This window comes from Phaseolus vulgaris, unplaced genomic scaffold (genome assembly GCF_000499845.2).
Source record: "Phaseolus vulgaris cultivar G19833 unplaced genomic scaffold, P. vulgaris v2.0 scaffold_19, whole genome shotgun sequence".
Taxonomy (NCBI): Eukaryota; Viridiplantae; Streptophyta; class Magnoliopsida; order Fabales; family Fabaceae; genus Phaseolus; species Phaseolus vulgaris.
Window position 1 is genome coordinate 498,672 of NW_027174088.1, and position 71,870 is coordinate 570,541.

A 71,870-nucleotide genomic window follows, 5' to 3' on the forward strand; every position below is an offset into this window, starting at 1 on the left:
TTCGCGAAACTGCGAAAGAAACCTCATGAACACAGAAAACTCTCCACAGAAACCTGCGACTCCACCAGAAACCACCGCTTCTTCCTCGAAAAACCAAACAAGCCAAAGAACTCAAATCTTCACCGAACAAATCTCGCGTAAGCAGCAGAAAACTTCACTTCACCGAACAAAAACCCGAACGAATGGTAGAAGCGCGAAATCACCGAACAAAAACTAGATGAACAGCGAACAATGGTTGCACCAACACACAACCACACAGAAAGCTGCGAAAACCTCCAAGAACTAACGCTGTGGATGGGAACAGGTTTTACACGGCCCCACGGTGGGCGCCTGATGATCCTGCCTGTTGACCAGAACGCTGGAGCTATGCCTCGTCAAACTTGGATCGACGTGTGCGCCGCTTCAACCTCCGTCCTTCGTCACGATCCACCTCAAGAACCTGCAAAAGAACAAAGCGGCGCCGCTGCGGCCGATCGCACTCCAACGCCCAAGTCAGTGACTGAACCACCAAATACTAAGAGTAACACTCAAGAACTCTCTCAAGGAACCGTGAACCAGTTCTCTCTCAGTAAAGAAGACAATCTGAACGTGTGTACCTCAGAAGTTCGTTGGGAAACCCTTATATACCTGGGCACTTTCTCTCTCCTGGCAGTTACACACCTGGACACGTGGCTCGCATCCAGTCGTACACGTGCCATCATCTGGAGCCTCCTTGACTTGGGCGCTGCTTCTGACTCTCCTTTGGCTAAGTTACTTATGCATGATACTACTCAGTGCATAGCTGTCCTGGAGTGCGATCTCTACTGGATTGGCGAGCTAGGGTGCCTTCGTACACACCTTCCCTGTGGTCTCGCCGGCCGCCTTCATAATCTGCACCACCTTCATCTTCGGCGATGTGCTTGCTCCGGCGATCTCTAATCACTTGGTCGCCTGAGTTTACATCTGGCGACTTCATCTTTAACCCGGTGACCGCCGGTTCTGGTGTGCTGGAGATCGGAGCACACCAACTTAATAACTGGCGACTTCACGAGCCCCCCGACTTCCTTCCCTTCTGCCAACCTGGCGTCTCGTCAACACGCCTATACCGTAGCTTGATGCCACGTCATTACTTGCGACTACCAGGGCGGTACAGGAGGTATGAACAAATCATCCCTAACATTTTTTAACCAAGATGGTGGTGAAGTAAGAACCTTTGGTAATGAAAAAGATAAGGAAGGAAAACACCTTGGATGTGGAAGGATAAGACCCATGTCAACTTGGCCTTCTTTGTCTTTTTCATTTTTACTTGTGGTAGGTGGGTGAGTTAGGTCTTGTTTTACCTTGTTTATTATTAAGATTTGCTTTTGTGGACAATGAAGAGCTATGTGCCCAAAACCTAAACATTTAAAACATTTGATATTTGAAGTTTTGGTAGGGGACTTAGGAGTAGAAAGATTTGTACTAGAAACTTTTTTTGGAAACATGGTTTGTTTGGAAAAATTGGAAGGAGAAATTTGAGTAGAAATTTTGTTTGCATCCTTCCTAAAAGAGTTGTAGAAATCATCATCATGAGTATTTTTGAAAGTTTTTTTCAAAAGATATAATTCTACCTTGATGGCTTTGTGAAACACTTTCTTTAAAGAATGTACTGAGCAGGTCATCGGGTGTGATGACGTGGACAAGAGAAAGGTAGGTGGTCAAGAAATCAACGTAGTCGCCGTATGTAGAAGCGGCGTTCTGCAGTATAAATAATCGGTTATCGCCGAGATGTGTCACCGCCAAGATGGATCATCGCCCATCGCCCAAGAGAAGCATCGCGCAGAAGTAAGCGTCGCCGAGTGTAGACATCGCTCAAAAGTAAGACATCGCCCTAAAGTTGGGTGGCGGCACTGTGGGACCCTCCGCACAGAATAAATGATCGAGTCAAAGGGGCACGTGGCAATGCCCACGTGCTCATTAAAGATATCCAGGGAAGGCTGCATGCATGACGTGTGATTAGTTAGGGCACCCACGGAGTATGATGGCGTGAGAGATACAACGCTTAAGTTAAAGCCCAAGTGGCCGCAAGGTTATACATTGCACTCCAAATAAGGGAAGTCCATGGACCAGATACGCTAAGATCCTAAAGATAGCGGCGCAAGGACCTTCTCCAAGGAACCCTAGATAATAGCAAGCAACGCAGAGGTAAACCCTAGTTTTTCACCTATATAAAGGGCACGAAGAGCCCTAGTAAGGTACGCTTTCATAGTTATACAGAGCACTAAACCCTAGTTGTTCTTGACGGCACACCCAGCTGTGAGCACAAGGCAATTAGGGCAACACAGTTCCAGTTATTGAGATGATCATACAGTCTTTAGTCACTTTGGTGTTTCTCGCTAGCTGACTTGAGCGTCGGAGTGCAAACGGCCGCGAGGGTGCCCCTTTGTTCTTCTTTTTCAGGTACACACAGACGAGGCAGAACGAAGGTGCTCTAGCTCGTGGGAACAAGCCACTCATAAAGACGATCCAGGTCAACCGGCCGGAACATTTGGCGCCCACCGTGGGGCCCAATATAAAACATCAGTCCCACCACACAAGTTTTTCAGTTCCAGTTACAGTTTCCAACCTAGTTTCAGCCCTCAAATCGCAGATAGTCAATGGGGGCTTCCAGAAACCACGAACATGAGACCCGCACGCACTAGGAGCGAAGAGATGACCAGACAACAAATCGTGGAGAAGCCCTCCAATCAGTGAATGAAGAAGCCAAGGCTGACCAGTTAAGGCCATTCCTTGAGCGTGGAATGTGGCAAACCTTAGTTGTATTTCAGCTAAGATATTCGTGCTTAATGCTTTCTCTTTGAACAATGTGTGTTAAATCTGTTCTTGGAAGATGATGCGTTTAACTTTGTTGATTTATCTGAATTGGCACATGATAAGTTGACCTAGCTCGGTATAAGTACGAGCATAGGCGCTCTGTGGAATTAATCTGTTTTCTGTTTGTTGATTTGTTTAAGCACAACACAAGTAAAGTCAACCTAGCTCGGTGCCAGTGCAACCACTCGAGTATAGCCGCCCCGTGAGTAAATGGTTACCTAGTGCCAGGTAAGACAGGGGCATGAGCGCCATGCAGGAGAGCCCGTCAGCTCGACCCAAGGGTTCGGGGGAGGTCATCAGTGATTGGGCACAAGAGGTGAGTCGTGAGCTCAACTCAGATGTTGGTCAGCCTAGAAAAGGTAACAAAGATAAAAGAAATATTTTATCTGTTGCGATATTATTCCAAAGATAAAAGATAATCTAGAGATAAAAGATAAATAAATATTTTATTTGTTGTGATATTATATTTGTTGTGATATTACAATAGATAAAAGATAAAGAAATATTTTATTTGTTGTGATATTATATTTGTTATGATATTATTATGAAGATAAAAGATAATGAAATATTTTATTTGTTGTGATATTATATTTGTTATGGTATTATTATGAAGATAAAAGATAATGGAATATTTTATTCGTTGTGATATTATATTTGTTGTGATATTACTATAGATAAAAGATAAAGAAATATTTTATTTGTTGTGATATTATATTTGTTATGATATTATTATGAAGATAAAAGATAAATAAATAGTTTATTTGTTGTGATATTATATTTGTTGTGATATTACTATAGATAAAAGATAAAGAAATGTTTTATTTGTTGTGATATTATATTTGTTATGATATTATTATGAAGATAAAAGATAATGGAATATTTTATTTGTTGTGATATTATATTTGTTATGGTATTATTATGAAGATAAAAGATAATGGAATATTTTATCTGTTGTGATATTATTCCAAAGGTAAAAGATAATCTAGAGATAAAAGATAAAGAAATTTTAGAGATAAAAGATAAAAAAACATATTATTCTAGAAATAAAAGATAAAGAAATATATTATTTTAGAAAAGATAAAGAAATATAAAAGATAAAGAGATATTTTATCTGTTGAGATATTATTTTGGAGATAAAAGATAAAGAAATATTTTATCTGTTGTGATATTATTCTAGAGATAAAAGATAAAGAAATATATTATTCTAGAGATAAAAGATAAAGAAATATATTATTCTAGAGATAAAAGATAAAGAAATATATTGTTCTAGAGATAAAAGATAAAGAAATATTTTATTTGTTGTGATATTATTCTAGAGATAAAAGATAAAGAAATATATTATTCTAGAGATAAAAGATAAAGAAATATATTATTCTAGAGATAAAAGATAAAGAAATATATTATTTTAGAAAAGATAAAGAAATATTTTATCTGTTGAGATATTATTTTGGTGATAAAAGATAAATAAATATTTTATTTGTTGAATATTATTTTGGAGATAAGAGATAAAAGGATATTTTATCTATTGTGATATTATGCTGGAGATCAGAGATAAAAAGATATATTATCTGTTGTGATATTATGCTGGAGATAAAAGATAAAAAGATATTTTATCTGTTGTGATATTATTATTAAGATATTGTGATATTATTCTGGAAATAAAAGATAAATAAATATTTTATCTGTTGTAATGTTATTCCCAAAGATAAATGATTATTATTTTTATCATGTTATTCTGAAGATGACGTGAACGATTAATTATCATTTAAATTTGTTGTGATATTGTTATCATGATCATGATCTCTCACAGTAGAGAAGTTATTCTTGTTGCTGGTCATAGAGCATAGTAGTGAAAAAGTACATGTCTAGGAAAGTTCTGGCGAGGAAAGACTTGGTATTTAAGCATGTCCGTTGGTGACCCACCTCTCTTTCCTGGGAACTTACCTGGTGTACTAGTTCACGATCTACAACATGCAAAAAAGATCAACTTTGACAAATTTTGCAGAACTCGTGTGTCGAGAATGACAAATTATTATGTCCTACCGTAGCTCGACGGTAAAGGGCAGTACAACATCAAACTTTTACACCATGCAGGGTCATAGAAGTGTTGGACGACGAAGCCTGTCGGTGAAAAGTCAAGCCATCAGGACAACTCCTCTAACAGGTACATTACGACTCATGTGCACCGACCCTTGGCTCAGAGACAATCTGGACATGGGCACCCTTGATCGCAGCTCGCCACCGTTGTGGTTCGAGCCTTTGAACAGGTCCGTAGCGACTCTCAAGTTGCCGCTCGCCACCGTTTTGGTTTGCCCCTTTGTCTTTGCAGGTGAGAGGTTTCTTGATCAAGGAAATACGATTCTCGCACGGAGATAGAAGGGCTAAAGTCTACCATTGGAGTTAACCAACGAGAAGAGGCCTCATCCAGTCGAGGAGTGGCTTGAGAAGAAGATCAACGGCAAGATGTTTAAGCTGGGGAAAACTTTAGACGGCGAGACACAAGACTAGATCGCCAAGGTAATAATTAGAAGTAGTTTCAGTTAAAGCAGTTTTTCAAGGGGCACTCTTTAAGAAGTAGTTTCAGTTAAAACAGTTTTATCAAAGTTTCCAAGTTATTTAAGTTCGCATGCTTATCGTTTTAAGTTTTCAGAAAAAAGACCTTATCGCTTTTATGAGATTTAAGGCAACAGTTTAAAGATGATGTTATGCATTCAGTACAAGGTTTTAAAGCATAATGTTTTAAGTCCGCATCGCCATATGGCGATCGGAGGCACAAGTGTGAAGTTTTTTAGTCCTCCTCGCCGTGAGCGAGCGCCGGCGAGAAGAGTTTGGAAAGACCTTCCTCGCCGTAAGCGAGTGTAGGCGAGAAAAGTTGAGAAAGACCTTCCTCGCCGTAAGCGAGTGTAGGCGAGAAGAGTTTAAAAAGACCTTCCTCGCCGTGAGCGGGTGTAGGCGAGAAGAGATTAAGATACATTTGCCTTAGTTTTTTCCTTCCATGTAAAATCAAAGATCAAAGAAGAGAACCAAGATGGCGTCGCCAGAACAAGGCATTGCCAAGACAAGGCGTCGCCGAGATAGCGATACCAAGAACAGGTATCACTAGAACAAAGCATCGCCAGAAGTAGGCGTTGCAGCCAGATAATCAATCAGAAGTCAAGTTTAGAGCAAGATAACAGGTATGTTCATCATAAGTTAAAATCCAATTTATCGAAGTTTCCCAGTTATTGAGTTTGCATGATTGTCATTTTAAGTTTTCGAAGAAAATACTTTGTCGTCCTTGTGTAATTTAGGGCAGATTCAGATCGCATGCATTCAGTCCAAAGTTTTAAGACCTCATCGCCACCTCGCGATCGGAGGCAAAAGTATAAAGTTTTAAGCCCTCAACGCCAGTTGGCGATCGGAGGTAAAGGTTAAGTTTTAAGTCCTCATCGCTGCTTGGCGATTGGAGGCACAAGTCAAGTTTTAAGTCCTCATCGCCACTCGGCGATTGGAGGCACAAATTAAGTTTTTAAGTCCTGTACCGTCCCGTAGCCGGGCGTTGACAAAGTCAAGGTCAAAGTCAACGTAAAGGTCAAAGTCAACGTAAAGCGTCGCCCAGGTAAGGCGTCGCCTAGTAGGGCGTCGCCTAGCAAGGCATCGCCAAGATGGAATGGCACAAGGGCAAGGTGACCACAGCGCTGCTCCCCAATGCCCATGGGTAGGAAAGACCATGGAGGGGGCGACGCCGTGGGAAGGCCCCAAACCCTGGATAACCAGGGAACAGTAATAAAGAGGAGAGAAAGGTGGCTTCAAGGCCATAGTAACAACACCAGTGTAGGGCAGCCTGACTCGTGAAGTACCCCTGCCGCCCCAGAGACGCCTTTGGGACAGATACGACTCAAGAGGAAGGTCACGCCCAGGGCAGCCGGGTGCAGGGTACAAGAGGAAGGCAGATACGCTCTCAAAGTGAGTGACTAGATGATTGGGGGCAGGAGTTAGCACCCAAAAAGTCACCCCTAGCGCAGTAGCACTCCCAGGCAGGAGGACTCACACGTAGAAACGCCCCCAGATGGGGTCATGGCGTCGTGAGGCCCTCCACGTGTACGACGGCCAGGTCAGAATAGAAACACCCTTTAGTCAGGTGCCAGGTAATTAAAGTCATTCAATACAGTTTCCGTTTCGAGCGTTCAGGTACTGTAATGGCTCCCAAGCGTTTCAACGTCTTAAATGCGCTACGTTTTCTAATTAGACGCTTTAATTGAGCGTGTTACATTTGTGATTAAAAACGCTTTAAGGCGCTTTAAATGCTTGGGCAGTTTAAATAGCAGAGAGAATGTTGGAAACGGGGTTGGACGTTTTGGCAAATTTTCCCAGAATACACTCCAGTTGCTTGCTCGAAGTCGTAGGGCTACGCACAAGGGACTGGAAAGAGGTTGTTTGCCAGAGCGAGAATACACACACAATACACAGTTCTTTTAACCACCTTCAGAGTGCCATACGCGGTGCTCAGATACGGAGGTGCCCAGTTTTGGTGTTTCTTGCTGGCTGACTTGAGCGTCCGAACGAAACATTTGGCACCCACCGTGGGGCCGATATAAAACATCAGTCCCATCACAAGTTCGAGAAAATCTACCAAGTTACAGTAAACGCTGGAGGAGGTTGGAGTAACAATGGCCCCCACCAGACGAGGTACAGCACGCGCAGCCCCAGCAGAACTATCCATGCAACAGGTCCTGGAGATAATGTGGGGGCTGCAGCAGGATATGGCGGAGTCAAAACTGGAAAAGGAACGCATGCAGGCAGATCTCGATGCCTCGCATGAGAGGAATGAAGAGCTCCACCGCGTAAATGGGGAGTTGCGCCAGGTCCTGAGAAATGATTGGGGGCGGCATGGACATGACGAGATGGAGAACCATTCCCCACCAAGTGATCCCGAACACGTTCGCGGGGCCCAAAGTGATCTTCACCGGGATGGAGGACCCGGAAACGCACCTTGCTGCATTTCACACACAGATGGTCCTGGTAGGCGGTTCTGACGCTGCCAAGTGCAAGCTCTTTATGAGCACTCTGACTGGGATGGCTATGGACTGGTTCATCAGCCTCCCGGACGGTCATATCACATCTTTCCGCCAATTGTCACGATTGTTCAGGGAACAATACTTAGCAAAGAAGGCCCCGCCGCCAGTCTCCTACGATTTGTTTGATGTGAAGCAGTATGAAGGGGAGACCCTGAAGGAATACATCAATCGATTCGCGGCCCAGGTCGTGAAGGTCGGTACGACAGAGGAGCCTATGATCGTGTACGCGTTCGTGAAAGGCGTATGCCCTAGTCCTTTTGGAGAATCCATCATTCGCAACCGCCCTAGGACTTTCGCTGAGCTACGGCGTCGGGCGGTAGAACATATTGCTTCCGAAGGGGAGGTGTGCGTGAAGCGCACCAGCGTCGTACCCTCACGCCCGAGGGGACCGGCGCGAGCTCAACCCGTCAGGGTCAATGAGACCACGACGGGAAGAAAGAAGCCAGATGCGAGACGCCCTTACGAGGCCAGAAAGCCCCAGCCCCGGGGTCCAGCGGGAGGCGATCGCCCGGCCAGAGAAAGAGCGAGACCGGCGAGGTACAACTTCGTGGTGGAGCTGAAGGACTTGATCGCCGTGCCTAATATAGCTGAGAGGCTGAGGCGACCGGCGAAAACTGACAAGGTGTTAGGGCCTCGCAAAGACTCTTGGTGCGAGTTCCACGAGGCTTTTGGGCACCACATTGATAACTGCTTGTCGTTGGGCTACCAGCTAGATGAGCTGGTGAGAACTGGGTTTTTGAAGGACTATGTCGCGGAGCCCACCACGACCGCCACCCTGCCGCCGCTGCCGGAAGAACCAGCACACGAGACGCCGGTTCTCGGTGAGGTCCATACCATAGCTGGAGGATTTTCCGGCGGAGGTCCCACCGCCTCCCAACGGAAGAAATACGCAAGGGGGGTTAACTCGAGAGAAGAAAGACTCTCAACTGCGTCGTGGGAGTCGGACATCGTATTCACGAGAGGGGACCTCAGAGACGTGGTGCCGCATGACAATGACCCCGTGGTCATCTCAGTTGTCACGGCGGGAAGAAAGGTGCACAGAGTACTTGTCGACCAGGGGAGTTCAGCAGACGTCATGTTCTGGTCGACATTCAATAAGTTGCGATTATCCCCCGACCTACTGAGGCCCTACACAGGGTGCTTGTATGGGTTTGCGGACAACCAGGTTGAAGTCCGAGGATACCTGGAATTGAGGACCACGTTCACAGGCGGAGAGGCCTCGCGTACCAAAAGTATCCGGTACTTGGTCGTGAACGCCAGCTCCGCTTACAACATCTTGTTGGGCAGGCCGGGGTTGAACCGGTTGAACGCAGTGGCCTCTACACGCCACATGAAGATGAAGCTTCCAGACCTCAGTGGCAAGGTGATAGTCATCAAGTCAGATCAGGAGGAAGCAAGAAAATGCTATGAGAACAGCCTGAAAACAAAGAGAGGCGTGTTCATGGTGTACGAACGACCGTCGTGTGCAGATGCGACGATGATTGAGGCGACGCCCGCTGCGCCGACGCCTAGCGAGGCTGCACCCGCGAGGGCGACGCCAGAAACAGATGCACACATGGAGGAAGGCCTTGACGACGCGGCGCCCGTGGAAGAGGCGGCGCCCGTCGAGGATGATAGCAGGGAACCGCCAGCGGCTAACGCCGTAGAAAGGGAGATTGGCGGCAAGACATTCAAGTTAGGAAGTTTGCTGAGCCCGGAAGAACAGGAAGGGGTGGCAGAAGTGATTTCGCGCCACCTGGATGCCTTCGCATGGTCCGCCTCGGACATGCCCGGTGTCGACCCTGATTTCCTGTGTCACCACCTCAGCATGGACGCCACGGTCCGCCCCGTGCGCCAGAGAAGGAGAAAGTTCAATGAGGAGCGACAGCAGGTGGTGAAGGACGAAACGCAGAAGCTGTTGAACGCTGGCCACATCAGGGAGATTCAATACCTGAGTGGCTGGCCAATGTCGTCTTGGTGAAAAAGGCGAATGGAAAGTGGAGGATGTCAAAAGATCAAAAGAAATGCCGCAAGATATACTCTGGTGGATGGGGTGCTGTTCAGGCACGGTTTCACTCACCCTATCCTAACGTGCGTCAGTGGCGACGAGTGCACCAGGATAATGGCGGAGCTACACGAAGGCACCTGCGGGAGCCATGTAGGGGGAAGGTCCCTAGCCTCCAAGGTAATACGCGCAGGTTTCTTCTGGCCAACAGTAAAAGAGGACTGCGCACGACACACCCGGCGGTGCAGACAATGCCAAAAGCACGCCGACTGGCACAAGGCGCCGCCAGAAGAATTGCGGTCCATATACAGCCCGTGGCCTTTCCATACATGGGGAATTGACATCCTGGGCCCGTTCCCACTGGCAATCAGGCAGATGAAGTATTTGATCGTCGCCATCGAATACTTCACCAAGTGGATAGAGGCAGAGCCCGTAGCACAGATCACTGCGCACAAGGTACAACATTTTGTGTGGAAGAACATTGTGTGCCGTTTTGGCGTACCTAGGCGCTTGATATCCGATAACGGGACCCAGTTTGCCAGTCAGCAGTTGAGAAATCTGTGCGCTGAGGTAGGAATCAAACAAGTGTTCGCATCGGTTGAACACCCCCAGACCAACGGACAAGTGGAGTCGGCAAACAGAGTTCTGCTGAAGGGGTTAAAGAGGAGGTTAGAGAAAGCCAAAGGGGCGTGGGCGGAAGAGGTACCAAGGATCGTATGGGCATACCACACCACGCCCCAATCCTCTACCATGGAGACGCCTTTCAGTTTGGTGTATGGGTCGGACGCGATGATTCCGGTAGAAATACATGAAAGCTCACCACGTTTTCAAAACTTTGTGGTGGAGGAATCCAATGAAGAAAGGCGGGTAAACCTGGATCTACTAGACGAGGTCAGGGAAGAAGCCAGAATAAAAGCTGAAGCGATGAAGAGAAGAGTAGAGCGGCAATATAGCTCTAAGGTAAAGCCGCGACAGTTTCAGATCGGCGACCTAGTGATGAGGAAAGCTCACCCATACGAGCTGGAGAATAAGCTGTCTCCCAAGTGGACCGGACCCTTCAGAGTTAGTGAGGCTAAGGGCAACGGTTCGTACAGCCTAGAGACCTTGGATGGAGGTCCTATCCCGCGCAGCTGGAATGCAGCCAACTTAAAATTTTATTTTAGTTGACTTATGTAAGCAGTTATGTAACAATTTAGTTGAAGGGGACGCTCTTTTTCCCTCTCGGGGGTTTTTTAATGAGGTCACCCAAATAAAAGGAAAAACCAGTTTGAGAAAAAGAAGTGCCTTGGTTTTCAGCCTTTATCTTTCTCCGTTTGAAGTAATGTGATGCGTCTCCAAGAAAGAAGGCGTCGCCAAGGTGAAGGCAGGCGCCGTTGAGGAACATGACGAAGGAAAAGCGCACAATATGCGAAACGTATGCAAAGTAAAGCGGCGTTGCAAAAAATCAAGTATGATATAGAAAAGTTGATGTTACAAGCAATGTTCGATACAATGGGAGTAGCGCAAATAGGGCAAATATTACAGATCATGCAAAAACACGAACGAGCCACTTCTCAGTAGCCATCGGAGTCAGCACTGGAGGAAGGCGAAGCCCCGATCCCAGCCCGCAGAGCTTGAGTGAGTCGCGCCCTCCTCTCTTGGTTTATTTTCGAACCTGCACCAAGGGAGATGGATGTGTCAGAGGCACCATGACGCAAAACAAGCGCGATAAAGGCAGAAGTCTCTAGGGCAATGACTCATACCTATATACTTTTCGAGAGTTCCAGCGTTGAACTCCAAGCTGATCAAGGTGGCGGAGTCAAAACTTCCCGCCTCAGCAAGAATCCGGCAAGCTATTTGATCACTTGGAGCCAACTTCTTGAATGGTTTGGTTTTGAGGGCCCTCACCTCTCTCACCCAGTACAGAGGAAAACCATCCAGAGCGGTGGGAACGAGGTCAGTGCAGCAAATCTTGAAGAACCGGCCTTTCCACCCGGTGAATGAGTTTTGGAAGGGGGTTAGGAGGACTTTCCCAGGAACGTTGCTAAGAGTTACCCAGAGGTTGTGCCTTTGCCTCTTCACCTCAAAGAAGTGAAGAAAGAGGTCAACCGAGGGTGCACAACCCAGAAACTCGAAGAGGATGTCAAAGGCTTTGACAAAGGCCCAGCTGTTGGGGTATAACTAGGCCGGAGCGGCATTGATCTCCGTCAGCAGTTCCTTCTCGAACCAGGAGAAGGGCAGGCGCACGCCGATGGTCTTGAACACCACCTGGTAAAAGTAGAAGAAGGGGACCCCTTCGTTGGCCCGTTCGTCTCCACATACTGGCTCCCCTGGAGTGCAAGGGAGCACAGCAATGTCGTCATCATGCCTCCTCGCGAAGGCACGGTGATCATAGGAACATGAATCCCCTTTGTGTTCCCTTATGGCCCTGGTGGCGAGTAAGCATGAGCATTCGTCGAGAAGCTCACTCGAAGCCCAAGGGTACAGGTCCTTGGGATTGACCCTGGGGGAAGTAGCATGAGAAGACATTCTTTAACGAGATCAGGGATTGTCGAGAGCGTATGGCCCGCCGGTAACGCAAGAGTCGAGCGATGAGAGCGAACGTTGGAAGAACCCTTCGTGAGAAGAGAAAGGGTGCAGGAAGAGAGAGTGTAAGTAGGGTACGAAGAGTGCAGAAATGGTGAGAATAGCTTTAGAGTTTGAAGAGTTAAATAAAGCGGTTAGAGCGCCAAACGACGCAAGTAGAAGTATGGCAGTTAGAGCATTGAACGACGCGAATGGATGCACCGCACGATCGAGCCACGTGGCAGCTGATGGAAGGATGGCCCTGGCATCCCTGGTTAAACTCAGAACACGTCGTATCGACGGAATGCCCAGTGGTACGATGCGCCGTCGAAAGTGGATCAGGGGCACAGTAGGAGTCAGGATCAAATCGAATGACTGAACGTCCCATCAGCCATACAAGGAGTGCCACGTGGATCAAGTCGAATGACAGAACGTCCCATCAGCCATACAAGAAGTGCCACGTGGATGGCACGGGGAGACCCTTGAGCTCTTCGCTGTCCCCAGGCGTGGACCAAGGCCAAGGTCAAAGTCAATGCCAAGGTAAAGATGACGCCCAAGGCGACGCCAGCATGAGATGCCCGAGGCGTCGCCAGGAAACACGCAAAAGACGACGCCAGCGTGAGACGTAGTGGGCGTCGTCAGCCCCAGTATCAGTAGCTTCGCCTCCCCGATACCCACAGGTAGGAAAGACTGTGGAGGGAGACGAAATCGAAGGGGGCAAAGTTAGTTACTGGCGTTGCCTCCCCGATACCCACAGGTAGGAAAGACTGTGGAGGGAGACGAGACCGCCAAACGCCAGCGAATCGCTGGCAGGGTGTTCCCCGATACCCATGGGAAGGAAAGGCCATGGAGGGAACGACCCCCGCCCAGAGCACTCGGCGTTTGGACACCCGGGGACGATACGGCGCTGCTGTAGCAGGCCTCTCCTTAGGCGTGGGCGCCGGGTGTTAAGGATCAAGGAAATGACCGTTTCGGTGTTAGAGGCACCCCGTGGACGATACGGCTCCACTAAGTGAGCCTCTCCAGGGGCGTGGGCGTTGGCGCGTGACCTTGCCCGGGCATACAAGGACGCCCAACGAAGCGAAGGAAACGAGTATAATACAAGCAGAACAACCAAAGCACGCGAAGGCAAAGAATGAGAATAAGATCACACAGGCAGAATTCTACATCGTGAGGACACGAAAGTAATCATACAAAAACCCAGAGCTATAACAAGCGCGCGGACAGTTTAAAGAATCACAAGTTTAACAGAAAGAGTCAAAAGCAAAGGTAAAGTGTAAAGGAATAAAGCTTGAAGGTAAAGGTGGCGGGTGAGAGACAGCGGTTCAGTCATCCATGTCCATGGGCACGACCTTCCCGTCGACGACATGGTGTGTGGGGTCGCAGTTTGAAATATTGATGCCAGGGTTCTCGCAGGACGCCTGAGTCAAAGCCTCTTGGAAGCCCTCTTCAAACGCCCCCGCCATCTCCCTAGTCAATTCTTGGACCTCCCCCTCTAGTTCCGCAACCCTAGAGTCCTTGGATGTCAATTGCTTCTCCAGAAATTCCTTCTCCACGCGGAGCTTGTTAGCCTCGGCTTGGAGAAGGCTCAAGGCTTCAACCTTCGCAGCCAAGGCGTCCTCTCTCTCACTTAGCTTCTGCCTCCAAGCAGCATCCAGCTCTTCAAGTTTTCTTCGCTGCACTTCGGATGTAAGAGCCGCCTCTTGGAGGCCAATGTTTTGGATTTGGTAGGAGGTGAGTTGGGCTAGTTGATCGGCATGCGCCTGTTCCAGTTCTCGCGCGTACGCCTCAGCCCCCTCCCTACCTTCGTGGGCCAGTTTTAGCAAAGATTGGGAAGCTTCCTCCTTGAGTCCCCAGTTTTGTTTCTCCTCCTTCAACGCCCCCACCTCTTGTCTCAGCTTGCGGAGAGCCTCCCTCCCTTTGATAGCGTTTCGAGCCTGAGTGCGCCACTTGATTGCGACCGCCAGGAATGCGCCCATATAATAAGGCATGCCTCCCCCCTTGTGAGGATCAGTCGGCAACATTCCTTCGGTGAAGCCCTGCGTCAAGTCCCTATGAATGGGGCGAGGAATTCGGGGTTTGCGAGAAGTCGAGGCAGTCAAAAATTTGGCAAGAGCAAGCCGCCTCGAAGAAGTCATCACTGAACCTGCAGCAGCGAAGAATAGTAGAGCAAAAGATTAATTCAGATAAAGCAGAAGGGGAGTGTTATAACCGGACACGCGCAGATAACCACAAGGGTTCAAGCAAGCAAGTGAATCCGTATAACCACAACAGCTAAGGCAGTGTAAATAGTCAAGGGCAGAAACCAAAGTAGGTAGAGAGCCCATGGGCGTTGAATTCGTTTGCGATGCGTTTGGCGGTATCGAAGACTACCCCCAGCCCCGCCAAGGCTTTGCACACGTCCCGATCGGCTGGGGCGAGCTCATCCAAAGCCAGGGCCTTCATGGTTATGGGCTTATCCGTCCAGTATAGGGGAAAGCCCTCTAGGACGGTAGGATCGCGCTTGGTCGCACGCACTTTGAAGAACTTCCTTTTCCATCCTTTGAACGAATTTTGGAAGAGCGTAAGGATGATGCGCCCGGCGATGCCAGAAAAGCTCATCCATAGGCTCTTCCCCTGTTTCTTTACCTCGAAAAAATGAAGAAAAACATCCACGGAAGAGGGGACACCCAGATATCCGCAGAGAATCTGAAACCCCCTTACGAAAGCCCAGCTGTTGGGGTGGAGCTGGGCTGGGGCGGTGTTTATCTCTGTAAGCAGTTCCTTCTCGAAGGAAGTAAGAGGCAGACGCAGGCCCACTCTCTTGAGTACCATTTGATAAAGGAAGAAGAAGGGGCTCCCTCCAGTGTCTCTTGAGTCCACACAAACGGGTATCCCAGGTCTCACCCGGCATACCAGGACGTGGGAGTCGTGATTTTTATGGAAGGCGTTGAAATTGTAAAGCGCAGGGTCCCCCCTGTGGGCCTCCACGTCCTCAACAGAGTTTAGGGTGGAGCATTCATCAAGGAGATCGTCGGGGGCCCAGTCATACTCACCTTTATAGTAAGACTTAGGGAGCGGGGGAGGCGCGGCGGTCTTAGTTTTCGCCATTGATGCCAGAGCTGAAGATCAAAAGAGAAAGAAAGGGTTCAGAGAAAAACGGTTGGGAGAAGAAAAGGGGAAAAAATGGAGGAATCCTAGGAGAACCCTACCCACACGAGAGAAAAGAGGAACGAGAGGGACGGAGAAGCATACAAACGATATCCAAAGAAATGCAGTAACATGGACAGTCCCAGGCAGTTCATGCAGTAAAAGGAATCATCAAGGAGAGGAAAAACCGTACCTTTGGGGGTTGAAGGGCGTGGAGAGCGGAAGCACGAAAGAGCAGGGGTCGCGAGAGAAAGGATTCGAAGAAGATGAACAGTGAGGAAAGGCAGAGAAAGTGGATGTAACAGTGGTTCCGGGGTTTGGGTAACTTAAACGTTACGAGGAGCGCGAGGGACAACAAATGGTGACCGTGCGATGGTGCCACGTGTTGCAGGATTAGGCGCTCAAGGGGAGCGCAAGAGGCTCTTAAGGGTGACCGCGTGATGAACCACGTGGCACGCGATTAAGCGTGACCCCAAAAAGCGTTGCTTTCCCCGTTTTAGAGGATGTCCAATCAACCATTAAGTGCACCCTAAGGGTTTGGAGAGCGTCACGTCAATGGTTTCAAGGTTGCTACGTCAGCAAGAATGACACGTCACCGGGTGCCACGTGGATGACGTGGGCGAAGCCTTAGTCTTTTCGCTGAAGACAACTCATCAGCTTAAGACTGGGGGGCTTGTGTACCGTCCCGTACCCGGGCGTTGACAAAGTCAAGGTCAAAGTCAACGTAAAGGTCAAAGTCAACGTAAAGCGTCGCCCAGGTAAGGCGTCGCCTAGCAGGGCGTCGCCAAGATGGAATGGCACAAGGGCAAGGTGACCACAACGCTGCTCCCCGATGCCCACGGGTAGGAAAGACCATGGAGGGGGCGACGCCGTGGGAAGGCCCCAAACCCTGGATAACCAGGAACAGTAATAAAGAGGAGAGAAAGGTGGCTTCAAGGCCATAGTAACAACACCAGTGTAGGGCAGCCTGACTCGTGAAGTACCCCTGCCGCCCCAGAGACGCCTTTGGGACAGATACGACTCAAGAGGAAGGTCACGCCCAGGGCAGCCGGGTGCAGGGTACAAGAGGAAGGCAGATACGCTCTCAAATTGAGTGACTAGATGATTGGGGGCATGAGTTAGCACCCAAAAAGTCACCCCTAGCGCAGTAGCACTCCCAGGCAGGAGGACTCACACGTAGAAACATCCCCAGATGGGCAGAAACGCCCCCAGATGGGGTCATGGCGTCGTGAGGCCCTCCACGTGTACGACGGCCAGGTCAGAATAGAAACACCCTTTAGTCAGGTGCCAGGTAATTAAAGTCATTCAATACAGTTTCCGTTTCGAGCGTTCAGGTACTGTAATGGCTCCCAAGCGTTTCAACGTCTTAAATGCGCTACGTTTTCTAATTAGACGCTTTAATTGAGCGTGTTACATTTGTGATTAAAAACGCTTTAAGGCGCTTTAAATGCTTGGGCAGTTTAAATAGCAGAGAGAATGTTGGAAACGGGGTTGGACGTTTTGGCAAATTTTCCCAGAATACACTCCAGTTGCTTGCTCGAAGTCGTAGGGCTACGCACAAGGGACTGGAAAGAGGTTGTTTGCCAGAGCGAGAATACACACACAATACACAGTTCTTTTAACCACCTTCAGAGTGCCATACGCGGTGCTCAGATACGGAGGTGCCCAGTTTTGGTGTTTCTTGCTGGCTGACTTGAGCGTCGGAGTGCAAACGGCCGCTAGGGCGCCCTCTTTGTCCTCTTTTTTGCAGGAATCCACAGGTAACCAGTGGGAAGGAGTCACTAGCTGACGGTTGAGGTCGCGCACGAAGACGTCCCAGTCAACCGGACGGAACAAGTCCTCATCGCCACCTAGCGATCGGAGGCACAAGTATAAAGTTTTTAAGTTCTTGTCGCCACCTGGCAATCGGAGGTGAAAGTTAAATTTTAAGTCCTACTCGCCTAGAACGAGTATAGGCGAGAACAGAATAAAAAGTCCTACTCGCCTAGAGCGAGTATAGGCGAGAACAGATCAGAAGTCCTACTCGCCTAGAACGAGTTTAGGCGAGAACAGATTAAGAAGTCCTACTCGCCAAGAACGAGTATAGGCGAGAGTTCAGAGCAAGATGATAGATATGTACAGTATGAGTTAAAATCCGGGGGCCTAGTCCTTGAGCAGGGGTTAGGGGATTCCTTCGGGACGCCCCCTCCTCAAGTATGAATAGCTAGCCCCGGTACCAGATAACAGTTAAAACCCGGGCGCCTAGTCCTTGAGCAGGGGTTAAGGGATTCCTTCGGGACACCCCCTCCTCAAGTATGAATAGCTAGCCCCGGTACCAGATAACAGTTAAAACCCGGGCGCCTAGTCCTTGAGCAGGGGTTAAGGGATTCCTTCGGGACACCCCCTCCTCAAGTATGAATAGCTAGCCCCGGTACCAGATAACAGTTAAAACCCGGGCACCTAGTCCTTGAGCAGGGGTTAAGGGATTCCTTCGGGACGCCCCCTCCTCAAGTATGAATAGCTAGCCCCGGTACCAGAAAACAGTTAAAACCCGGGCGCCTAGCCATTGAGCAGGGGTTAAGGGATTCCTTCGGGACGCCCCTTCCTCAAGTATGAATAGCTAGCCCCGGTACCAAATGAGATTAAAAGTCCTCAGTTCATCCAGGTAGAGGCACCATAGATAAAGTCCTTCTCGCCGTCAAGCGAGTTCAGGCCAGATAAAGTCCTTCTCGCCGTCGAGCAAGTTCAGGTAAGATAAAGTCCTTCTCGCTGTCGAGCGAGTTCAGCCCAGATAAAGTCCTTCTCGCCGTCGAGCGAGTTCAGGCCAGATAAAGTCCTTCTCGTCGTCGAGCGAGTTCAGGCCAGATAAAGTCCTTCTCACCTCAGAGTGAGTTCAGGAAAGAACAGAATACAGGACCTCTTTGCTTAAGCAAATTGAGGAAAGTTCGAAAGTCCTTAGTGTAGAACCAGGGCAACAAAGTTTTAGGCGATGACCTAGAAATACAAATGTCACTTGGCAGATCAGGCAAGCGAGATTTCAGATACTTAAAATGACTCCCGCCTACTGCTCAGTAAGTAATTTCGTGTTATATGTTATTGCTATAGACTAACCGTTTGTTCAAGATAAGTTGATTTCCAGGAAATTAAGCATCAGTTTATGCTAAGATTGGGTTGAGTAAAAACCAACCAAGTTATCAGGTGATCGCACAACAGATAAGTTATCAGGGTGGAAGAAGTCACAGGGTGGCTGAGGTAGGTTCGTAAAAGACACCTCACTACTCAGATCAAGTTGTTTCAAATTAAAGGCTCAGGGAAGGCAGAGGGGGGTCCGTTAAAGGCAGCTCTCCTCCCAGAATGAGCAGAACTGATAGCTCAAGGTGTGAGGCCGCTCCCTAGAGGACGTCTTAGTAGATAAAAAGGAAAATAGCATCCAAAGAAGCCCACGGCTTTGTGATTGAAGCTCGAAAGAAGAAGTACACGGCGAGAACTAAGTTAGCAGAGTTTGAGGCGATGACATAGAAGTGCGCATGTCATTTGGCAGATCAGGCGAGCTAGATTTCAGATACTAAGACTGACCCACGCCTACTGCCCAGTAAGTGATTTTGCGTTAAATGTTATTGTTATAAACTAATAGTTTGTCCAGTTAAGTTGATTTTCACAGAGCTAAGCACCAGTTGGCGCTAAGTCAATTTCTTTAAAGCAAGAGTTAGTCAGTTATATCAGATGATTACACAGCAGATAAAAGCAAAACCATGCGCACATTTATATGTATTGAAGAAGAAAATGAAACGGTGAACTTCTTAGTCTTTTTGCGGAAAACAAGTTATCAGCTCAAGACTGGGGGGCTTGTGTACCGACCAGGTCATCGGGTGTGATGACGTGGTCAAGAGAAAGGTAGGTGGTCAAGAAGTCAACGTAGTCGCCGTATGTAGAAGCGGCGTTCTGCAGTATAAATAATCGGTTATCGCCGAGATGTGTCACCGCCAAGATGGATCATCGCCCATCGCCCAAGAAAAGCATCGCGCAGAAGTAAGACGTCGCCTTGTAAGACGTCGCCGAGTGTAGACATCGCCCCAAAGTAAGACATCGCCCAAAAGTTGGGTGGCGGCACTGTGGGACCCTCCGCACAGAATAAATGATCGAGTCAAAGGGGCACGTGGCAATGCCCACGTGCTCATTAAAGATATCCAGGGAAGGCTGCATGCATGACGTGTGATTAGTTAGGGCACCCACGGAGTATGATGGCGCGAGAGATACAACGCTTAAGTTAAAGCCCAAGTGGCCGCAAGGTTATACATTGCACTCCAGATAAGGGAAGTCCATGGGCCGGATACGCTAAGATCCTAAAGATAGCGACGCAAGGACCTTCTCCAAGGAACCCTAGATAATAGCAAGCAACGCAGAGGTAAACCCTAGTTTTTCACCTATATAAAGGGCACGAAGAGCCCTAGTAAGATACGCTTTCATAGTTATACAGAGCACTAAACCCTAGTTGTTCTTGACGGCACACTCAGCTGTGAGCACAAGGCAATTAGGGCAACACAGTTCCAGTTATTGAGATGATCATACAGTCTGTAGTCACTTTGGTGTTTCTCGGTAGCTGACTTGAGCATCGGAGTACAAACGGCCGCGAGGGCGCCCCTTTGTTCTTCTTTTTCAGGTACACGTACAAACCATTTAATCTTTGACTCTTCATTAGCATGCATATTCATTTTAGACAAAGTTGTTTTAAAATCTTTAAAGTATTCATCTACCATCCTATGTCCTTGAGGAAACCTTTGGAACTTCAACAAGTGTTCCTTCCTAGAAGGAGGAACAAACCTCGCGCGCATACACTCTTTCAAATCATTCCAAGAAACCACGGGAGGTCTCTTGCGATACATAATGTCCATTACAAGTTTATGCCACCATTCTTTGGCAAAATCTAAAAATTCTAAAGTGGCTAGCTTATATTTGTGCTCATCTAGGATCTTATGGAGGTCAAAAATCTGTTCACATTTAGCCTCCCAATCTAGATACACATTAGGATCACTATCCCCATTGAAACTAGGAATTTCGACCGAAGGTAGCCTAGCCTTTGCATCTTGGTAGTAGCCATTTCCATGGTGATGTCTCTCCCCTTGGTTGTAATGTCTTTGTCCATTGAATTGTGGTGGATTTCGCCTTCTCCTATGGTCCTCTTCACGGCCTAAATCATTTGAAGAACCTCTTGAAGAAGGTCTATGTGAATGATGTCCATCATGGATAGAGTGAGATGGCCTAGTTTGTTGCACCTCCATCTTTTGCAATTTCTCTTCCAAACGCCTAATGGTGCGTTGAGCTTCATGCAATTCACAAAGGAACGAAGCTTTGGAAGGAGAATTTTGCTTGTAAGATGCACCACTTGAATAGCCAGCCATTTGCAAATGAAAACAGCAAACACACAAAAACAGCAAACAAGTCAAGAAACAAAGTTAGCAAAAATGATGTGGTAACCAAACTGCCGAAGTGAATTTGGGCAGAAAAAGAGGTCACTCTCAAAGAAATAATGTCCCAGCACCAATCTGATTTTGAGGTCTTGGAATCCTCAAATGAAATATGTCAAAGCAAGGCACACCAATCTCAAAGCCAACCACAACAAAACCAATGAAGCAATAAAGACAATCAAGAAAAGGTATAAGCAATGAAAGGCTATAACAAAAGGAATACTAGATGTATGACAAACTCAAAGATTAATGAATAAAAGACAATCAAGAAAATAAGGAACTCAATGAAAAAGTAGGCACACAAAAGAATACCTAAAGAAAAGCACTAGATTAGATGAAGAAAACAAAAAATAAGCTACTGGAAAAAAAATTTATGCAAACTGTGCTTGATGTTCACTGATTTAACTGGAATGATATAGAGCGAACTGGATTATGAAATTTAAACCACAGAAACTTCAAGATGTTAACTGAAGAATGGCACTGGAATTACGCAAAAACAGCAAGCCAATTAATTGAGATAAAGTTTTCAAAATCGCTGCCAGATTACCGTATTTTTTTGGCAGAATTGTACACTTTTTGTATTTTATTTCTCATTTTTTGTGTACTTTGAATTTTTGAGTACTTATTTTTTCTATGCTTTTATAACACTTTGAATAACACAAATCCAGAATTTAAGAATTTTTCAGTGAGTAAATCAATTGCAATAAGGAAAAACAGTAAGCACTTTTCAGAAAAACAGAGGAATCCTAATAGGAATGAAAAACAGAATTATGAACTAGCAAAGACATAATGGAAAATGATGTATATGAACTTGTATAGGTATAGAATACAAGTATGAACTCAATTCTAAAACAGAAAATGCACAAAGGATCAATATCAAACTTCAGAAAATTATATGACACCAAAGCAAGAAACAAAAAAATTCAATAAAAGTACTACAAGAAGTGATGACAAATATGGAAAAACAAGACTAAGACAAAACTTGTAAGGATTCAAAAAGGAAAATACTCAAACATATGATAGGCAAAATAAAGAAAACAGCAAGCAAAACTCAAATAAGCCTAAAAACAGAAAAGTAAATTGGAAGAAAATTAAAGTGCAACACAACTCAAAATTTAAACAAGAACACACCTAAACTCATGATACCACATGATATGATTCCAATAGCACAATATGAATGATTCTTGACATTCTTAGGAATCATATTGAGTTGGATATGAGATAGGCACTTTATCATAGAATTGGATCAAGGTTCTATGAACAAGAACTCACCAAGACTAGTACCAAAACCCAAACTCATATGGAAGTTCCATGTATTGTCAAATTGAACCGATTAAAATGGAACAAAAGGTAAGATTACCGAATAGAAATTCTGGAAACTTAAAAGCACCGAACCAAAATCAAATAAAAGAAGAACAGCCAGCTGAAAAATGAAAAAGCCGAACCAAAAAAGGCAAGAACACAAGCTAAGACATGAACATAAAAAGAGAAGGAAGGAAGGAGAAGAGAAAGCTCATGGAGATGGAGGAATGGTTGGATGATCACGCCATTTAGAGGATGGTGACTCCAAGATGAGTGTGCAAGCTGCCACTTGAGGTAACCATTGAACTCTCAAGATAAGACTAGTGAGGAAGGCACAAAGCTCTCCAATGCTCTCTCAAAAATTGAGTATAGTTTCTCTAATCAAAATTCAAATCTGAATTGTACAAGCTAAGCGCCTTTATTTATAGCCTAGAGGTGCTGAAAAATAGGTGGGAAATTTCAAATAAAACTCATTTGAAATTCCCACCAAAAACAAGTCACATGGGAGGTGTGACCTTTTTCTACTATGACACCTCCTAAAAACTACACCTACACCACTCTCCTAAGTCACATGGACAATGTGACTTTATTTTACATTTTCACACTCATTTATTTAATAACCACACCTCCTAAAACTATACAAGAGTATTTCAAAGTTTGGCCTTGCCCCTCATGGGATGGACTTGGGCTCTTTGGGCTTTGGCCTTCTTGGGCTTGGGCTTTGGGCTTGGGCCTCATCTTTATTTTATGTCTTCTTTTAATTTTGAGAAGACTAGAAGGAAGAACTTCAAATGTGAGGGTGGATGTCCTCTTCCTCCATTAATAAAAGCCTACTTGATAACCTCTATCATATAGCTAACTGATCCTAAGCAAGTTGTGCTTCAAACCTTCAACATAGAGCACATCATGAATAAGAAAACTACTTTCGTTACCTATTGTACCTTTTCCAAGGATTTTCCCTTGTTATTGTCACCGTAGGTTACATGTCCATCTTGTTTGAGAGAGATGCTGATGAACCTAGATGCATCACCTGTCTTATGTTTTCACCAACCCCTATCTAGATACCATAGGTGTTGTTTTCTCTCCAAACAACCCTACAAAAGAAACAAAATCAAGTTGCTAGATTTGGTCCCCGTGTGAATTTGGGTCCATAGGTGTTAATGTGTTTCCAAGAATCATTAGGCTCCTTAGGAACCCATTTCATAATACCCTTAGGGACAGAAAACTTTCTGATTGTGCAAAACCTAATAGAGTGTCCCTTTTTCATGCAATAGAGACAACAAACAACCGGTTGTTTCGATTTTTTAACCGATTGTTTTTTAATGAAAGTTGAAAAAGGTTTTGTGCACCCACTTTGTTTATTTTGGGGATTAAAACCCAAGCCAGATTTTCCAAATACACATGTTTGGGATGCCAACACATTTTCAAAATTTGATTTTCCTTTCGAAATGATATCAATAGTTTTCACAAGATATAAGAACTTCTCTTGAAGAGACTCACAGTTTTTGCAAAAATTTGAATCACATTTGCAAGAGGATTTTTCATACACCATATCAGAATTTTATAAATCAGTTTTTGATTGATTCAAGTCTTTTACCAAAACTGTGATTTTCATTTTCAACTTGTTGTTTTCACAATTCAATCGGTTATTTGAAAAATTTAATCTCTTAGCTTCTTCATGAATTTCTTGGAAAGCATCAAGCAATTGAAAATAACTATCACACTTATTGGAAGAGACTGCACTTACTTGACTCGATTCTGATCCTCCCTTGTTCATTAAGCAGACTTCTAATTTGTTTTTAGAAGAGATTAAGCCGGCAGATGACTATTCTTTATCCATCAAGTCACTTCTTGGATTCTTGTGCAATTCCTCAAGTGTGTCCCACATTCCCTTAGCCGAAGTGCATTCTGAAATCTTGAGCAATTCATCAGAGTCTAGAGCAGACATAATAATATGTTGTTCCATACAATCAAGATGTTCTTTAGAGGATTCATTAATTTCAGGCATATGCACATAGGTATTATTTGAAATAACATTCCAAATATTCTTATCTAAGGATTGAATAAAGAACTTCATTCTTATGCACCAAATATGATAGTTTTGACCACAAAACAGGGGTGGTTTGTTCAGAGAGGCACCTTCCCCAAAAACACTTGTATCAGCCATTAAAAGATTTTCAAAAAAAAAAATCAGAAATCAAAGCTTGAGTAACTTTCAAGAACCTTGCACTTGATGCCAATTGTTAGGATTGATGGCTAGAACAAGAGGGGAGGTAAATTGTTTTCGAAAGCTTTTCAAAAATACTTTGCTTTGAATGAAACCTTAACAATCAACTCAGAAAAGTAATTCAGAAAGCTAATAAAAATACCTAACCGAAACAGATAGTAGAATTTTAGTCAGTTAAAATAACGATTCAACCGGTTGTTTATGATAGCGGAAAATATCAAACAGTTATGAAGAGAAGAGATAGAGAGAATTACACATAAGGTTTATACTGGTTCACTCTATCCAAGAGCTACATCCAGTCCCCAGTCAAACCACTGAGTATTTCAGTATGAAACCAATCACAGATTACACAAACACCACACAAATAGGTGACTTTGAAGTACCCAACATGTCGTCATCTATTGGTGATTCTTGATGACGGCTCCGTCACCACCTTCAGTGCAAAAAAAAAATTAAAAATTATCATGAGCAATGGCGAGGGACGACGACGAGCAATGGCGAAGGCGCGCGGCGCGAAGACATACCTCCTATGCAAACTCCTTTACTACCTACTTCTTTTCAAACTTTCCAGATAGCAATGGAGAATATGAAATGTTCAAGCTTTTTCAGAAATGGGGTAGAGTCAAAGAAGTGTTCATTTCAAGGCGGGTAAACAGATGGGGCAGAAGATTCGGGTTTGTGAGATTCTTCGGAGTAGAAAATGCTGCAAGCTTGGAGAAGGCGTTAGATCGCTGTTATGTTGGTAGTAAGAAGTTGCATGTTAATCTTCCTAGGTATAGGAGAGATGAGTTTATACATAACAGTGGTGATGCTCTGTCTGGAGGAACGAAGGCAAGAGGAGGTCAATCCTTCTATAGGAGAAAGAGCACGGATGTATGGAGGGAAAAAGGAGGGAAGGCTGAGAATGTAAAGGGTAGAGAAAAGCAAACGTATGCAGAGGTAGTAAGAACACCAACACAAGATCGTTGGAGAGGACCCAGTGTCACAACTAAGGCGACTATCCTTCCATGGATGACCAGTAGCATGGTTGGCTGTTTGAAGAATGAGGTTAACTTTGAGATCCTACAAGAAGAATGTGTCAAAGGGAGGATGTCAATGTTTAAGGAAAGATATATGGGCGACAATATCGTGCTTCTATCACCTAAGGCAGAGGGAAGAATGGAGGACACTGTTAAGCTTAATAAAGAGTGGTTTGATTGTATCTTTGAAGACGTTAAACCGTGGTCTGAGGCTGTTGTCGCAAAGTATAAGCGTGTATGGGTTAGGTGCTTTGGGTTACCGTTTCATCTTTGGAGTAAGGAGTGCTTGTCGAAAGTTGTGGGGGAAGTAGCAACATTGGGGGATATTGACGACGCAACTCTATCTTGGGATTGTATTGAATATGCCCGCTGTCAAGTTCGCTTACTAAGGTCTTGTAAGGCAGAGGTTTCCAAGGATTATAGGATTAATGGAAACGTGTACAGAATTACCATTGTTGAGGAGACAACGAAACATGATGGAGAAGACTCTGGGTGTATGTGTGAGTGTAACCACAGTGATTCTTCAGACAGCGTAACATCCTTAGAGTCCTTTGCTGAAGACTCTATTCTCTCTGCAAAATTAAGTATTGAGGAGGGAGGCCAAGGCGGAGGAAGTGAAGGGCGACCGGAGAGGTCAGCGGAGGTAGGAAGAGGGTGGTCAACAAACCAAAAAAAAAGGCGCCCGAAAAGGAAAGTTCAGAAGGCTACGAGATTTGTCAGAAGGAAGTAGAACGCTCTTTCATCTCTAAGGCAAAGAGTGTGCAGGGCGTCTTAGCAGAAAAAACAGATGACACCTATTCAACATGTCAGTGATGCGTGTAATGCTATCCATATGTCTTTGGTCAACTTAGTTGATGCGGTGGCAACATTAAGTTCTACGTCCAGGCCCAACTATATTGAGGTCCAAACCAAGGAATGTAGTTCTCAGACTCAGCTGTGTGATGGGCTCAAGAGTGGTTCGGGGTCAAAGGAAACAGTCAACGACACGGGGGATGTGCCTGAGACACCGTTACTACAGGGGAACACGTGGGTTGCGCAGCCTTTCGCTGAGGGTTCCAAAGTGGTGGAAAGCTCACCAAGGCGCATTGAGAGTCAATGTATGGTTCTTAATAGCAGTCGGAGCATCACGACGGCGGAAGTTAGTGGGGGACACATTGGGCAAGAGCAAGTAGCCGATACTAGCGGTAAGGGTGCTGCCGTAGTGGGCTTTGCTGGTGTAACTCCGGAGAGAGTTCGTCATCTCCGATCACTTTGGAAACGGGGTACTATCCAGAGGAGATGGCGCTCAAAAGGGGGATTGGGTTCTCTTCATTATGGGAATAGCTATGCTACTAGGCTAAGTTCCAAAACCTATGCCACGTCCGATTCCGAGATTCTAGAATGCAATAACCGTATTAGAAGAGAAGCTGCTCAAATTGAATCTTCCAGGATCTGGGAACTGGGCAAACGGCTAAGGACAAATTGCACAGGGGATGTAGGGATGCTGATTAAAGAGATGGAGAGTTTGGAGGATAGGGACAGACAAATGCTAAGCATGGTTAAGGAGGGGACAAGAACTGGTGTATTATGATCATTGTCAATCTAAACATCAGAGGATTGGGAGGGGGGAGTAAGGAAAAATACTTAAAACACATTATTGCTAAGGAGGGTGCGGAGTCCTCTGATAGGAGGTGTTATGCTATATGGGGAAGTAATAAAGTAGGATGGGTGTTTAATGAAGGAGTAAACGGGGTTGGGAGCACTCTATCTATGTGGCAAAAAGAAGCATTTGTGTACATTTCTCATGTTACAGGAAGGGGTTTCATTGCGGTTGTGCGCCATAACGTTAAAGCAAACTGCGTATGTGTTATTATTAATGTTTACGCCGCTTGCTTCTTAGGAGACAAGGTTGCATTATGGGAAGCCTTGTCAACTTATAGAATCTCTTCTCAAAATGTGGGTTGGTGCTGCTGTGGGGATTTCAATGCTGTTAGAAGTGTAGAAGAGAGGAAAGGTGTTAGAGGAAATACTAGTCAAAAGAAAGAGATCCGAGGTTTTAATGAGTTCATTGAGAAGAATCTGTTGGTGGATTTACCTTTAGTGGGTAAGAAATATACCTGGTATAAATCATATGGGTCAGCAAAGAGTAGATTAGACAGAATACTGGTATCTGAAGAGTGGCTACAAGTTTGGCCTATGAGCAAACAGTATATACAACAAAGGGAGGTCTCAGATGATTGTGCTATTGTGGTAAAATCATGGGTCAAAGATTGGGGTCCAAAACCCTTCAAAACAGTGGATGCTTGGTTACAGGAACCTGGTTTTAAGGAGTTCGTGAAGGCAAAGTGGAACTCTTATGAGGTGCAGGGAAACGGTTTAGTTAAAGTCAAGGAGAAACTCAGGTGCTTGAAGGGTGACCTTAAGGAGTGGAATAGAAGTGTCTTCGGGATTCTTGAGGAGAAGAAACGATTGATCTTGAGGGAGATTGAGCAGCTAGATATCAAGGATGCCAATTGTGATTTGGTGGAAAACGAAAAACTAAGAAGAATGGATCTCTTCAGTCAAAAAGGTTTGGTAGAGAAAAAGATGGAGTCCCTGTATAGGCAAAAAGCCAGGTCAAACTGGTTTAAGCATGGGGATTCTAACTCCAAATTCTATCACTCTCTTATCAGGTGGAGAAGACTTAGGAATGAGGTCAAAGGTGTTGAATTAGCTGGTCAGTGGTGTGAAGAACCAGAAGCTGTACGCAGGGAAGCAAAACGTGTGTTTGAGCGAAGGTTCAAGGCCACTACAGATCTGGGAGTTAGGCTTGAAAACGTGGATTTTAAATCTCTCCCTGAGGCAATCAGTTTGAGTATGGTTGAAGTGTTTTCGGAGAAGGAAGTAAAGGAGGCAGTTTGGATGTGTGAGGGAACTAAGAGCCCAGGTCCAGATGATTTTAATTTTAACTTTATAAAGAGTAACTGGGAGACCTTAAAGGTAGACATCATGGAAGCTGTTTATTCTTTCCAAGAATCAGGGGTTTTCCCAAAAGGATGTAATGCATCGTTTATTGCTCTTGTTCCCAAAGTGAAGGACCCTATTATGATTGATCAGTTTAGGCCTATCTCTCTCGTGGGAGCTATATACAAGATCATCACCAAAGTTATGTCTCATCGTATCAAGAATATCTTGCCTCTGGTTATTGATGAAAATCAGCCAGCTTTTTGAAAGGAAGGGGGATGTTGGAAAGTGTACTAATGGCCAACGAGGTGATTGAGGAGGTACGAAGACATCAGAGGAGTGAAGTGTTCTTGAAGGTGGACTTTGAAAAAGCATATGATTCGGTTAGGTGGAGCTTCCTGATGGATATGTTGCACAGGATGGGGTTCCACAGTAAGTGGATTAAGTGGGTACAAGGTTGTTTGGAGTCGGCAACAGTGTCGGTTTTGGTTAATGGTAGCCCGACAGAGGAGTTCAAACCTTCTAGGGGTCTAAGACAAGGCGACCCTTTGGCTCCTTTTTTATTCCTTATTGTTGCTAAGGGGTTAGCGGGCTTAGTCCGTAATGCTTTAAAGGAGAACATGTTAAAAGGTCTGAAGGTGGGGAGAGCGGAGACTGAGTGTTGCATGTTACAATTTGCAGACGATACTTTGTTTATGGGTGAAGAGTCTTTCTTCTAATATTTTTACAATCAAAGCAATCCTTAGGGTTTTCGAGCTAGCTTCAGGTCTCAAGGTTAACTTCCATAAATCAAAATTGGCAGGTATCAAGGTAGAGAGGAATTCCCTAGAGATATATGCAAAAACGCTTAACTGTGGTGTTATGCAGATACCGTTTAAATACTTGGGGATGCAAGTTGGTGGCAATCCAAGGAGGAGGCAGTTTTGGGAACCAGTTGTGGACAAGGTTAAAGCCAGACTTAGTGCTTGGAAAGGGAAGTGCCTTTCATTAGCTGGTAGAGTATGCTTGGTTAAGTCGGTTCTAACATCTATACCCTTGTTTTATCTTTTTCTCTTTAAAGCTCCACATGCAGTTTGCCACAAAATCTCTAGCATTCAGAGGAGATTCTTGTGGACAGGGGGTGATGACCAAAAGCATATCTCTTGGGTTAGCTGGGAAAATGTGTGTAAGCCAAAGGAGGAAGGGGGTTTGGGGATCAAGGATATTAGAAGGTTCAACTGTGCCTTACTAGCAAAGTGGAAATGGAGGATGTTGACTGAGGAAAAGGGGAAATGGAAGGACATTTTGCTATCAAAGTACGGTCCTGGTATAGGAAGTAATAGTAAGACTCTTTCTTGATGGTGGAAAGATCTGTCAAAGCTCTGTGAGGAGGGAGAAGAGGGGGGATGGTTTCATAAACGTGTAGCTTGGAAGGTTGGGGCCGGGGATAAAGTTAGGTTTTGGGAAGACGCTTAGGTGGAGAACAAAAAGCTCAAAACCTTGTTTCCCAGGCTTTTCTCCGTATCTCTGGACCAAGATAAGACGGTGGCTGAGGTAGGTAGTTGGGAGGATTCAGATTGGAATTGGCGGTTAAGGTGGAGAAGAGCTAGGTTCAGTTGGGAAAGTGCTATGGAGGGAGAACTACTTAACCTCATAACAGGGAAGACCTTGAGCAAAGAAGACAAGGATACGTTAGTTTGGAGTGGGGATCAGAGTGGTGCTTTCTCTGTGAAATCTGCTCACCTAAATTTATGTCATCAGCATGAAGGCTCTTCAAAGGAAGTCTTTTCTCGTCTATGGGAAGCAAAAGCGATGCCCAAAGCCATGGTAACTGCATGGGGGATCTTACTTGGACGCCTTCCAACTTTTGACAACCTCATTCGAAGAGGTTTGGTAGTCACCTCTTCGTCCTACGTGTTTTGTAATGGTTTTGAAGAATCAGCACAACACATCTTCTTGGATTGTGTCCTTGCTCAGAGAGTTTGGTCTTCATGTTTTAGATGGATAGGAATTTTGTCTGTCCAGCACAAGGACATTCTAGTTCACTTCGAGAGCTTTCAGCTACCACATTACATAGCTAATCAGAACCAGATTTGGATGGGATTTTGGGTTGCTATTGTACGGTGTATATAGGATCAAAGGAACTTGATTGTCTTTGAGCAAGGGGTAGCTGATGCTGATGAAATTGTCCACTTAGCTCAGTTGGTAGTATGGCTAAGGTTAAAACATGGGGTCTTTCCTTTTGACTACGCCTTTTCGGACTGGATTTTTAATCCGGGTCTATGTTTACAAAACTGGCGCTAGTGATGGTGATGAGGGTCAAGTTTTCCCTCTGGTATATTGAAGGAATCCAGGTAAAATGGGTGCTGCATAAAGTAGTGAGCTGGATCTGTGGTTAGATTGAAGGGCTGGTGCAGGAAACAGTTAGGTAGGGTGATCTTTTCTCCTATTAATGCTTGAATTGAAGCAGATATTGACTATATGGAGCCAGGAAGTAGCGGAGGTGATGCATAGAAGGATTTGTTGCGGTTGCAAGAGTTTGTCCGATGGCTGGATGATGTTTTTTATCTGTTAGCGTTTGAAAAGCAAATGCGGAATTCTGATGATTGGTTGTAAGGTCAATTTTTAGATTTTGGAGTGTTCTGTGCTGGTTTTGCTAAGGGCCTTTTGTCGAGCACATGGTGTGCAAGCTGGGGTAGGCCGAACAGGGGTACATGGGAGGGTAGCTGGTGCCCATAGCAGTGTCCCATTAACAACAAAGTGGGTTTGGTTTTGTGAAGGACAAAAAGCGTAGTTACTGTCATGTGCGTTTAATCCCCATCAGGGAGTGTGTCATGGTGCGGCAGAGCAGTAAATGGGTGTGCAGTTCATGACGGAGCTAGGTTGATTACAAAGTGTAGCGAGAGCAGCATGTGGAGGTCCTAAGCAATGGTATTGGAATGTCCTGGCAGCAAAGGTACGAAGGAAGGGATAGAAAGAATTCTCTTGAGGAGACACATGTGCTATAACTTTAGTTATAAGGAATTTAAAAGCAATATAAGTATTAGAAGATGGGGTCTGAGAAGTGGACAAACCTACAAGCACCTGAATTTGTTTTTGTTTGTTCTTTAACAACGTTCATTATTAGGTTGTTTATGGGTGCAGCCTTGTACCTTAAGCAATTGGTTGCTGGTAGGTTCTTCTGGATCATGTATTTCAGATGTGTTTTGTTCATTTTGGGTTCCTCTTTGAGGAGTCCGGGTTTGTATAAGGGTTGGGATACCCCTCAAGTATCCCTTTTAATTTTAGTTTATTCTTTGCTGATAAAAAAAAAAATAGGTGACTTTGAATCCCACAAAGCCTACTCACCCTCTTTGCACACAACCAACACTTCAAGCCAAAATCACACTGACTTAACAGGATTTTACAACAGTTTTACAAAGAGTAATATGAACAATTACAAGAACCAAAACAGGGTTAAAAAACACCTGGAATCACAGTACACCAGAAACCCTATTGATCAGTTCTTTGAATCATAGCAAAGCTCAAAGGCAATCTTGCTAAAACTTGGTAAAACACCTTTTCACAAACAGTTGGTAATCTCTCAAATCAATCATAATCAGAGTATCAAACTTTTCTGTTTCATCAATCTTTTTATGTTTTAAAGAAGACTCATTTTATAAACCTTGAGAAGCTATCGTTGAAGGCAGATTTGAAACAACCAAATCAGTTAAAACAGGTTTTCAAAAAACTGTTATGAAAACATACATTTAATTGGTTAAAACCATGATTTAACCGGTTGAATGGTTTTTATAATTATACAACTGATTCAAAAAAATAGTTTCAAAACACCTTTGCCAGCTAAGCGACAAACAACCGATTATCTCGAAACTTTATCGGTTGTTTTTCCCTTTGCATGGAAAAACACTTTAATCTTTAAAACAGATTGAAATAAGCTTTGTTTGAGAATCAATACTGATCTTAGAAAGATTTTGAACCCCATAACAAAACCTAGACCTAAAACATAACACAACCAACACTTCAAGTCAAAATCACACTGACTTTACAGGATTTTACAACAGTTTTACAAAGAGTAATATGAACAATTACAAGAACCAAAACAGGGTTAAAAAACACCTGGAATCACAGTACACCAGAAACCCTATTGATCAGTTCTTTGAATCATAGCAAAGCTCAAAGGCAATCTTGCTAAAACTTGGTAAAACACCTTTTCACAAACAGTTGGTAATCTCTCAAATCAATCACAATCAGAGTATCAAACTTTTCTGTTTCATCAATCTTTTTATGTTTTAAAGAAGACTCATTTTATAAACCTTGAGAAGCTACCGTTGAAGGCAGATTTGAAACAACCAAATCAGTTAAAACAGGTTTTTGTTCCGTCCGGTTGACCGGGACGTCTTCGTGCGCGACCTCAACCGTCAGCTAGGGACTCCTTCCCACTGATTGCCTGTGGATTCCTGCAAAAAAGAGGACAAAGAGGCGCCCTAGCGGCTGTTTGCACTCCGACGCTCAAGTCAGCCAGCAAGAAACCCCAAAACTGTTCACCTTCGTCTCTGAGCACCGTGTATGGCACTCTGAAGGTGGTAAGAAATAACTGCGTACTGTGTATCTGTGTTCTCTCTCTCAGGCAAAAATATTCCCCAGTCCCTTGTTCGTAACTAATGAAGCACGAGCAAGCAACTAGAGAGCTCTGGTAAATTTGCAGAAAGTTCGAACCCTTTTCCCAACATTCTCTGCGCTATTTAAACTTCCCAAGCATTTAAAGCGCCTTAAAGCGCTTTTAATCGCAAACGTAACGCACTCATTAAAGCGTTTAATTAGAAAACGTAGCGCATTTAAGACGTTGAAACGCTTGGGAGCCATTATAGTACCTGAATGCTCGAAAGGGAAACTGTATTGAATGACTTTTAATTACCTGGCACCTGACTAAAGGGTGTTTCTATTCTGGCATGGCTGTCGTACACGTGGAGGGCCTCACGACGCCATGACCCCATTTGGGGGCGTTTCTGCCCATCACGGGGACGTTTCTACGTGTGAGTCCTCCTGCTTGGGAGTGCTACTGCGCTAGGGGTGACTTTTTGGGTGCCAACTCATGCCCCCAAGTATCTAGTCACTTATTTTGAGAGCATATCTGCCTTCCTCTCGTGCCCTGCACCCGATTGCCCTGGGCGTGACCTTCCTCTTGAGTCGTATCTGTCCCACAGGCGTCTCTGGGCGGCAGGAGCATTTCACGAGTCAGGCTGCCCTACACTGGTACTATTGTTATGGCCTTGAAGCCACCTTTTCCTTCTCTTTATCACTGCCCCGGGTTATCGGGACCTGAGGCCTTCCCACGGCGTCGCTCCCTCCATGGTCTTCCCTACCCATGGGTATCGGGGAACCACACCGTGATTGCCTTGCTTTAGCACTGTTTGATCTGGCGACGCCCTGGTTGGGCGACGCCTTCACCTAGGCGACGCCTTCACCTAGGCGACGCCTTGCCTTGGCGACGCTTCCTCTTGGCGTCTCTCCACCTAGGCGACGCCTTGCGTTGACTTTGACTCCACAGCCGTTACCTTTGACTTTGACTTAGTCAACGCCCGGATACGGGACGGTACACAAGCCCCCCAGTCTTAAGCTGAAGACTTGTCTTCAGCGTAAAGACTAAAGACTCGCCCACGCCGTCCACGTGCCATCCTGATGACGTGTCATTCCCTGCTGACTCAACAATTCTCGAATTGTTGACGTGACGCTCTCTGAACCCTAGGAGCGCTCTTACTGATTGATTTGACCTCCTCTGAAACGATGATGATAACACCTTTTGGGCTACCCTTGATCGTGCGCCACGTGGCCCATCGCGCGGCCATCCTCCAGAGACCTTTGCGTTTCCCTTGGGCAATTGATCCTCTGACGCGTGGCACGATCCCACGGCCCTCAGTTAGCGCCTCTTGAGTTGCGAAATGTAACGTTTAAGTTACTCCAAACCCCGCGCTCACCCTACTGTTACATTCATTCTCACTGCATCTCCGCACTGTTCATCGCCTTCAAAACCCTTTTTCTCTGCAATCGCGATTCTCTCCTTCCTGCGCTCTTCTACTGCCTCCACTCCAATAGAAAAGGTACGATTTCGAGTGCTCATGACTCTTCCCTTTCGTCGCATTAGATGATTTATTGAACTGCCTGGGACTGTTGTTATTGGTGCATTACTGCGTTTCTCCACTTCTTCTTCCTCCTCTGGGTTTTCTCGCGTGGGTGATATTTCCTGGGGCTCTCTCCCCTTCCTGCCATGGCTACACTTGCTAAACCCTTTTTCCTCTCTTCTTTCTCCAGCTTATTTGTTTACACCATGACGCGCGCGAACGCGGAGCCTGATTCCTCCCCCACGACCCCCATGTCCAACTACAAAGCCTTCTACCCCTGGGCCCACGACGAACTCCTGAGCGAAGGCACCAGCCTGACCTCCTTCCAGGACCTAGAAGCTCACCGTGGGGATCCCCATTTATACAACTTTAACGCCTTCTGCCGCACACACGACGCCCACATATCCATCCGTCCCGACAGGCCTGGGGAACCTGTTTGTTTGGACGACAGACCTAGAAAGGGGAAACCCTTCTTCTTCATGTACCAGACCGTGTTCAAGCGCGTGGGAGTGCGTCTCCCGTTCACTCCCTTCGAACGGGAACTTCTCACTGAAATCAACACTGCCCCCGCCCAGCTTCATCCCAACAGCTGGGCATTCGTGAGGGGTTTTCAAATTCTTTGTGGACACCTGGGTATCCCCCCTTCTGTAGATGTCTTCCTGCATTTCTTTGAGGTGAAGAAGCAGGGGAAGAGCTTCTGGGTAAGCTTTTCCGGGATCGCGGGCAGGATCCTCCTCTCCCTCTTCCAGAATTCTTACAAGAACTGGAAAGGGAATTTCTTCAGGGTGTGCAGCGCCAAGCACGATCCCACAGCTCTGGATGGCTTTCCTCTTTACTGGACGAAACACCCTAAACTGCTCAGGGCCAAAACCCTGGAAGAGCTGTCTCCCGCCGATAGGGAGGTAAGCAAAGCCTTGGCCGGGTTGGGGATCGTTTTTGATACCTTGAAGCTGGTCGCTAGCGAGTACAATGCTCACGCCCTGACCACCTACTTTGGTAAGGGGCTCTCCCCTCATCTTCCTTGTTGTGAACAGCCTGCTATCGAACGTTTGTTTCCTCAGACTATTATGCTCGTTTTCTATTGTGCCATGTTACTTGCATTTCACGCCTCCATGTGTGTTGTAATTTTGCATAGCTGCTTTGGTCCTAATTCTTGCTGTTTGGTCTGTCTTGATGTAGGATCGGTGATGGGCGCTTCTAAGAGAATGATGCTGGCGAAGGCAATGAAGGAGGAACGTGCCGCCAAGGCGGGCGCCTCCTCCACCCCTGCTGCTGATCCGGTTCCCCCACCGACTCTGTCACCGCCTCCTCCGATCACCGCCGAGGCTCCCCTAAGTTCACCTCCGTCGTCTCCAAACAGCCTTGCAGCACTTCAGACTCCTCGCTGTCCTCTACCCATCGCCGCTGTTCCCCTAGCCGCGGCCTCGTCACCGGCTCCAACCCCCCTTGACAAAGGGAAACGGGTTTTGGAGATTCTTTCAGATGATGAGGACTCAGAAGGCGTGGCTCCCTTCAGAAGAAGAAAATCTGCGCGGGTCCCTCTTTCGGTAGAGGGGTCGCCCCAGGGAGGGAACCCCTTCATGGATAACCCCCCGAGCGCGACCTCCCTCCCTCCCATGACACTCCAAGAGGAAAGGGGCGAAGGCGCCGAATCTGCCCCGCCTCCGCCGCCGGTAGAAGCCATTGCTTCCCCTGCTTCCGTCGCTGCCGCCCCTGACTTCATCGCCATCCCTCCTCCGATTATGCATCTAATGAGGGGCTTCAGTGGCGGGACTCTGCCAGAGGGCACCGACAGGAAGGAAGGCATGCCCTTCTACTTGGGGGCCTTCTTGGCGGTGGCCCTTAAATGGCGCGCCCAGGCCAGAAACGCGGTCATGCAAGCTCAAACTCTCCAGGCCTTGGAAACAAAGGCTACTACTCTGGAGGAGGAAATGAGGACCCTGGGGCGCCAGAACGAAACTTACCAAACCTCTCTGAAGCAAGCGCAAGAGTCCAAAGCAGAAACTGAGAGGCAACTGGCAGAGGCGTTGGAGCTCCAGGCTGGCTTTTTTACTCGTGAAGTCGCCCTCCAAGTTCAGGTAACGGGCCTTCAGGAATTGCTCAAAGCTGATGCAGAAATTCAAAAGGACCTGAAGGACCGTTGCCGTGAGCAGGCTGACAAGACGGAGCGGATGGAGGGGGAAATGGCCACACAGGCCAAAGCTATGGACCTTCTCTGGGCTGACTACGACAAACTACAGGTCGAGGTCAGTCGACTTCGCGTTCAGAAAGAGGCTCTGGAGAAGAAGGTGACCTCTGGGGATGCTGCCGTTGAGGAGCTGGAGAAGGAGAAAAAGTCCCTTATCCAGGAGATGGCGGGTACTTTCGAGGAGGGGTTCCAGGAGGCTCTGACCCAGGCGTCCTGTGAGAACCCTGGCATCGATATTTCTAACTGCGACCCCATGCACCATGTCGTCGACGGGAAGGTCGTGCCCATGGACGTGGATGACTGAACCGCTATCTCTCAACCGCCACCTTCACTTTCAAGCTTAATTCCTTTATTCTTTACGCTTGCTTTTGACTTTCTCTGTTTAAACTTGTAATTCTTTGAACTATCCGTACTCTTGCTACGTATTTGGGTGTTCGTATGATTGCTTTTGTGTTTTTGCCATATACGATTCTGCTTGTGCGATCTTATCCTCATCTTTTGCCTTCTTATGCTTCGGTTGCTTTGTTTGCATTATACTTGCTTCTTTCACTTCGTTGGGCGGCTTTGTATGACCGAGAAAGGTCGCGTGCCAACCCTCACGCCCGTGGAGAGGCTCACCTAGTGACGCCGTATCGTCCACGAGGTGTTTCTAACACCGAAACGGTTCTCTCCCTGGTTCTTAGCCCCCGGCGCCCACGCCTAAGGAGAGGCCTGCTACAGAAGTGCCGTATCGTCCCCGGGTGTCTAAAACGTCGAGTGCTTTGGGGGGGGGGGGGGTTCGTTCCCTCTATGGTCTTTCCTTCCCATAGGTATCGGGGAACACCCTGCCAGCAATTCACTTTCGTCTCCCTCCACAGTCTTTCCTACCTGTGGGTATCGGGGAGGCGACCCTGCTGATATTTGGGTTGGCGACGCCCGCGACGTCTCATGCCGGCGTCGTCCTTTATGTCACTCCAGGCGACGCCTCGGGCGTCGTCCCTAACTTGACATTGACTTTGACCTTGGGCTTGGTCGATGCCTGGGGCCGGCGAAGAGCTCAAGGCCCTTCCCGTATCTTCCACGAGGCGCTCCCTGTATAGCTGATGAGACGTTCAGTCATTCAACTTGATCCACGTGGCGCTTTCTGTATGGCTGATGGGACATTTAGTCATTTCACTGAGTTCTGACTCCTGCTGTGCCCCTGACCCACTTTCGACGGCGCATAGTACCACTGTTTACTCTATTGATATGACGCTCTCAGATCTTCACCAGTGGTGCCAGGGTCATCTTTTCATCTTGTGCCACGTGGATCAATCGTGCGGTGCATCCATTCGCGTCGTTTGGCGCTCTAACCGCTTTATTTAACTCTTCAAACTCTGAAACTATCCTCATCATTTTCCCACTCTTCATAACCTACTTACGTTCTCTCTTCTTGCACCCTTCCTTCTTGCACCCTTTCTTTCTCACGAAGGGTTGTTCCAGCAATCGCTCCCCTCGCTCGACTCTTGCATTTCCGGCAGTCCCCACACCCTTGAAACCCCTGATCTTGTTAAAGAATGTCTTCTCATGCTGCTTCGTCCAGGGTCCGTCCCAAGGATTTGTACCCCTGGGCTTCTAGTGAACTTCTTGATGAGTGTTCATGCCTACTCTCTACCAGGGCCATACGGGAGCACAAAGGGGAGTCGTGTTCTTATGACCACCGGGCCTTCGCGAGGAGGCACGACGACGACATCGCTATGCTCCCTTGCACTCTAGGGGAACCAGTATGTGGAGACGAACGGGCCAATGAAGGGGTCCCTTTCTTTTACTTTTACCAGGTGGTGTTCAAGACCATCGGGGGCCAATGTTGCTCCGGCCCAGTTATACCCCAACAGCTGGGCCTTTATCAAAGCCTTCGACATTCTCTTCGGGTTTCTGGGTTGTGCACCCTCGGTTGACCTCTTTCTTCACTTCTTTGAGGTGAAGAGGCAGAGACACAACCTCTGGGTAACTCTCAGTAATGTCCCCGGGAGAGTTCTCTTCACACCCTTCCAAAGCTCGTTCTCCGGGTGGAAAGGCCGGTTCTTCAAGAACTGCCGTACTGACCTGGTTCCCGACGCTCTGGATGGGTTTCCGCTGTACTGGGTGAGAGAGATGAGGGCCCTCAAAACCAAGCCCTTCAAGAAGCTGGCTCCAAGTGATCAAATAGCTTGCCAGATTCTTGCTGAGGCGGGAGGTTTTGACTCTGCCACTTTGATCAGCCTGGAGTCCAATGCTGGGACTCTCGAAAAGTACATAGGTAAGAGTCGCTGCCCTAGAAACTCCGGCCCTTGTTGTTTTCTGTACGTGCATGTCTTGCCTCATGGCATCTCTGACACATTTATCTCTCTTGGTGCAGGTTCGAAAATAAACCGAGAAAGGAGGACACGACTTACCCGAGCTCTGCGGGCTGGGAAAGGGGCTTCGCCTTCCTCCAGTGCTGATTCTGATGACCACTGAAAAGTGGCTCTTTTGTGACTTGCACGAGTTGTAATATTCGCCCCATTCGGGCTACTTCAACTGTATTGATCATTGCTTGTAACACCAACTTTTTCTATATATTTTGGTTTTTACAACGTCACTTTACCCTGCATACATTTCGCATATTGCGCGCTTTCCTTCGCCCTGCTTATCAACGGTGCCCGCCTCCATCCAGGCGACGCCTTCTTTCTTGACGACGCCTTGATCTAGGCGGCGCCTTCTTTCTTGGCGACGCCGTCTCTTGGCGACGCCTTCTTTCTTGGCGACGCCTTCTTTTGGCGACGCCTTTCCTTACTTCAAACGGAGAAAGATACAGGCTAAAAACCAAGGCACTTCTTTTTCTCAAATTGGTTTTACCTTTATTAGGGTGACCTCATTAAAAAACCCCCGAGAGGGAAAAAGAGCGTCCCCTTCAACTAAATTGTTACATAACTGGTTACGTAAGTCAACTGAAATAAAATTTTAGGTTGGCTGCATTCCAACTGCGCGGGATAGGGCCTCCATCTAAAGTCTCCAGGTTGTACGAACCGTTGCCCTTAGCCTCAGTAACTCTGAAGGGTCCGGTCCACTTGGGAGACAGCTTATTCTCCAACTCGTATGGGTGAGCTTTCCTCATCACTAGGTCGCCGACCTGAAACTGTCGCGGCTTCACCTTAGAGCTATATTGCCGCTCTACTCTTCTCTTCGTCGCTTCAGCCTTTATTCTAGCTTCTTCCCTGGCCTTGTCTAGCAGATCCAGGTTTACCCGTCTCTCTTCATTGGATTCCTCCGCCACAAAGTTTTGAAAACGTGGCGAGCTCTCATGTATTTCTACCGGGATCATCGCGTCCGACCCGTAAACCAAACTGAAAGGCGTGTCCATGGTAGAGGATTGGGGCGTGGTGTGATAGGCCCATATGATCCTTGGTACCTATTCTGCCCACGCCCCTTTGGCTTTTTCTATCCTTCTTTTTAACCCTCTCAGCAGAACTCTGTTTGCCGATTCTACCTGCCCATTAGTCTGGGGGTGCTCAACTGATGCAAAGACCTGTTTAATGCCTACCTCAGCACATAGGTTTCTCAACTGTTGACTGGCGAATTGAGTTCCGTTGTCGGATATCAACCGCCTAGGTACGCCAAAACAGCACACAATGTTCTTCCACACAAAATGTTGTACTTTGTGCGCTGTGATTTGTGCCACGGGCTCTGCCTCTATCCATTTGGTGAAGTATTCGATGGCAACGATCAAATACTTCATCTGCTTGATCGCCAATGGGAAGGGGCCCAGGATGTCGATTCCCCATGTATGGAAAGGCCACGGGCTGTATATGGACCGCAACTCTTCTGGCGGCGCCTTGTGCCAGTCGGCGTGCTTTTGGCATTGCCTACACCGCTGGGCGTGCCGTGCGCAGTCCTCTTTTACTGTTGGCCAGAAGAAACCTGCGCGTATTACCTTGGAGGCTAGAGATCTTCCCCCTACGTGGCTCCCGCAGATACCTTCGTGTAGCTCCGCCATTATCCTAGTGCACTCATCGCCACTGACGCATGTTAGGATAGGGTGAGTGAAACCGTGCCTGAAGAGCACCCCATCCACCAAAGTATACCTTGCGGCATTTTTTTGACTTTTTTACCTTCTTCAGGCTCCACTGGGAGAGCCCCATCCGCCAAGTACCGCTTGTAGGGCGTCATCCAGGTATCTCCCCTGGCCAGAACGCATACCTGCATCTGCCCTTCTTCGGGCGCGTCCGCGTATGTGCTGATGCGGGGCGCCCTCTGTGTATCCTGGGTCAAAGAGCAATGACTCCTTGGTCTTCCCCTGGATGTATAAATCTGGAGGACGTCCACCCTGTTGTCTTCCACGAATCTACGCAGAGCTTTGAGAGTCTCCTGGATCACTGTCCTCTCTCTACCCCCCTTGCCTGAGCTGGCCAGCTTTGCGAGCAGGTCAGCTCTGGCATTCTGCTCCCTCGGGACGTGTATCAGCTCAAGAGCATTGAATGTTCCCTTCAACAACTGGACGTATTTCAGATACGCGACCATCTGTGGGTCCTTCGCCTGGAACTCACCCGACACCTGCCCCGTAATCAGCTGGGAGTCGCTCTTCACCAGAAGGTTCTGTGCGCCCTTGGCCAGGAGCATTCCCGCTATCAGGGCTTCATATTCTGCCTGATTGTTGCTTGCCTTGAAAGCAAAGCGCAGGGCCTGCTCGATCAGTATGCCGTCGGGTCCCTCCAAGACTATTCCCGCACCGCTCCCTTGTTGGTTGGAAGAGCCATCAACCGAGAGCAGCCACTGCGAACTCGCCTCCACCTCCTGCTCACCTCCGGGCGACAGTTCCGCTATAAAATCTGCGTACACCTGCCCTTTGATGGATCCTCTAGGCTCGTACTGGATGTCGAATTCTGACAGCTCCACCGCCCAGCGCACCATTCTTCCTGCCACATCGGGTTTCTGCAGCACTTTCTGTATAGGGAGGTTGGTCATCACCACCACCGTAAAGCTGTGGAAGTAATGACGGAGCCTCCTAGCAGAGAACACTACCGCCAGCGCCGCCTTCTCTAGCGCTTGGTACCTTGTCTCAGCTCCCTGTAAGGCCTTGCTTACGAAATAGATGGGCTTCTGACTCTGGTCCTGCTCTTGGACCAACACGGAACTGATGGCCCGCTCCGTTACAGTAAAATATAACCGGAGGGGCACGCCCGCTACCGGCTTGCAGAGGACCGGTGGCGTCGCCAGGTACTCCTTCAGCTTAATGAAAGCCGCTTCACATTCATCAGTCCATGCAAAGCGACTGTTTCTCTTGAGGCACTGGAAATACGGGTGCCCCTTCTCTCCTCCGACGGAAACAAACCTCGAGAGCGCCGCCATCCGCCCAATCAGCTGTTGCACCTCCTTTACCGACGTCGGGCTCCGCATGGCGATAATAGCCGCACATTTGTCGGGGTTCGCCTCTATCCCCCTCTCGGTGAGCAGAAAACCCAAGAACTTACCGGCCTCTACCCCGAAAACACACTTTTCGGGCTTCAACTTGAGGCGGTACTTGGATATTGTGTTGAACAACTCCTCCAGGTCCGCCATGTGCTGCACCCTATTCTGCGACGCCACCACCATGTCGTCTACATAGGCGTACACATTCCTCCCAAGCATTGGCGCCAGGACCTTGTCCATTAGCCTCTGGTATGTGGCGCCCGCATTTTTCAGCCCGAAGGGCATCACCTCATAGCAGTAACTGCATGTCTCAGTCATGAATGCAGTCTTGCTCTCGTCTCTTGGGTGCATCTTGATTTGGTTGTACCGTGAAAAGGCGTCCAGGAAACTCAGCACCTTGCTGCCGGACGCACTGTCTACCAAGGCGTCAATGCTGGGCAGCGGATACGAGTCCTTTGGGCATGCCTTGTTCAGGTCCGTGAAGTCAACACACATCCTCCACTTTCCTTTCGCCTTTTTCACCAAGACGACGTTGGCGAGCCACTCAGGGTATTGAATTTCCCTGATGTGGCCAGCACTCAGCAGCTTCTGCGTTTCGTCTTTCACCACCTGTTGTCGTTCCTCATTGAACTTTCTCCTTCTCTGACGCACGGGGCGGACCGTGGCGTCCATGCTGAGGTGGTGACACAGGAAATCGGGGTCGATGCCCGGCATATCCGAGGCGGACCATGCGAAGGCATCCAGGTGGCGCGAAATCACTTCGGCCACCCCTTCCTGTTCTTCTGGGCTGAACGAACTTCCTAACTTGAAAGTCTTGCCGCCAATCTCCCTTTCTACGGCGTTAGCCGCGGGCTGCTCCCTGCTATCATCTTCGACGGGCGCCGCCTCTTCCACGGGCGCCGCATCTTCCACGGGCGCCGCGTCGTCAGGGCCTTCCTCCATAGGCACATCTGCTTCGGGCATCGCCCTCTCCGCTATGGCCTCTTCAGGCATCAACCCAGCGGGCGTCGCCTCAATCATCGTCGCGTCCGCGCTCGGCGGACGTTCATACACCATGAATACGCCTCTCTTCGTTTTCAGGCTCTTTTCATAGCATTTCCTTGCCTCCTCCTGGTCTGACCTGATGACTATCACCTGGCCATGGAGGTCCGGCAGCTTCATCTTCATGTGGCGTGTGGAGGACACCGCGTTCAGACGGTTTAACGGCGGTCTGCCCAGCAAAATATTGTAGGCGGAGTTGGCGTTTACGACCAGGTACCGGATGCTTTCGGTACGGGAGGCCTCTCCGTCTGTGAACGTAGTCCTCAACTCCAGGTACCCCCGGACTTCCACCTGGTTATGCCCGAACCCATACAGGCACCCCGTATAGGGACTCAACAAATCGGGGGACAGCCATAACTTGTTAAAGGTCGACAGAAACATGACGTCTGCCGAACTTCCTTGGTCGACAAGCACTCTGTGCACCTTCCTTCCGGTTGTGACGACTGAGATGACAACGGGGTCGTTGTCGTGGGGTACCACATCTCGGAGGTCTCTTCTCGTGAACACAATATCCGACTCCCACGGCTCCCCTGAGAGCCTCTCTTCAATCGAATTCACCCCCCTCGCGTATTTCTTCCGCTGGGAGGCGGTGGGTCCCCCGCCGGAAAAACCTCCAGCAATGGTGTGGACCTCGCCAAGCACAGGCATCTCGTGTGTTGGTTCATCCGCCTGCGGCGGCGACAAGGTGGTAGTCGTCGTGGGCTCCGCGACGTAGTCCTTCAAAAACCCAGTCCTCACCAGCTCATCTAGCTGGTAGCCCAATGACAGACAATTGTCAATGTGGTGCCCGAAAGCCTCGTGGAATTCGCACCAGGAGTCTTTACGGGGCCCTAACACCTTGTCGGTCTTCGCCGGTCGCCTCAGCCTCTCAGCTATGTTAGGCACGGCGATTAAATCCTTCAACTCAACCACGAAGTTGTACCTCGCCAGTCTCGCTCTTTCTCTGGCGGGGCGATCGCCCCCTGCTGGGCCCGGGGCTGGGGCTTTCTGGCCTCGTAGGGGCGTCTCGCCTCCGGCTTCTTTCTTCCCGTCGTGGTCTCATTGACCCTGACGGGTTGGGCTCGCGCCGGTCCCCTTGGGCGTGAGGGCACGGTGCTGGTGCCCTTCACACATACCTCCCCTTCAGAAGCAATATGCTCTACCGCCCTACGCCGTAGTTCAGCGAAAGTCCTAGGGCGGTTGCGGATGATGGATTCTCCAAAGGGGCCGGGGCACACGCCTTTCACAAATGCGTACACGATCATAGGCTCCTCTGTCGTACCAACCTTCACGACCTGGGCCCCGAAGCGATTGATGTACTCCTTCAGGGTCTCCCCCTGATACTGCTTCACGTCAAACAGATCGTAGGAGACCGGCGGCGGGGCCTTGTTGGCTAAGTATTGTTCCCTGAACAATCGCGACAATTGGCGGAAAGATGTGATATGACCCTCTGGGAGGCTAATGAACCAGTCCATAGCCATCCCGGTCAGGGTGCTCATGAAGAGCTTGCACTTGGCAGCATCAGAACCGCCTATCAGGACCATCTGTGTGTGAAATGCAGCAAGGTGCGTCTCTGGGTCCTCCATCCCGGTGAAGATCACCTTGGGTCCCGCGAATGTGTTCGGGATCGCTGCGTCTAGGATCTCCTGCGAGAAAGGAGTGGAAAACTCCCTTGGTGGGGAATGGTTTTCCATCTCGTCATGTCCAGGGCGCCTCCGATCATTTCTCAGGCCCTGGCGCAACTCCTCATTCACACGGTGGAGCTCTTCATTCCGCTCATGCGAGGCATCAAGGTCTGCCTGCATGCGTTCCTGTTCCATTTTCGAATCCGCCATGTCCTGCTGCAGCCCCCTCATTATCTCCAGGACCTGCTGCATGGATAGTTCTGTTGGGGCTGCGCGTGCTGTGCTTCGTCTGGTGGGGGCCATTGTCACTCCAACCTCCTTCAACGTTACCGTAACTTGGTAGATTTCCTCGAACTTGTGATGGGACTGATGTTTTATATCGGCTCCACGGTGGGCGCCAAATGTTCCGTCCGGTTGACTGGGACGTCTTCGTGCGCGACCTCAACCGTCAGCTAGGTGTTGGGTTTAATAGTGCCAAAGTTCAAGAGGGGGGTGAATTGACCTTTTAAAACTTTCTCGCAGAAACAATGTTTAACCCAGTTTTACAGAAAATAAATCGATTTATGTGAAAATGAACAGATTTATTTCAGCACTGTTTTTGTTTGAAAAGCTTTTAATTCAGCAAGGTTAATCACAAGATTATGCAGTGAGAATTTCCAGCAGCACACACACAACTATCAGATTAGAAAAACAGTGAAATACCAAAACAACAAGTTTCAATTTCAAGCAAGTGATTAAGGTTCAATTGATAGCATGCTAATTAATTGAGTGACCTTTGCAAACAACCTGTTCCAGTGGCTTTTAACAGACTATGAGTGTTCTTCTTGATGTCAAGCAATTTTCCAGAAATTAAGAACAATGAATCACAGAACAGCAAGCTTCAACTTTAAGCAATTTGTTTAAGGTTCAATTGATAGCATTGACAGTTTCTTAAGCAGCCTATCACAGTCAGTCTGTTCCAATGGTTTTTAGCAGATTGTATACGTTCTTATCAGATTCAAACACCTTTTTCAGAAATCAAGAACAGTATGCACAGTGCCCAGAAAGAACAGATTTATTTTCAATTGAACAGATTTATTTCTTTGCTGTTTTATCAATTATGCAGAAACGAAATTGCAGAGAGAGAGAGAGAATGAACACAAGCAATTATACTGGTTCACTCAACCTGAGCTACATCCAGTCTTCACCAACAACAGGTGGAAATCACTAACACACAGTACAACCAAGTACAATTCCCACTGTTCTTGAAACCTACAAGAACTTAGGTACTCTTGCTGAAAAAAACCTATTTCAGCATACACACACACCCACTCTTCAAGAACACCTATCAAGAAGAGTGTTCAACCAAACTATTACAAGAAAGAGATGTGAAACGACTACACCTGATTGAGGATACACAGATCTGCCTTAAACCAGTAGGCAAGATTGCTAGAACAGTAGCTGCACCTCACACCAAGCTTTTGGAACTAAACCAAGAACAAGCACTTTGTGATTTTTGAAATCTTTGAAGAACAAATGCTAATCCTTTGAAAACACTTAACTCTCTGCTGTCAAAACTTGTTTTTTGCAAATGTATGAACTGTTTGAATCGTTATTAAGCTCAGAAACAAGTTTGCATTTTATAGAAAGCCAGCTTATAACAGAATTTTGAAAAACAGTTAAAGCTGTTATAAAATGAACAGATTGAAAATAAAATAAACTGATTTATTTTCAAAAGCAGTTAGAGAATCTGTTAAGTGAGGAGACTTAGTCAACCATTCTGGTGCTGAGATAAAACTGAAAAACGTTTAAGCTTGACATGGTACCAGAGGCAAAAAGAATCTATTCATTTACAGATGAACAGATTTATTTTTCAAAACGAAAACAGAGAAAGTTTAACAATTTAAAACTCAGTCGTTTTGAAAAGAAGAAGACTTAGTCAAAATACCTGATGCACAAAATCTAATTTTTACAAGACTTTAGCCAAGGCATCAGTGAAAAAATGAATCTGTTTATTTAGAAAAGAACAGATTTATTTTTATGCAGTAAACGTGTTTTTGTGTAAAACATGTGAAAAACAGTTTAAGAAAACTTATGCTTGTTCTTATCACATGGCCAGTGGTTATGAGGTGAGTTACTCAGCAAAAAGCCCACTCTTAGACAACCTCTAAGCACTAACTAAGACATACTTAAAGCAAAGCAAAAATACATGAAAATTACATACAAGTCTTCATCAAACACTACATATAAGTCTTCATCAAACACAATCTTGAAGGGGGCAGCAACCATCTTCAACAATCTCCCCCTGTTTGATGGCGACAAATCCCCATAGCTAACCTCATAGCTTTGTTGCTTTAAGTACTTGCACCAGATTTTAAACCAGAATTGCACCTGCACTGCACCAGATTTTAAACCAGAAAAAAACAGCAGTATTGCATAGCATATGAATTGGTTTAAAGGTTTAAAGGTGCAGAATTAACTCCCTGTTTCAGCTAGCTTCACCTAGCATGGTGAGCTATTTTTCTCCCCCTTTGGATTCATCAAACAGCATATAAGCATAGGGAATAAAGGGATATAAAGCAGAGACCATAATCATAATAGTTCAGAAACAGAAAACCAAATTGTTCAACATTACAGAAACTTGAAAACTGATAAAGAAAGCATTAAAAGCAGAAAAAACTACTGATCCTTGTAGTAAAGCTCTGCAAGTTGTGCCTGAACCCCTTCAATCTGATTATCAAGGTGTTGGAACCTTGCATGAGTAGTCTCAAAGTGTGCCCTTTGTTCTGCAGACATGACATCAAGACGGTACAGCACTTGCCTCTCAAACATAGACATTGGTTCTCCACGGTATTCTGGACTTTGATAGGCAACTATGGCATTTGCAGCAACTTCCTCATGTTCAGATTGGGTGGCAGGTGAGTCATCATCCATAGGAGTAGCTTCATCCTCATCCTCATGTTCTACTTGAGTGTCTTTCTCCTTGAGAACCACCCACTTGTTTTCAATTTTGTGAAAACCCATTTTGGTGAGAGTTGAAGTATCAATCTCACTTACAGCTTTGATAGGGTCATTTCTCTCATTTGTAACATCAACACCAAAGTAATCAATTAATTTGGAAACAAGAATAGCATAGGGAAATCTGTAATCAGCCAACCTTTTTGACTTGAGCATGTGTTCATTGACAATGAACACCCAGTTTACCTTAATCTGGTTCATGATGCAATATAGGAGAATGAGATCCTCTTCATGTAAGACAGCATGGTTTGTCCCTCTTGGAATTAGTTGCCATGCTATGATGTATGCAACTAGACGTGGAGTGAGGTTCAAATGCCCTGCATGGAACCTGTTTATACTCTCTGTAGGATTCCTCATGCAACTCTTATAATATTGCAGCTTGTTGAATTCTGAAATTCCACTGGTATTTCCTTTCCCTACTTTCAGTCCAGCATCTTTTATTCCAGCCACAGAATTCCACACCTCACTTGTGATCTTCATCTTGGTCCCTTTCACATAAGAGACAACATTCTTCCCATCCAATGTGAGGTTAGTATAAAACACTTTAACCAAGTCAGGATAAACATTACCCGTTAATTCCAGCATCTTTTTCTGTTTCTGGTGCTTCAACACAGCCCTTGTTTCTACCAATTTTTCAGATTTCAGCCAGTTGAAATCTAGCACCTTGGGTATGTTGATCTGCTTCCTGCTTGTCTCATGAATGTAGGCATTGATGCCTTCTTCATTTCCAGCGAACCATCCTTCTAACACACCTTGAGAAGTGGTTTGCTTTCCCTTGCTTTTCTGTTTTTGTCTTGAAGACGAAGCCATGTTTGAACCTGAAATCTTTTCTTGATTTCAAATGGTGAGAATAGAAAGAGAATGGCCAATGTGGGTAGCAAGTATTCACACAGATTTATAGCAGAATAAATGGATTGATATGGCAGTTATGAGTGGATATGCATGAAGATATTATGCTCTGAATTTGTGCAGAGAATCTTTGAAAATATGCACCAAATATTTAGGGTCACGATGCATACACTCAAATTCTTATTGAGCACCCAAACCATCAAATCGGTTACATAACCATGACCAAAACCGTCAAAGGTACAGAGATTAATGCCCACTAAGTCAGTCAAGCAGTCAAAGATCAGAATTTCTCTTTCCTAGTCATCAATTCATATCAGTGCAGAAAATAAACACATTCAATTGCGAATAAACAGATTTAATTTTTCACTGCTAGGTACAATTGACATTTATAATACCCAATTCATTAAGCAGAAAATTAAACCTATCTTTAGCTAATGGTTTTGTGAACAAATCAGCAAGTTGTAGATCAGTACCAATGAACTTAATGTCACATGTTCCATTAGATATGTGTTCCCTTAGAAAATGATGCCTTATTTCAATGTGTTTGGTTCTTGAATGCATGACAGGATTTTTGGTTAAGTTCATTGCACTTGTATTATCACACAGCAGAGGTATATGGTTAAGTAAGATACCAAAATCATTCAATTGTTGTCTTAGCCATATAGTTTGAGCACAACAACTCCCTGCTGCAATGTATTCTGCTTCAGCAGTGGAAAGAGCTACACAAGCCTGCTTTTTGCATTGCCATGAGATCAAGCTTGATCCAAGCAAATGACAGGTTCCACTTGTGCTCTTCCTATCAATTTTGCAACCTGCAAAATCTGAATCAGAATACCCAGTTAAGCTTAATGAAATGTTACCTGGATACCACAAGCCAACTTCTTTAGTTCCTTGCAAATACTTCAAAATCCTTTTGACAGCATTGTAGTGTGATTCTTTAGGAGCAGACTGAAACCTTGCACACATGCACACTGCAAACATTATATCTGGCCTGCTGGCAGTGAGATACAGTAGTGATCCTATGAGTCCTCTGTATTTGGTTTCATCAACAGAAATTTCAGCTTCATCATGATCCAAATGACAGCTTGTTGAGAAGGATGTGCTGATTGGTTTACACTTGTCCATTTCAAATTTCTTCAGCAAATCCTTGCAATACTTAGCCTGACTTAGGAAAATGCCATCCTTGAGTTGTTTGACCTGCAAACCTAGAAAATAGTTCAACTCACCCATCATTGACATTTCAAACTCACTCTTCATGACCTTCACGAAAGCTTCACACAATTCTCCATTGTTTGATCCAAAAATGATGTCATCCACATATACTTGGACTAGAATTGAGTCATCTCCTTTCTTCTTAATGAACAAGGTCTTATCTGATGTGCCTCTGTCATAGCCTTGTGAGGTTAGAAAATCACTTAGCCTCTCATACCATTGCCTAGGAGCTTGCTTGAGTCCATAGAGGGCCTTTTGGAGTTTGAACACATATTCTGGATGTTGATGGTCTTCAAAACCTGGTGGTTGTGAGACAAATACCTCTTCATTTATATAGCCATTTAGAAAGGCACTCTTCACATCCATTTGAAATAGCTTGAACCCTTTGATGCATGAAAAGGCAAGCAGCAGTCTAACAGCTTCTAACCGAGCCACTGGTGCATATGTCTCATCATAGTCTATTCCTTCTTCTTGATTGTACCCTTTAGCTACAAGCCTAGCCTTGTTTCTGGTGATCACTCCATGCTCATCCATCTTGTTTCTAAATACCCATTTTGTTCCAATTACATTCATCTATGGTATTCTAGGAACAAGAGTCCAGACCTCATTAAGAGCAAACTGATTCAGTTCCTCTTGCATAGCTAAAATCCAGTTGCTGTCCTTGAGAGCTTCATTCAAATTCTTGGGTTCAACTTGAGATACGAAGGCCATTGCTTCACAGAAATTGTTCAAGGATTTTCTAGTTGACACTCCTTTCTCAATGTTTCCAATGACATTATCAAGGGTTAAGTCTCTTGGGGTTTTCCACTCTTTTGGCAAACCTGCAGCTGCAGTAGATTCTTGCATAGCATGTGTATCAGCAGTATCAAAATGAATCGATTCATTTTGATTTAAAACAGATTTAAATTCATTACTGTCAGGTTCATCAGCAGCAGTTTTAGGTATACTATGATCAGTTTCATCAAAAACTACATGCATTGATTCTTCTACTATGAGCAACCTTTTATTGAAGACTCTATATGCATGACCATTCAAAGCATAACCAATGTGCACACCTTCATCAGATTTAGCATCAAACTTACCAAGATTTTCTTTGCCATTATTCAATACAAAACATTTACACCCAAATACTCTAAGGTGGCTTACACTAGGTTTTCTGCCCTTATACAATTCATATGGGGTTTTCTTAAGAATTGGTCTTATTAAGGTCCTATTTAAGACATAACCTGCAGTATAAACAGCATCAGCACAAAAATACTTAGGTAGCTTAGATTCATTTAACATAGTTCTAGCAAGTTCCTCTAGTGATCTATTTTTCCTTTCAACTACACCATTTTGTTGGGGTGTCCTAGGGGCTGAAAAGGTATGAGCTATCCCATGCTTCTCACAGAACCTCTCAAACTTAGCATTTTGAAACTCTCCCCCATGATCACTTCGAATTGATTTAATGCAGCAACCATTTTCATTTTCCAGAATTTTTGCTAATCTCTTAAAGGCAGAATAAGCATCATGTTTATGTGCAAGAAATAAAGTCCATGTAAATCTAGAGTAATCATCCACAACAACTAAAGCATACAAATTTCCAGCCAAGCTAGCAACTCTAGATGGACCTAATAAGTCTATATGCAACACATCCAATGGATTTTTTGTAGAGACAATATCCTTTAACTTGAAAGAGGATTTGATTTGTTTACCTTTCACACAAGCATCACAAAGCCTGTTATCCTGAAATTTAATGTTAGGTAAACCAGAAACTAAATCTTTAGATTTCAATTTATTCAAGTGATTTGTGTGTATGTGAGCTAACCTCCTGTGCCACAACCAAGACTCATCACTTCTGGACAGTAAGCATTCATTTGAAGAGTTAGTTTCCATGATATTCAACAAGTAAATGTTATTCACTCTCTTACCAGTAAACAGTGCCTTACTAGATGAATTACTTGAGATTGTGCAGCCACTTGACTCAAAATTCACTTTGTATCCTTTGTCACAAAGCTGACTTATGCTGAGAAGACTATGCTTGAGTCCTTCTACATACAGCACATACTCAATGGTTGTTGAATTCCCTGTTCCAACAGTTCCTCTGCCCAAAATCCTCCCTCGGTTATTATCACCATAGGTCACATGTCCTTCTGCTTTGAGCTTTAAGCTGGTGAACTTTGTAAGATCTCCAGTCATATGCTTGGAACAGCCACTGTCCAAGTACCACTGGTTTTTCTTGCTTCCAATCTGCAAAACAGAATAAAAAAATATACAAATGGTACCCTTTTCAGTATAGGGTCCAGCATAGATTAAAACCTTTTCTTTGGTAGCCATTTTGCTAAGTTCTTAGGAACAAGATGCTTTCTAGCAATGCAAGACCTAGATGTATGACCAGATTTCATGCAGTAAAAACAGGTTACATGAGATGCCTTTTTGCCACTGTTAAAAGCTGAAAAAACTGATTTTGCTGGAACAAAAAAACTTGAAAGCTTTTTGACATTGGTTGTATTTCCAGGGGTATAACCAAGTCCATTCTTATTGAAAACAGCATTCTGTGATCCAAGGAGAGACTCAAGGTTTTCTCTTCCCTTGGTGAAATTGGAAAGGGTTTTCAGCAAATATTCCACTTGTTTTTCCAATCTTTTGCAGTTTTCACAGTTTTTAATAGAGGCATGCAAGCAAGTCAGTTCAAGGCTTACCAAATCTGTTTTGGCCTTATGCAATTCTTCCTCAAGTGTTTTTACTTTAGGTGCAAGCACATTATTTACCTTTTGCAGCTTATTGCATATGACAGCTAGCCTATTGGCTTCATCATGTGTTTCCTTGAAGGCAGCAAGCAAATCATCATAGTTATCAGAATCAGCAGAGAAATTACTTACTGATTCAGAGCTTGACTCCTCATCCTTCATCATGAAACACAAATTGTTCTCCTCATCTTCTGTTGAAGAGCTGCTAGTTGAGGATACTTCATTTTCCTCCCATGAGATGTAGGCTCTTCTTCCTTTGTTCCTTTCAAATTTCTTGCTGGCAGATTTGTCCTTAGTTTGATTGTCTGGACAATCTGTTTTGATATGCCCTGTTTTGCCACATCCAAAGCAAGTATATTTAGAGGAATTTAAATCATTGGGTTTAGGATACCTTCTTTTCTGCTGGTTCCTATTTTTGCTTTTCTTCCTCAGGAATTTGCTGAATCTTTTTGTAAGAAGGCTGATTGTGTCATCATCTTCAGCATCTTCTTTTTCTTCCTTGATCTCATCCAATTCAGTTGCTTTCAGTGTAAGACCTTTGGGTTTTCTCTCTGTTGTTTCCTGCTCTTTAAGTCTTTTAAGCTCTAGCTCATGCTCCATCAGCTTTCCAAACAGTGCAGCAGTTCCTAATTTTGACAGATCACGACTTTCAGAGATCGCTGTCACCTTTGGTTGCCAGCTTCTGTCGAGGCACTTCAATATCTTTATGTTGAGCTCCTCTCTGTCAAATTCTTTTCCCAAGCCAGTGAGGTGATTCACAATGTGGGTGAATCTTTTCTGCACATCAGCAATGCTCTCCTCGGGTTGCATTCTGAACAGCTCATATTCTTGGATGAGTGCATGTTTTCTTGACCTTTTCACATCTTCAGTACCTTCATGAGTCACTTCTAAGACTTCCCACATCTCCTTAGCTGATTTACATTGGGATATCCTGAAGAACTCATCCATTGTCAATGTATAGGTTATGATGTTCTTGGCCACAAGATCATGTTGAGCCTTCCTCCTTTCGGTCTCATTCCAATCTGATCTTGGCTTTTCCACTTGTTCATCCTTGACAACCTGCATTGGCACATAAGGTCCATTGACCACAGCTTCCCAAATTAATGCATCAATGGATTCCATGAAAATTCTCATTCTAACTTTCCAAAATGCATAATTCATTCCATTGAACATAGGTGGTCTATTAACAGCAGAACCCTCAGCAAAAAGCACATTAAACTCAGACATTATTACAAACAAACTTGATTAAAATACAAGTCCTAGCTCTGATACCAATTGTTGGGTTTAAAAGTGCCAAAGTTCAAGAGGGGGGGTGAATTGACCTTTTAAAACTTTCTCGCAGAAACAATGTTTAACCCAGTTTTACAGAAAATAAATCGATTTATGTGAAAATGAACAGATTTATTTCAGCACTGTTTTTGTTTGAAAAGCTTTTAATTCAGCAAGGTTAATCACAAGATTATGCAGTGAGAATTTCCAGCAGCACACACACAACTATCAGATTAGAAAAACAGTGAAATACCAAAACAACAAGTTTCAATTTCAAGCAAGTGATTAAGGTTCAATTGATAGCATGCTAATTAATTGAGTGACCTTTGCAAACAACCTGTTCCAGTGGCTTTTAACAGACTATGAGTGTTCTTCTTGATGTCAAGCAATTTTCCAGAAATTAAGAACAATGAATCACAGAACAGCAAGCTTCAACTTTAAGCAATTTGTTTAAGGTTCAATTGATAGCATTGACAGTTTCTTAAGCAGCCTATCACAGTCAGTCTGTTCCAATGGTTTTTAGCAGATTGTATACGTTCTTATCAGATTCAAACACCTTTTTCAGAAATCAAGAACAGTATGCACAGTGCCCAGAAAGAACAGATTTATTTTCAATTGAACAGATTTATTTCTTTGCTGTTTTATCAATTATGCAGAAACGAAATTGCAGAGAGAGAGAGAGAATGAACACAAGCAATTATACTGGTTCACTCAACCTGAGCTACATCCAGTCTTCACCAACAACAGGTGGAAATCACTAACACACAGTACAACCAAGTACAATTCCCACTGTTCTTGAAACCTACAAGAACTTAGGTACTCTTGCTGAAAAAAACCTATTTCAGCATACACACACACCCACTCTTCAAGAACACCTATCAAGAAGAGTGTTCAACCAAACTATTACAAGAAAGAGATGTGAAACGACTACACCTGATTGAGGATACACAGATCTGCCTTAAACCAGTAGGCAAGATTGCTAGAACAGTAGCTGCACCTCACACCAAGCTTTTGGAACCAAGCCAAGAACAAGCACTTTGTGATTAAGAACAAATGCTAATCCTTTGAAAACACTTAACTCTCTGCTGTCAAAACTTGTTTTTTGCAAATGTATGAACTGTTTGAATCGTTATTAAGCTCAGAAACAAGTTTGCATTTTATAGAAAGCCAGCTTATAACAGAATTTTGAAATACAGTTAAAGCTGTTATAAAATGAGCAGATTGAAAATAAAATAAACTGATTTATTTTCAAAAGCAGTTAGAGAATCTGTTAAGTGAGGAGACTTAGTCAACCATTCTGGTGCTGAGATAAAACTGAAAAACGTTTAAGCTTGACATGGTACCAGAGGCAAAAAGAATCTATTCATTTACAGATGAACAGATTTATTTTTCAAAACGAAAACAGTGAAAGTTTAACAATTTAAAACTCAGTCGTTTTGAAAAGAAGAAGACTTAGTCAAAATACCTGATGCACAAAATCTAATTTTTACAAGACTTTAGCCAAGGCATCAGTGAAAAAATGAATCTGTTTATTTAGAAAAGAACAGATTTATTTTTATGCAGTAAACGTGTTTTTGTGTAAAACATGTGAAAAACAGTTTAAGAAAACTTATGCTTGTTCTTATCACATGGCCAGTGGTTATGAGGTGAGTTACTCAGCAAAAAGCCCACTCTTAGACAACCTCTAAGCACTAACTAAGACATACTTAAAGCAAAGAAAAAATACATGAAAATTACATACAAGTCTTCATCAAACACTACATATAAGTCTTCATCAAACACAATCTTGAAGGGGGCAGCAACCATCTTCAACACTAGGGACTCCTTCCCACTGATTGCCTGTGGATTCCTGCAAAAAAGAGGACAAAGAGGCGCCCTAGCGGCCGTTTGCACTCCGACGCTCAAGTCAGCCAGCAAGAAACACCAAAACTGTTCACCTCCGTCTCTGAGCACCGCGTATGGCACTCTGAAGGTGGTAAGAAATAACTGTGTACTGTGTATCTGTGTTCTCTCTCTCAGGCAAAAATATTCCCCAGTCCCTTGTTCGTAACTAATGAAGCACAAGCAAGCAACTAGAGAGCTCTGGTAAATTTGCAGAAAGTTCGAACCCTTTTCCCAACATTCTCTGCGCTATTTAAACTTCCCAAGCATTTAAAGCGCCTTAAAGCGCTTTTAATCGCAAACGTAACGCACTCATTAAAGCGTTTAATTAGAAAACGTAGCGCATTTAAGACGTTGAAACGCTTGGGAGCCATTATAGTACCTGAATGCTCGAAAGGGAAACTGTATTGAATGACTTTTAATTACCTGGCACCTGACTAAAGGGTGTTTCTATTCTGGCATGGCTGTCGTACACGTGGAGGGCCTCACGACCCCATGACCCCATCTGGGGGCGTTTCTGCCCATCTGGGGACGTTTCTACGTGTGAGTCCTCCTGCTTGGGAGTGCTACTGCGCTAGGGGTGACTTTTTGGGTGCCAACTCATGCCCCCAAGTATCTAGTCACTTATTTTGAGAGCATATCTGCCTTCCTCTCGTGCCCTGCACCCGGTTGCCCTGGGCGTGACCTTCCTCTTGAGTCGTATCTTTCCCACAGGCGTCTCTGGGGCGGCAGGAGCACTTCACGAGTCAGGCTGCCCTACACTGGTACTATTGCTATGGCCTTGAAGCCACCTTTTCCTTCTCTTTATCACTGCCCCGGGTTATCGGGACCTGAGGCCTTCCCACGGCGTCGCTCCCTCCATGGTCTTCCCTACCCATGGGTATCGGGGAACCACACCGTGATTGCCTTGCTTTAGCACTGTTTGATCTGGCGACGCCCTGGTTGGGCGACGCCTTCACCTAGGCGACGCCTTCACCTAGGCGACGCCTTGCCTTGGCGACGCTTCCTCTTGGCGTCTCTCCACCTAGGCGACGCCTTGCGTTGACTTTGACTCCACAGCCGTTGACTTTGACTTTGACTTAGTCAACGCCCGGATACGGGACGGTACAGTTTTCAAAAAACTGTTATGAAAACATACATTTAATCGGTTAAAACCATGATTTAACCGGTTGAATGGTTTTTATAATTATACAACTGATTCAAAAAAATAGTTTCAAAACACCTTTGCCAGCTAAGCGACAAACAACCGATTATCTCGAAACTTTATCGGTTGTTTTTCCCTTTGCATGGAAAAACACTTTAATCTTTAAAACAGATTGAAATAAGCTTTGTTTGAGAATCAATACTGATCTTAGAAAGATTCTAAACCCCATAACAAAACCTAGACCTAAAACATAACACAACTTCAGGCTTCATGAGGATTTGATACATCAAAGCTTCCCATCTTCAACACAACTTTCCATCGATCAAGGTGTACATGCTCGAATTTTTCTTGATTGATTTTTCTGGCCTCTATGGGCTCTAGCGGGAGTATTTCATCAGCCAAATAGCGTTGGTAGGGTGTCATCCAAGTTTCTCTTGTTTTGACTTGGTAAACCTGTGACGACCTTTCCTCAGCAACTGGGTACACGCTTATTCTACGCGTTTTTAACGTTTCCTGTGTTAACGACCAATGACTCCTCCTCACCCCTTCCGATGTGCTGATCTACTGGATTTCTGCAATGTTTTTTGTGGTAGTCCGAGGTGTCCTCAGGGTCTCCTGAATAACTGTCCTCTGTCTACCCCCCTTGCCCGAACTAGCGAGCTTTGCAAGCAAGTCTGTTCGGGAGATTTGTTCTCTGGGCACATGGACTAACTCGAACACCTCAAACGTCTCCCTCAGAACCTGGATGTATTCTAGATATGTAGCCATCTGGGGGTCTTTAGCTTGATACTCCCCCATGATCTGATCTGTGACTAGCAATGAGTCACTCTTTGCCAACAAACCTTTCGCACATATCTCTTTTGCTAGCAGCATTCCAGTGATCAGGGCTTCATACTCTGTCTAGCTGTTATTGGCCTTGAAAGCGAACAGCAGAGCCTGCTTAATTAGCAAGCCATCTGGTCCTTCCAAGATCACTCCATCCTCACTACCTTGTTGGTTGGAGAAACCATCTACGGAGAGTACAAATCTGAAACCTGCTCCTTCTTGGTGTGTGGCTGCCGAGGAGAGCTCTACGACAAAGTCAGCATAAACCTAGCCTTTAATGGGGCCTCTACGCTCATATTGCACATCGAACTCTGATAGCTCTACCGCCCATCGCACCATCCTGCCTGCCACATCTGGGGTTCTGTAAGACCTTGCGAATTGGAAGGTTTGTCATCACTATTACCGTAAAGCTCTGGAAGTAGTGGCGAAGTCTTCGCGCTGAGAACACTACTTCCAGAGCCGCTTTCTCTATGGCCTGGTATCTCACCTCTAGCCCCTGCAATACTTTGCTAACATAGTAGATCAGCTTTTGCACCTCGTCCTGTTCTTGCAGCAGAACCGAACTGATCGCCTTCTCTGTTACTGCGAAGTACAGGCGGAGTGGAGTACCTAGCTGTGGCTTGCACAACACTGGTGGACTGGCCAGATACTCCTTCAGCTTTAAGAACGCCTTTTCGCACTCTCTGGTCCATATGAACCTGTTGTTTCTTTTCAGGCACTGGAAATAAGGATGCCCTTATCTTCTCTTGCTGATACGAATCTGGATAAAGCAGTCATGCGCCCTATCAACTATTGCACCTCCTTAACTGAGATCGGGCTCCTCATGAATATTATAGCAGCGCACTTCTCAGGATTCACCTGTATCCCAGGTTCAGTGAGTAGAAACCCCAAGAACTTTCCTGCTTCTACTCCGAATACACACTTCTCTAGGTTCAGCTTCAACCTGTACTTGGCTATTGTGGTTCATAGCTCCTCTAGGTCTGCTACGTATTGCTCCCTTTGCTAGGAGGTGACCACCATGTCATCTACATACGCTTGGACATTCTGCCCTAGCATGGGTGCTAACACTCTGTCCATCAGCCTTTGGTACGTCGCCCCTGCGTTTTTAAGCCCAAAGGGCATCACCTTATAACAGTAACAAGATAGCTCAGTCATGAACTTCGTCTTGCACTTGTCCCTGGGGTGCATCATGATCTGGTTGTAACCAGAAAAGGCATCCAGGAAGTTGAGTAGCCTGCAGCCAGACGCACTGTCTATCAAAGCATCAATACTGGGCAGCGGGTAGGAGTCCTTCGGATAGGCCTTGTTGAGGTCTGTGAAGTCGACGCACATCCTCCATTTCCTGTCGGCCTTCTTCACTAGCACCACATTGGCTAGCCACTCAGGGTACTGAATCTCCCTGATGTGGCCAGCCCTCATCAGTTTCTTTGTGTCTTCTCTGACGACCTGACGCCTCTCGTCGTTGAACTTTCGTCTTCTCTGGCGAACAGGTCGGACCTGGGGGTCCATGGTGAGATGATGACATAGGAAGTCAGGATCTATGCCATTGTTTTGTCAAAGTTTCAACTCTCGGTCTAAATATTACAGTAGTATTAATATAATAGTTATTTACAAAATATATGCAATCAACTTCTGTTTTTGCATCACTTCATTTTGAAGTATATATGTATTATAATAAACATTAATTCCATGTGGATACAACAACCCTCAATTGTGTTGAAGATGGTTGCTGCCCCTTCAAGATTGTGTTTGATGAAGACTTGTATGTAGTGTTTGATGAAGACATTTATGTACTTTCCATGTATTTGTGCTTTGCTTTAAGTATGTCTTAGTTAGTGCTTAGAGGTTGTCTAAGAGTAGCTTTTTGATGAGTAACTCACCTCATAACCACTGGCCATGTGTTAAGAACAAGCATAAGTTTTCTAAAACTGTTTTTCACATGTTTTACACAAAAAACACGTTTTACTGCATAAAAATAAATCTGTTCTTTTCTAAATAAATAGATTCATTTTCTTCTCTGATGCCTTGGCTAAAGTCTTGTAAAAATTTGATTTTGTGCATCAGGTATTTTGACTAAGTCTTCTTCTTTTCAAAACGACTGAGTTTCAAATAGTTAAACCTTCTCTGTTTTCGTTTCGAAAAATAAATCTGTTCATCTGTAAATGAATAGATTCTTTTTCTCTCTGGTGCCATGACAAGCTTAAACGTTTTCAGTTTTATCTCTGCACCAGAATGGTTGACTAAGTCTCCTCACTTAACAGATTCTCTAACTGCTTTTCGAAAATAAATCTGTTCATTTTATTTTCAATCTGTTCATTTTATAACAGCTTTAACTGTTTTTCAAAAATCTGTTATAAGCTGGCTTTCAATAAAGTGCAAACTTGTTTTCTGAGTTTAAAAACGATTCAAACAGTTTATACATTTGCAAAAAAACAAGTTTTGTCAGCAGAGAGTTAAGTGTTTTCAAGGATTAGCATTTGTTCTTCAAAGATTTCGAAAATCAAAAAGTGCTTGTTCTTGGTTTGGTTCCAAAAGCTTGATGTGAGGTGCAGCTACTGTTCTAGCAATCTTGCCTACTGGTTTAAGGCTGATCTTTGTTACCTCAATCAGGTGTAGTCGTTTCACTTCTTATTACTTGTAATAGTTTGGTTGAATCCTCTTCTTGATAGGTGTTCTTGGAGAGTGGATGTGTGTGTGTGTGTGAGTGCTGAAATAGGTTTTTTTCAGCAAGAGTACCTAAGTTCTTGTAGGTTTCAAGAACAGTGGGAAGTGTACTTGATTGTACTGTGTGTTAGTGAATTCCACCTGTTGTTGGTGAAGACTGGATGTAGCTCAGGTTGAGTGAACCAGTATAATTGCTTGTGTTCATTCTCTCTCTCTCTCTGCAATTTCGTTTCTGCATAATTGATAAAACAGCTAAGAAATAAATCTGTTAAATTGAAAATAAATCTGTTCTTTCTGGGCACTGTGCATACTGTTCTTGATTTCTGAAAAAGGTATTTGAATCTGATAAGAACATACGTAATCTGCTAAAACCATCTGAACAGATTGACTGTGATAGGCTGTTTAAGAAACTGTCAATGCTATTAATTGAACCTTAAACAAATTGCTTAAAGTTGAAGCTTGCTGTGTTGTGATTCATTGTTCTTGATTTCTGAAAAACTGTTTGGTTTCAATAAGAACACTGATAATCTGTTAAAGGCTAATAAAACAGGTTGTGTGTAATAGATTGTCTCACTAATTGTCAAGCCCTTAACTGAACCTAAATCACACGAATTGAAATTAAGGTTTGCTGTTTTTGTGTTACACTGCTTTTCAATCTGATATCTGTGTGTGTGCATCTGGAAATTTTATCTGCATAATTTTGAGATTAACCTTGCTGAATTAAAAGCTTTTCAAACAAAAACAGTGCTGAAATAAATTTGTTCATTTTCACATAAATCGATTTATTTTCTGTAAAACTGTGTTAAACACTGTTTCTGCGAGAAAGTTTTAAAAGGTCAATTCACCCCCCCTCTTGAACTTTGGCACTATTAAACCCAACAATTGGTATCAAGAGCTGGGACTTGTAGTTTAATCAAGTTTGTTTGTAAAAATGTCTGAGTTTAATGTGCTTTTTGCTGAGGGTTCTGCTGTAAATAGACCACCTATGTTTAATGGATTGAATTATGCATTTTGGAAAGTCAGAATGAGAATTTTTATGGAATCCATTGATGCATTAATTTGGGAAGCTGTGGTCAATGGACTTTATGTGCCAATGCAGATTGTTAAAGATGAACAAGTTGAAAAGCCAAGATCAGAGTGGAGTGATACTGAAAGGAGAAAAGCTCAACATGATCTGGTGGCCAAGAATATCATAACTTCTGCATTGACAATGGACGAGTTCTTCAGAATATCTCAATGTAAGTCAGCAAAGGAGATGTGGGAAGTCATAGAAGTGACTCATGAAGGGACTGAGGATGTAAAAAGATCAAGGAAACATGCACTCATCCAAGAGTATGAGCTGTTCAGAATGCAACCAGGAGAGAACATTGCTGATGTGCAAAAAAGATTCACCCACATTGTGAATCACCTCACTGGCTTGGGAAAAGAATTTGATAAGGAGGAGCTCAACATAAAGATATTGAAGTGCCTCGACAGAAGCTAGCAACCAAAGGTGACAGCTATCTCTGAAAGCCGTGATCTGTCAAAATTGGGAACTACTGCACTGTTTGGAAAGCTGATGGAGCATGAGTTAGAGCTTAAAAGACTGAAAGAACAGGAAACAACAGAGAGAAAACCCAAAGGCTTGGCACTGAAGGCAACTGAATTAGATGAGATCAAGGAAGAAAAGGAAGATGCTGAAGATGATGATACAATCAACCTTCTTACAAAAAGATTCAGCAAATTTCTGAGGAAGAAAAGCAAAAATAGGAACCAGCAGAAAAGAAGGTATCCTAAACCCAATGATTTAAATTCCTCTAAATATACTTGCTTTGGATGTGGCAAAACAGGGCATATCAAAACAGATTGTCCAGACAATCAAACAAGGGACAAATCTGCCAGCAAGAAATTTGAAAGGAACAAAGGAAGAAGAGCCTACATCTCATGGGAGGAAAATGAAGTATCCTCAACTAGCAGCTCTTCAACAGAAGATGAGGAGAATAATTTGTGCTTCATGATGAAGGATGAGGAGTCAAGCTCTGAATCAGTAAGTAATTTTTCTGCTGATTCTGATAACTATGATGATTTGCTTGCTGCCTTCAAGGAAACACATGAGGAAGCCAATAGGCTAGCTGTAATATGCAATAAGCTGCAAAAGGTAAATAATGTGCTTGCACCTAAAGTAAAAACACTTGAGGAAGAATTGCATAAGGCCAAAACAGATTTGGTAAGCCTTGAACTGACTTGCTTGCATGCCTCTATTAAAAACTGTGAAAACTGCAAAAGATTGGAAAAACAAGTGGAATATTTGCTGAAAACCCTTTCCAATTTCACCAAGGGAAGAGAAAACCTTGAGTCTCTCCTTGGATCACAGAATGCTGTTTTCAATAAGAATGGACTTGGTTATACCCCTGGAAATACAACCAATGTCAAAAAGCTTTCAAGTTTTTTTGTTCCAGCAAAATCAGTTTTTTCAGCTTTTAACAGTGGCAAAAAGGCATCTCATGTAACCTGTTTTTACTGCATGAAATCTGGTCATACATCTAGGTCTTGCATTGCTAGAAGACATCTTGTGCCTAAGAACTTAGCTAAGTGGCTACCAAAGAAAAGGTGTTAATCTGTGCTGGACCCTATACTGAAAAGGGTACCATTTGTATATTTTTTATTCTGTTTTGCAGATTGGAAGCAAGAGAAACCAGTGGTACTTGGACAGTGGCTGTTCCAAGCATATGACTGGAGATCTTACAAAGTTCACCAGCTTAAAGCTCAAAGCAGAAGGACATGTGACCTATGGTGATAATAACCGAGGGAGGATTTTAGGCAGAGGAACTGTTGGAACAGGGAGCTCAACAACCATTGAGAATGTGCTGTATGTAGAAGGACTTAAGCATAGTCTTCTCAGCATAAGTCAGCTTTGTGACAAAGGATACAAAGTGAATTTTTGAGTCAAATGGCTGCACAATCTCAAGTAATTCATCTAGTAAGGTACTGTTTACTGGTAAGAGAGTGAATAACATTTATCTGTTGAATATTATGGAAACTAACTCTTCAAATGAGTGTTTGCTGTCCAGAAGTGATGAGTCTTGGTTGTGGCACAGGAGGTTAGCTCACATACACACAAATCACTTGAATAAATTGAAATCTAAAGATTTAGTTTCTGGTTTGCCTAACATTAAATTTCAGGACAACAGGCTTTGTGATGCTTGTGTGAAAGGTAAACAAATCAAATCCTCTTTCAAGATTAAAGGATATTGTCTCTACAAAAAATCCATTGGATGTGTTACATATGGACTTATTTGGTCCATCTAGAGTTGCTAGCTTGGCTGGAAATTTGTATGCTTTAGTTGTTGTGGATGATTACTCTAGATTTACATGGACTCTATTTCTTGCACATAAACATGATGCTTATTCTGCCTTTAAGTGATTAGCAAAAATTCTGGAAAATGAAAATGGTTGCTGCATTAAATCAATTCGAAGTGATCATGGGGGAGAGTTTCAAAATGCTAAGTTTGAGAGGTTCTGTGAGAAGCATGGGATAGCTCATACCTTTTCAGCCCCTAGGACACCCCAACAAAATGGTGTAGTTGAAAGGAAAAATAGATCACTAGAGGAACTTGCTAGAACTATGTTAAATGAATCTAAGCTACCTAAGTATTTTTGTGCTGATGCTGTTTATACTGCAGGTTATGTCTTAAATAGGACCTTAATAAGACCAATTCTTAAGAAAACCCCATATGAATTGTATAAGGGCAGAAAACCTAGTGTAAGCCACCTTAGAGTATTTGGGTGTAAATGTTTTGTATTGAATAATGGCAAAGAAAATCTTGGTAAGTTTGATGCTAAATCTGATGAAGGTGTGCACATTGGTTATGCTTTGAATGGTCATGCATATAGAGTCTTCAATAAAAGGTTGCTCATAGTAGAAGAATCAATGCATGTAGTTTTTGATGAAACTGATCATAGTATACCTAAAACTGCTGCTGATGAACCTGACAGTAATGAATTTAAATCTGTTTTAAATCAAAATGAATCGATTCATTTTGATACTGCTGATACACATGCTATGCAAGAATCTACTGCAGCTGCAGGTTTGCCAAAAGAGTGGAAAACCCCAAGAGACTTAACCCTTGATAATGTCATTGGAAACATTGAGAAAGGAGTGTCAACTAGAAAATCCTTGAACAATTTCTGTGAAGCAATGGCCTTCGTATCTCAAGTTGAACCCAAGAATTTGAATGAAGCTCTCAAGGACAGCAACTGGATTTTAGCTATGCAAGAGGAACTGAATCAGTTTGCTCTTAATGAGGTCTGGACTCTTGTTCCTAGAATACCATAGATGAATGTAATTGGAACAAAATGGGTATTTAGAAACAAGATGGATGAGCATGGAGTGATCACCAGAAACAAGGCTAGGCTTGTAGCTAAAGGGTACAATCAAGAAGAAGGAATAGACTATGATGAGACATATGCACCAGTGGCTCGGTTAGAAGCTGTTAGACTGCTGCTTGCCTTTTCATGCATCAAAGGGTTCAAGCTATTTCAAATGGATGTGAAGAGTGCCTTTCTAAATGGCTATATAAATGAAGAGGTATTTGTCTCACAACCACCAGGTTTTGAAGACCATCAACATCCAGAATATGTGTTCAAACTCCAAAAGGCCCTCTATGGACTCAAGCAAGCTCCTAGGCAATGGTATGAGAGGCTAAGTGATTTTCTAACCTCACAAGGCTATGACAGAGGCACATCAGATAAGACCTTGTTCATTAAGAAGAAAGGAGATGACTCAATTCTAGTCCAAGTATATGTGGATGACATCATTTTTGGATCAAACAATGGAGAATTGTGTGAAGCTTTCGTGAAGGTCATGAAGAGTGAGTTTGAAATGTCAATGATGGGTGAGTTGAACTATTTTCTAGGTTTGCAGGTCAAACAACTCAAGGATGGCATTTTCTTGAGTCAAGCAAAGTATTGCAAGGATTTGCTGAAGAAATTTGAAATGGACAAGTGTAAACCAATCAGCACACCCTTCTCAACAAGCTGTCATTTGGATCATGATGAAGCTGGAATTTCTGTTGATGAAACCAAATACAGAGGACTCATAGGATCATTACTGTATCTCACTGCCAGCAGGCCAGATATAATGTTTGCAGTGTGCATGTGTGCAAGGTTTCAGTCTGCTCCTAAAGAATCACACTACAATGCTGTCAAAAGGATTTTGAAGTATTTGCAAGGAACTAAAGAAGTTGGCTTGTGGTATCCAGGTAACATTTCATTAAGCTTAACTGGGTATTCTGATTCAGATTTTGCAGGTTGCAAAATTGATAGGAAGAGCACTAGTGGAACCTGTCATTTGCTTGGATCAAGCTTGATCTCATGGCAATGCAAAAAGCAGGCTTGTGTAGCTCTTTCCACTGCTGAAGCAGAATACATTGCAGCAGGGAGTTGTTGTGCTCAAACTATATGGCTAAGACAACAATTGAATGATTTTGGTATCTTACTTAACCATATACCTCTGCTGTGTGATAATACAAGTGCAATCAACTTAACCAAAAATCCTGTCATGCATTCAAGAACCAAACACATTGAAATAAGGCATCATTTTCTAAGGGAACACATATCTAATGGAACATGTGATATTAAGTTCATTGGTACTGATCTACAACTTGCTGATTTGTTCACAAAACCATTAGCCAAAGATAGGTTTAATTTTCTGCTTAATGAATTGGGTATTTTAAATGTCAATTGTACCTAGCAGTGAAAAATTAAATCTGTTTATTTTCTGCACTGATACGCATTGATGACTAGGAAAGAGAAATTCTGATCTTTGACTGCTTTACTGACTTAGTGGGCATTAACCTCTGTACCTTTGACGGTTTTGGTCATGGTTATGTAACCGATTTGATGGTTTGGGTGCTCAATAAGAATTTGAGTGTATGCATCGTGACCCTAAAGATTTGGTGCATATTTTCAAAGATACTCTGCACAAAATTCAGAAGCATAAAATCTTCATGCATATCCACTCATAACTGCCATATCAATCCATTTATTCTGCTATAAATCTGTGTGAATACTTGCTACCCACATTGGCCATTCTCTTTCTATTCTCACCATTTGAAATCAAGAAAAGAATTCAGGTTACCATGGCTTCGTCTTCAAGACAAAAACAGAAAGGCAAGGGAAAGCAAACCACTTCTCAAGGTGTGTTAGAAGGATGGTTCGCTGGAAATGAAGAAGGCATCAATGCCTACATTCATGAAACAAGCAGGAAGCAGATCAACATACCCAAGGTGCTGGATTTCAACTGGCTGAAATCTGAAAAACTGGTAGAAACAAGGGCTGTGTTGAAGCACCAGAAACTGAAAAAGATGCTGGAATTAACGGGTAATGTCTATCCTGACTTGGTTAAGGTGTTTTATACTAACCTCACATTGGATGGGAAGAATGTTGTCTCTTATGTGAAAGGGACAAAGATGAAGATCACAAGTGAGGTGTGGAATTCTGTGGCTGGAATAAAATATGCTGGACTGAAAGTTGGAAAAGGAAATACCAGTGGAATTTCAGAATTCAACAAGCTGCAATATTACAAAAGTTGCATGAGGAACCCTACAGAAAGCATAAACAGGTTCCATGCAGGGCATTTGAACCTCACTCCACGTCTAGTTGCCTACATTATAGCTTGGCAACTGATTCCAAGAGGAACAAACCATGCTGTTCTACATGAAGAGGATCTCATTCTCCTATATTGCATCATGAACCAGATTAAGGTAAACTGGGTGTTCATTGTCAATGAACACATGCTCAAGTCAAAAAGGTTGGCTGATTACAGATTTCCCTATGCTATTCTTGTTTCCAAATTAATTGATTACTTTGGTGTTGATGTTACAAATGAGAGAAATGACCCTATCAAAGCTGTAAGTGAGATTGATACTTCAACTCTCACCAAAATGGGTTTTCACAAAATTGAAAACAAGTGGGTGGTTCTCAAGGAGAAAGACACTCAAGCAGAACATGAGGATGAGGATGAAGCTACTCCTATGGATGATGACTCACCTGCCACCCAATCTGAACATGAGGAAGTTGCTGCAAATGCCATAGTTGCCTATCAAAGTCCAGAATACCGTGGAGAACCAATGTCTATGTTTGAGAGGCAAGTGCTATACCGTCTTGATGTCATGTCTGCAGAACAAAGGGCACACTTTGAGACTACTCATGCAAGGTTCCAACACCTTGATGATCAGATTGAAGGGGTTCAGGCACAGCTTGCAGAGCTTTACTACAAGAATCAGTAGTTTTCTGTTTTTAATGCTTTCTTTATTAATTTTCAAGTTTCTGTAATGCTGAACAATTTGGTTTTCTGTTTCTGAACTATTATGATTGTGGTTTCTGCTTTATATCCCTTTATTCCCTATGCTTATATGCTGTTTGATGAATCCAAAGGGGGAGAAAAATAGCTCACCATGCTAGGTGATGCTAGCTGAAACAGGGAGTTGTTTCTGCACCTTTAAACAAATTCTACATGTTATGCAATATTGCTATTTTTTGGTTTAAAGTCTGGTGCAGTGCAGGTACTTAAAGCAACAATGCTATGAGGTTAGCTTTGGGGATTTGTCTCCATCAAACAGGGGGAGATTGTTGAAGATGGTTGCTGCCCCTTCAAGATTGTGTTTGATGAAGACTTGTATGTAGTGTTTGATGAAGACATTTATGTACTTTCCATGTATTTGTGCTTTGCTTTAAGTATGTCTTAGTTAGTGCTTAGAGGTTGTCTAAGAGTAGCTTTTTGATGAGTAACTCACCTCATAACCACTGGCCATGTGTTAAGAACAAGCATAAGTTTTCTAAAACTGTTTTTCACATGTTTTACACAAAAAACACGTTTTACTGCATAAAAATAAATCTGTTCTTTTCTAAATAAACAGATTCATTTTCTTCTCTGATGCCTTGGCTAAAGTCTTGTAAAAATTTGATTTTGTGCATCAGGTATTTTGACTAAGTCTTCTTCTTTTCAAAACGACTGAGTTTCAAATAGTTAAACCTTCTCTGTTTTCGTTTTGAAAAATAAATCTGTTCATCTGTAAATGAATAGATTCTTTTTCTCTCTGGTGCCATGACAAGCTTAAACGTTTTCAGTTTTATCTCTGCACCAGAATGGTTGACTAAGTCTCCTCACTTAACAGATTCTCTAACTGCTTTTTGAAAATAAATCTGTTCATTTTATTTTCAATCTGTTCATTTTATAACAGCTTTAACTGTTTTTCAAAAATCTGTTATAAGCTGGCTTTCAATAAAGTGCAAACTTGTTTTCTGAGTTTAAAAACGATTCAAACAGTTTATACATTTGCAAAAAAAACAAGTTTTGTCAGCAGAGAGTTAAGTGTTTTCAAGGATTAGCATTTGTTCTTCAAAGATTTCGAAAATCAAAAAGTGCTTGTTCTTGGTTTGGTTCCAAAAGCTTGATGTGAGGTGCAGCTACTGTTCTAGCAATCTTGCCTACTGGTTTAAGGCTGATCTTTGTTACCTCAATCAGGTGTAGTCGTTTCACTTCTTATTACTTGTAATAGTTTGGTTGAATCCTCTTCTTGATAGGTGTTCTTGGAGAGTGGATGTGTGTGTGTGTGAGTGCTGAAATAGGTTTTTTTCAGCAAGAGTACCTAAGTTCTTGTAGGTTTCAAGAACAGTGGGAAGTGTACTTGATTGTACTGTGTGTTAGTGAATTCCACCTGTTGTTGGTGAAGACTGGATGTAGCTCAGGTTGAGTGAACCAGTATAATTGCTTGTGTTCATTCTCTCTCTCTCTCTGCAATTTCGTTTCTGCATAATTGATAAAACAGCTAAGAAATAAATCTGTTAAATTGAAAATAAATCTGTTCTTTCTGGGCACTGTGCATACTGTTCTTGATTTCTGAAAAAGGTATTTGAATCTGATAAGAACATACGTAATCTGCTAAAACCATTGGAACAGATTGACTGTGATAGGCTGTTTAAGAAACTGTCAATGCTATTAATTGAACCTTAAACAAATTGCTTAAAGTTGAAGCTTGCTGTGTTGTGATTCATTGTTCTTGATTTCTGAAAAACTGTTTGGTTTCAATAAGAACACTGATAATCTGTTAAAGGCTAATAAAACAGGTTGTGTGTAATAGATTGTCTCACTAATTGTCAAGCCCTTAACTGAACCTAAATCACACGAATTGAAATTAAGGTTTGCTGTTTTTGTGTTACACTGCTTTTCAATCTGATATCTGTGTGTGTGCATCTGGAAATTTTATCTGCATAATTTTGAGATTAACCTTGCTGAATTAAAAGCTTTTCAAACAAAAACAGTGCTGAAATAAATCTGTTCATTTTCACATAAATCGATTTATTTTCTGTAAAACTGTGTTAAACACTGTTTCTGCGAGAAAGTTTTAAAAGGTCAATTCACCCCCCCTCTTGAACTTTGGCACTATTAAACCCAACAAATTGTACTATAGTTAATTTAGTTCGCTTGACAAGCATAAAAATTTAGTTAATCCAAACCACCATCAAGCTCTAAGAAATTTTAGTAGATTTGGCTTCCGCTCAACGCAGGCCAATCTGCTCAGCGGATTGACTTTCTTCATGTTGAAGTATTTTTTGGGCTTCTTGGGATTCTTAGATGCAGGGATCTGCCAGGGATTCACTCCAACTTGAGCCCAACACTTTCTTTCCTTAGCCATGAAGGATTATTTAGCTGAGGTTGATTTCAAGCGAAATCTCTTTCCTTCAAATTTTAGTTCATGTTGGCTTCAAGTCCTTCCAGTGCGAATTTGAGCTTTCTTCATGGTGAAGGACTTTGTGAGCTTTTCCTTTTTGGATTCGCTCAACCCTTTGTACTATGGAGTTCTTCAATTCTTCTAGCCTCAATCCATTCAACTCATGATGGAAGAGCTCAATCGTTTGAGTGTATTCTCAAGGCTTATTCTTTTAAGTTCAATTTCTTAAAATATATGGCCTTAAACGAGAGGGGGGCTGAATTGTTTAAGAGGGATTTTCGCAAACTTTGAACGTATAATGAAAATCAATGCTGAATTACAGCGAAAAGAATCAAGGAAACAAATACCCAAAATTGTTTTAAGATGATATCCGAAAAACAATTGGTTGTTTTGTTGAAACAATCGGTTGTTTTTATCAGCATTTTATAAAAAAAACTTAAAAACAAAATTTAAAGAGTTAAGGGTAAGAGATAAGCACACAAGCAATTTATACTGGTCCTCTCTTACACCAAGAGCTACATCCAGTTCCCAGAAACCACTGGTATTCCACTATGCAATCAAAAACAGATTACAAACACCACACACCAAAGTAGTGACCTTGAACCCCTCAAGAAACACACTACCTTTGGCAAACCACACCAAGAATGTTGATTTTGAACACCTCAAGAACACACAACACTCTTTGGCAACACAATTACAGAAATACAGTAATCAAGGAAGAAGAGAATAGAATACACTTGGGTATTACAAAGCTTAAAGTTCAGAATTACAACCCAATCCTATTCCACACACTTAAGAATGATCCAAAGCTCTTTCAAATCTTGGAAAAACTGTTTTGATAAACTCTTTCTGTTACTCCAAGATTAGGAGCTGTACCGTCCCGTACCCGGGCGTTGACTAAGTCAAGGTCAAAGTCAACACCAGAGGTCAAAGTCAACACAAGGCGTTGCCTAGGTGAAGAGACGCTAAGTGCCAGCGTCACCAAGAAGAGGCGTCGCCAAGGCAAGGCGTCGCCTAGGTGAAGGCGTCGCCCAACCAGGGCGTCGCCGGATCAAACAGTAATAAAGCAAGGCAATCACAGTGTGGTTCCCCGATACCCATGGGTAGGAAAGACCATGGAGGGAGCGACGCCGTGGGAAGGCCTCAGGTCCCGATAACCCGGGGCAGCGATAAAGAGAAGGAAAAGGTGGCTTCAAGGCCATAGTGATAGCACCAGTGTGGGGCAGCCTGACTCGTACCCCTGTCGCCCCAGAGACGCCTTTGGGACAAATACGACTCAAGATGAAGGTCACGCCCAGGGTAGCCGGGTGCAGGGAACGAGAGGAAGGCAGATACGCTCTCAAAGTAAGTGACTAGATAATTGGGGGCATGAGTTGGCACCCAAAAAGTCACCCCTAGCGCAGTAGCACTCCCAAGCAGGAGGACTCACACGTAGAAACGCCCCCAGATGGGGCCACGGCGTCGTGAGGCCCTCCACGTGTACGACAACCATGTCAGAATAGAAACACCCTCTAGTCAGGTGCCAGGTAATTAAAGTCATTCAATACAGTTTCCGTTTCGAACATTCAGGTACTATAATGGCTCCCAAGTGTTTCAACGTCTTAAATGCGCTACGTTTTCTAATTAGATACGCTGATTGAGTGCGTTACATTTGTAATTAAAGGCGCGTTAAGGCGCTTTAAATGCTTGGGTAGTTTAAATAGCGCGGAGAATGTTGGAAACAGGGTGGGAACTTTTGGCAAATTTACCAGAACTCTCTAGTTGCTTGCTCGTGCCTTGAGGTTACGTACAAGGGACTGGGGAAAGATCTT

The 71,870-nt window shown here is 44.3% G+C and overlaps 3 protein-coding genes across 3 annotated transcripts; all 3 read left to right on the plus strand.

Moving 5' to 3' along the window:
- The first annotated feature begins 24,990 nt into the window (after positions 1-24,990).
- On the plus strand, positions 24,991-26,268 carry LOC137817190 (uncharacterized). Its single transcript, XM_068620436.1, has one exon. It carries the CDS (start codon positions 24,991-24,993, stop codon positions 26,266-26,268), a length of 1,278 nt encoding a protein of 425 aa, XP_068476537.1.
- A 3,800-nt stretch (positions 26,269-30,068) lies between these two features.
- Positions 30,069-30,572, plus strand: LOC137817193 (uncharacterized). The gene has a single exon (XM_068620437.1). The coding sequence runs from the start codon at positions 30,069-30,071 to the stop codon at positions 30,570-30,572; it is 504 nt and encodes a 167-aa protein (XP_068476538.1).
- Positions 30,573-35,763: 5,191 nt separating this feature from the next.
- On the plus strand, positions 35,764-58,688 carry LOC137817194 (CASP-like protein 4A1). Its single transcript, XM_068620438.1, has 2 exons — positions 35,764-36,105; positions 58,398-58,688. Exons 1-2 carry the CDS (start codon positions 35,764-35,766, stop codon positions 58,686-58,688), a joined length of 633 nt encoding a protein of 210 aa, XP_068476539.1.
- Positions 58,689-71,870: the final 13,182 nt, after the last annotated feature.

What these genes read in the sequence shown, in the direction of transcription:
- LOC137817190 (XM_068620436.1), top strand. Translation starts at nt 24,991, where the DNA reads ATGGCGAGGGACGACGACGAGCAATGGCGAAGGCGCGCGGCGCGAAGA.
- LOC137817193 (XM_068620437.1), top strand. Translation starts at nt 30,069, where the DNA reads ATGGAGGGAGAACTACTTAACCTCATAACAGGGAAGACCTTGAGCAAA.
- LOC137817194 (XM_068620438.1), top strand. Translation starts at nt 35,764, where the DNA reads ATGATGCTGGCGAAGGCAATGAAGGAGGAACGTGCCGCCAAGGCGGGC. An exon ending in CTGCGCGGGTCCCTCTTTCG is followed by an intron (nt 36,106 to 58,397) that starts GTAGAGGGGTCG and finishes GTTTCTTTTCAG; the next exon opens with GCACTGGAAATAAGGATGCC.